At 45.5% G+C, this 72,089-nt stretch overlaps 2 long non-coding RNA genes across 2 annotated transcripts; both read left to right on the top strand.

The window, feature by feature from the left end:
- Nucleotides 1–37,176: 37,176 nt before the first annotated feature.
- On the top strand, nt 37,177–49,751 carry LOC126527022 (uncharacterized). The gene is made up of 3 exons (XR_007598715.3): nt 37,177–37,286; nt 48,419–48,477; nt 49,411–49,751. It is a non-coding gene; the product is annotated as an uncharacterized lncRNA (long non-coding RNA).
- A 5,460-nt stretch (nt 49,752–55,211) lies between these two features.
- On the top strand, nt 55,212–70,074 carry LOC126527023 (uncharacterized). The gene is made up of 3 exons (XR_008611630.1): nt 55,212–55,321; nt 67,165–67,246; nt 69,272–70,074. It is a non-coding gene; the product is annotated as an uncharacterized lncRNA (long non-coding RNA).
- The last annotated feature ends 2,015 nt before the right edge of the window (nt 70,075–72,089 follow it).

Below are 72,089 nucleotides of genomic sequence, written 5' to 3'. Positions count from 1 at the left end.
GCCCTGGCACCTGCGCTTCCTCCTGTAGTCTCCTACTCCTCTCCTCCATACATCAGGTTACCCTCTCCTGTTATAGAACGATGAAGGCAAACCATACAATGTGGGTGAAGTTTAGGCAAAATTTTCAATCAGCAAATAATAAAGGTCTTCACCACTATTCTCTTCCTTTCCCCCACTCCATCTCCCGCAGTTGCATTGGGAGTTTTACTCTAGGCAAATAACCTACACACTTTGAAACACTGCTCGCCGTTTGACTCGTGACACAGAAATCACTTCGTGCAAATGTAATGTCAGTGTCATAATGCGTTCTCTCGTGACACCAAGTAAGCATATACATAACGCCTGTAAAACAAAAATGTAGTTTACCCACGAGTATGCAATATGCTTTCCAAGCGCATCAGACATTACGCGGTCCCGTTTTTAATAAATGTGGGCCATATGCCATTCTGAGCCTTCCGAAGACCAGCGGACAAACAATACACACTTCGTATAACCGCTGAAAACAGGAACAGGACGAGTATTCAGGAATCACTTCAAAAGGTCACAAATAATCCCTAAACGTGAAATTTTCGCCACATGCTGCCCATCACATGCCCATAATTTTCACCAAATCTGAATTTGGTGTCACACGCACTTTTCTGAAAAATGGTCCTCTAACGCCATCGAGCACTTCTCTAATAAATTGTTTGTAAAAGCGGGGATTGACTCTTACACAGTTGATGTTGCGGGCAGAATAAGCCACACCATTCCACCCATTTTCATTAAGCTTGATATCGGGAGTAGTTAAAATAATCCCATGATAGCGGAATTAATTCGACGTCGTTCGAAAAGCAGGCATATAGAGCCTTAGAACGCTTGCATAAGCAAATTATTGCCAAAGCTTCATTTAGCTCACACACTTTAAGATTTACCTACACAGCACCCATAATTTGTTTTCTATTCAAGTCAAAGCAAACAAGGCGCCTCAGATAGAAAACAGATGACACCGGAGCAACAGACTATGCACGTCGTCACGCAATTGAATAATGCGTAGCTCATTAAAATAGGTAGAAAAGATCTCATGAAATATTCGCGAAGCTCATAATAAAGGCAGTAACGTTAGGGTTCGCCAAACATCCCAACTAACTCCCCCCACCCCCATTTCTAGCGAATGTGAACTCTGTATCACGTATAGTCCACCCACGACTGTCAGAACAACTGAGTTCGGACAGCAACCGTATAACAATTTCAAGCCCTTCCTTAGGGACTATACTTGAAGGGCGGACGAACATTCGAAACTTTGGAATAAGATTGGACTATTTTCCTACTTGATTCGGTCCTCGAATCAAACGGTCATGATTTCGTTGGGTGCACGAGTCGATTAGTCAACATTTTTTTTTCTTTAATGCGAGTACCTTTCGTGTACTTTAAGTCGTCGATTATACGTGATAAAATATTAGATCAAAGCAAAAGTGCGATGTTTTTCATGCCATCGACAGGAAATATTACGTTCTGGAGCCCGCTGCATTACTTAGTCGCTGTCTTTTCCGGCTAAGCACGATCGCTCGCAACAACAACAACAAAAAAGGTCATTCCTCCGGCTCTGAGCTCAGTTACTGTGGCAGAAGCGTTTTCCCACGCCGAAGACCAGCATCTTATTTGTTTACTTATTTTGGTTGCCTGCTTCTTTCTCAACCAACTGCGTCCACACACTACGGGGAAATGGAAGATGGCTAAGCGGATAGCGCGGCATTTTTAGGAAGCGTGCGGTTGTATAAAACTTGTAAGTTAAAGTCACATTAAAAACAACTAATTTATTATAACATATGGAAAGGTAATAATAATTTGTGATAGTACAGAAAGGCTAGTGTGAAATGGAAATGTTCGAACCTTTTCTTCTTCGTGATTTACGCAACCTCCTTTCTGTATGACATAGTAACGCATGTTGTGAATGCATATTGCAGTAATGCATGTCGTCTCCAGTAGGAAAATGTCACAGCCTCTGTGCCACTGCCACGGGCAAAAATATTCCACTTCAAACAGCGCAAAAAACATGAGAAGCTACACATAGGTCCACGAAACTTATAGAAATGTCAAGCATCGTCCAGTCAGAACATCAACTACGTAACACAATACGTTCACGCAATTGAATGATGGGTAGGACAGTCACACTGAAGCTGTCGAATGCATTTCACGCACTCATTGTGCTTCCACTATCATAGTAATGAGAACTGCACACACCAGCCCAAATAATTGCTTGTTTTCTAACGAAGAAGAAGCATCGGTTAGCCCGGTGCATCTCCAGCGTATGAAACGTAACGAAGTGCCAGGCAGTCAGGCGCATCACCAGCGCTTTAAGCACGGGGCCGGTTCTGACTACTCGCAGGGTTGTTGACTACCGCACCGAGTTCGACCTCTCACTCCTCGTGCACCCTGTCAATAAACACCTTGACATTTAGTGGAGGTTCGGGGTACGACTTCATCAACGTTGGAACTTCGAAGCCGAACCCTTCAACCATCTCGGCCCATGCCGGACGACCCTGCCCAGCCTTCTCGAACCATGCCTGACCATCCAGCTCAACAAGCTGCAGTCATGGCACCAACTGTCATCTGTCCTGCAGCGTGCAGTGTCAGCGGGATCCTGCTATTATTGCGGGGACCGGTGATCAGGACATCGAGAACTGGCTCGCCTCGAACGACAGAGTCAGCGCGCACAACCACTGGGACGATACGGTAAAGCTCAACAACGTAATTTTCTACTTGAGCAATGTTGACACTTGTGGTATCGTAACCGTGAATCCGACATCCCGACATGGTCGGTGTTCAAGACCAACTTCACGGAAGTCTTTGTCGTCCTGCTGTCCACAAACTCCAGGCCGAATAACGCCTGCGCAGACGTGCCAAGTAACCAGGTGAGAATTTCACCAGCTATATCGAAGACGTCGTTAATCTGTGCAACAGAGTCGACGCAATGATGCCAGAAGACGACAAGATCAAGCATATCCTCAAGGGAATTGAGGACGACGCCTTTCAAATGTTGGTCGCCCGAAACCCGACCACAGTGTCTGTCGTCATTGCGCTGTGTCAGAGTTACGACGAACTTCGAACGCAGCGAGTAGTCACACGACATCCGTCCTCAGAATTCGCCGCTGTCTCAGCTCTGACGCTAGATGTTGACGAGTCGCCTCCAATGCACCAGATAAAGGAATTCGTACGAAAAGAAGTTGCTCGCCAGCTCTCCCTGGTACCCTTTACGAATGCGCAACCATATATTATCCATTGGCACAGGTGTTACAGAGCGTCATCAAGGAGCAAGTCGCCGAGTGCCTGCCAGCTGTTATTCAACGACCTACCGTCGCGGCGCCCCTTGCGTACGCTGACGTCGCTGCAAGGTCGCCTTTCCCTTCACGTTCGCCTCTCGAAGCTGTTATGCGACCGCCGCCGACTCCCTTCTCACCGCCTGCTCTACAGCTACCACGTCAGCCAAATCATTGACGCACCGCGAAAAACCGCCCACTTTGTTACCATTGTGGTACTCCGGGACGCGTTGCCCGCTTTTGTCGACGCCGTATGCTGCATATTTATGATAACCGCCGACCCATGAGCCCTTACGCCCCTCAATAGCTACAATCCCCTGTGCCGCCGGATGAAACCCCTGTTCTCAACCATGCTCGTCGTTCCCCTTCCCCACGCCGCCGCTCCATCTCACCGATGAGACGCCGGCCAAGCCCTCTACCTCAGGGAAACTAAGTGTCGCAGTTCCCTAGGCGAGAAATGCGTCCCCCTCGATTTTCCAAAGGCCTCGAGATAACCCCTGCAACGTCACTGAGGTATACGCCGAAGGGATTCGAACATTCGCACTGGTCGATACGGGCGCAGCAATTTCGGTGTTACGTGCAGGACTTTGCCGGCGAATAGGAAAAGTAGCGACGTCACTTTCCGGAGTGTATTTGAGTACTGCGAGCGCACAGCCTATAGAACCATTGGGAGCATGCACTGCACGTGTTGTCATCGAGGAGTCGCTTCATGTCATTGAATTCGTTGCGCTGCCTTCCTGCTCCCACGATGTTATGCTAGGCTGCGATTTCCTTTCGTCAAAGAATGCCATTATTGACTGTGCCCGCACCGAGGTGGAGTTGTCTTTTCTTGCCGATGCAGCCGGAGCTAAGTCGGAGTGCCTGCTCCCAGGGTTTTTGACTACGGCACCGAGTTCGACCTCTCACTCCTCGCGCACCCTGTCAATAAACACCTTGACAGCTTAAGTATTATTTGAATGTCAATGAACCTCCGTTGTTGCGCAAAATGAATGGTTCATTCATCGCTAGCCACAGAGATCGCTTGCATGAAGAATGTCAATAGAAACTCGCCTACTGCTCTTTGCTGCAGACCATTCGCCATGAAGGTTTACGTAATCTTGGCTCTCATCATAATGGGACATCAATGCCGTAAGTAGCAAAAGTGTTCAAAATGCGTGTTACAGGGACTCTAGTCGTCTCATGATTTAAGTTTTCTGTATCCTCCTATTCTATTTGAGTGGGAGCACTCCACCCTGCTGCAGATGCGAGCCTTACTTCAAATCATTTATTTATGTCTGCAATTCGCAAAAATATTCGCGGTTTGCAACGGCGTGAGCCTCTAGAGGCGCTTGTTCTCACATTGTGCTAAGGCAGAGCCTGTGTAGAAGATTGTCTGTAAACTAACTCAATGTAGCGCGGGAATCATGGGTGTGTATTGAGAAACTTGTAATTATTTGAAGCGTAAAAATTGTTATTTACCTGTCGGTCTATTGACACAATGATGTGGGGCTCCCGCACCGCGGGACGGCGCGCACAAAGGTCGGCGCCATGAAAGAGGATGAAGCGCATAAGCTGCACGCTCTTCTTCTCGCCTGCCATTAAAGAGAAGCGTCTATTTTGAAATATTCCGTCTTCAATCTACGTTACAATATAATCTACTTCCGCCGCATACACTTGCGAAGTTCAGTCTATAAAGGAACATTCCGGCTGTGTGTGGTACGGAAAAGCACGAGTACGCTGGGAGGCTTTGGAGAACATGCGAAAACGGATGTGTATCCCGTATCAATCTCGCCTCGATTTTATGAGAACAACGTCATAGTCACAGTGAATTGTTTGAGCGCTGAATGAACACCTGCGTCAAAGTGACCTAACTCTCGCTCTCAAAAGCACTGAAAATGCTGTCATTTACATCTTACAGCATTTTTTTACTGTGCACTATTTCTGTTTGTGCATTGTCGTCACCGTATAATATTGATGACGAAATCGAGGGTATGACAAAATAACCCCCTTGCCCTGCTTTTTCATCGGGCGAAATTCGTTCACTTGTTTAACCACATGTACTTACTTTGAATGCCAGCGTGCGTGGCATGTTTCGTGATGTTTTGTCTGTCTCTGAACATTACAGAAATTTGAGCTACCGCACTAAGCAAGCCGGCAAAAATCACTAAAGACGCGACAAAACAGCTCACCGAAAATATTTCCCATTCGCTGATGGAACATTGTGGAGACTTGGTTGAAGCTTTCAAGGCACTCGAAAGCTCGGCTAACAGCTTGGGAGATGAAACCGATGAGCAGGCCATTCCGGCATAGTTCTGGCTATCGCGGCGACCGTTGGAAACGGCGCTGTATCAGGCGCTGTTGGGGCTGGTGTGGCGGCGGCAATGAACAAAGGCTGAATGCTTCCTCAGAGACGTCTCGTTGTTCTCAGCACAATAAAACGCATCACATGTCGTATCAGGAAATACGCTTGTTTTTTTTAACAGGAAAAAATTTTCAGAAAGCGAGAACAGCGAATTCTCTAACAGTGATGTAATTGTTCGTAATTAAGTAATTATCATATAGATCAACATCCCGGCCACGCAACATATGAAGAGCAGATGAAGAGAACTCGTCTTTTCCTCTACCGGTTTTCTAGGTTCCAGTATACTCGTGGCCAAGAGAGACTACCGGGATCATTGCTAACGAGGACGGCCCTCGTTGCCTCGTGAAACTACGTATTGCAGAAGAGAACCAAGGTAGAAATGTTGGCTTGTTCAAATCCTTATGCAACAGCTCAAATCAATGAAGAATAAATCACTAAGCGGAGTCCTCATCGCGTTTTTAAGACTTTTGCATTGCCTAATTATCCTAGTAGGAGAACAAATTGGAACACTAGAAGAGTTGACTGTTGGGCTAGTTGGTCGTCCATATTTGAAGTAGTAGCTTAGCGCAAAAAAACCACAGACACAAGGAAGACAGACAAGGAAGACAGACAATTCCGTTCAGTTTACTCTTGGTAATATTTGCAGTATACGGAAACACTGGGACCACTTTTTAGCGCTAACTCTCCCTTTTCACTGAATTCCTGAATTATTTGCTCTCACGGAAGTGAACGTTTCATCAGATGCGTTATCTCATTTCTTGTTACCTGGTTACCAAAGTTTTTACACTCGTGCACAAGAAATAAGAGGGATCTCAATTGTTAAAAATACTTGGACCACTTCTGAAATAAGTGTTCCTTTTACTCAAGCTGAAGTAGCGGCGCTGCACTTGAGCTCACCTTGCTTGTCGTTCTCACAATTTACCATCCTCCGTGTTGTAACAAAGGAATTCTTTTAGCTGAGCTTGACTCCACAATATCATCATTACACCGCGAAGAACATGTGTGCATAATCGGCGATATGAATATTGATATTCTACACCCCACCGCGGCCATGGTCACAGATTATCTGGATACTTTGTCAAAATGAGGATTAGAGACCAAAATTCACTGCCCAACACGTGAGGAATTCTTATCTGGGCAACTAGTCGCGTCTTGCATTGATCGCATAAACGTGCATTCAGAAAAACCTGTCTGCGCGGTTCCTGTGCTGTGGTTGAGGTTAAGCTTACAGATCACTATTTTGTTTGCTGCTCGATAACGGACGGATCTACCTACTTATCATCTATGCTCAGTCAACAAAAGATATCAGTACTTGATCATAAGCGTCTCGATGGGCGAATAGCAAAGCATGATAGGAATTCTTGATTTGAAGATGTCTTTTGCTGACTTATATGATAGCTGCGTTGATGTTTTTCGTTAATACAAAACTGAGCCTTCACGTATAGTATTAGTTAAGCAACGACATTTAGGTAATAAGTAGATGTCACCCGTATTACACGATCAAGACGTGCCCCAAACTGTTCTGCACTACGAGTGAAATTTAAACACGAACAAAATAGGGTGAATGTCATGGTTCATCTGACTATAAGCGCAACCATTTCCGGGATAAATTTAATTGTACACATTTTAACAGCAAGAAAACATGATCATTGCTTAATAATCTGAAAGGAATGAGTACTGCCATTTATAATGTTACCTATTTTACCTCACATTTTCGTAAAGATTGACAGAGCATAGAAAACTATTTTAACATGTTTTTTCTTGTGTCTGGTGTAGCTCGGATTCCGCCTTCCGACTGTCATATGCCTCCCAGTGTGACGCAATCTACTTTCCTTCCTGGTGTAACTGAAAGTGATCTAAAGATTTTTCCTTTTAATCTTAAACGTAGCACATCTCCCAGTAATGATGCGTCATGGTTTTAGACCTGCGCAGAAAATACGAATTGATTAAAAGTGCACAAGCTATTTTGAACAGTATAATCTCTAGCGTTGTAATACCGACATAAAAAAGGAGCTAAAGTTATACCTTTGTACAAGGGAGGCTCCAGAAATGTGATGACTAAATTGTAGACCAATCCTGTCATGCATTGGTGAAATTTTTGACAAGCATTTACTGCTTACTATGACAAATTTTTCAATGTTCACAGCGTACTATCACCTTGTCAGTACGGCTTCATACCAGGAAAAGGAACAACAGACCTTCTTGAAGAATTCTCCATTATGCTAAATTCAGCTTTTGATAACAACTAAGTCGTGTGATCACGTTTCCTTGAAGTAAGCAAGACCTTCAATAGCATCTGCAACATTCTTTTGCTTGATAAACTTGCAGCACTGGGGTGCCGCGGTTTATTTTTGCAGTTGCTTAGTAACTTTGTACATGATAGGCATCAGTATATAGGGTTTATTTCAGGATTTCATAGCGATTTCACGGTAACTAAATCTGGTGCCCCGCAAGGTTATATATTGAGTCCTCTGTTGTTTAACTTATATGTTAATGACCTTCCTAACATTGTGCATGTTTCATTATTCCAATATGCTGACGACACTGTTATTGTTTCACGCGCAACAAAATACATAGATGCACTTACAGCATTACAGAAGGCAGATATTAAAGCCATGGACTTGTTTTATTCTAACCTTATCAATGTGAATACGTCTAAAACGCAGCTTATATGCTTTCATAACCCTTTAAAGCTTATTGAGTTACCCTTTTTATTTGCATACTTCCGCTTGTATTCAATGCAACAGTAAACCAGTGAATGATGCGCAATCGGTTAAATATCTTGACCTGATCTTTGACTGTGATCTTTATTGGAATTTTCACCTTTCCTTTGTATGTCAAAAACTTTGTGCCGTATCTTGTGTGCTATATAACATTACATATTTCACGCCTTTATTCAACCGCAAATGGGTCACACATGCCCTAGCGTACAGTGTGGTTAGATATGGTTTCACTATTTGCGTCCTCTGTACGTTTCGTTGCAACAAAGGGTTATTTCACTTCTGCGTTCCATTATAAAGCATATCGTCTACGACCTGTCCATTGCCAACATCAGTGATATTTTTAGAACACTATATTCTTTGTAGGACACGTTTTAGAACACTTTAAAACACTATTTTTTAGAACGCTATTCTCGTTAGAACACTAATGCTTCCAAACTTTAACGCTTTATTGACCGCCCGGATCAGAAGCAAAAGTGTTTTTCCGAGCGGGAAAGAAGCACACGAATACACGCCACGCGCCTCGAGCGGCCGATCGCGCCGCAATGATTTGTGTGTTTCACCGGTAGAAATATGAATAATTCATACTCTATATAGTCAATCAGGGGCGTAGCCAGGGGGGGGGGGGCTTGTGGGGCTTGAGCCCCCCCCCCCCCCCGAGATTTTTTCGTGCTGTCGTGCGCCGCCGACCAAAACAACCCCCGGCGCCGGAAATTATGCTGGATTTTTGTCTGGAATGTCCGGTTCACTCTCGAAAAGGCATTTCAGCGCGAACATTGTGAAATCGGGCTAGATTTTGTGAGAACGCCCATTCACCGCGAGTAACATAGCGCAAGAAGCCCCATCCGAGCACAAAGTTTGAAGGGCGTTGTGATGGCGAGCGGGCTCGTCGCGGCATCTCGCGAAGGCCGCGGAATCTACAGAGCACATGGATTTCAATTCTGAAACTTTGTGGGTATAAAGTTCTCATAAACTTTTGATGCGAAAGGTGAATTGACACTTCCAAAGTCGTGCTTTAGATTTTCAACTCCGGAATTTTGTGGATTTAATGTTGTTATAAACATTTGACGTCAAAGGTGCATTGACTTTTCTAAAGTCGTACATCGGACCATACAAAGAGACAAGCCAAATCAACACACTATCAGACAAGTTGACAAAGCACGCAGCAAGGTCCGATGAGACGAAGTCTTGTGGTGGTTCATTTGTGCCGGTATGTCACAGAAAAAATATAAACTTTTTTTTTCACTTGCGCCAAAGCATCCATGTCAAGGCACTAAAGCCAGCATAGGTGACTACGGTCCTATTTATTTTTCCACTTCGACTTTTATTCGCGAGGACACATTGAGCCTGTTCATTTTTTTTTTCTCTCTACCCGCGGACTGTCGGAACCAGCCAGAGCGCATACGTTTTTCTCGTGTTGCACCGACCACGACGTGGCGCACTTAGATGCGCGTTAGTTTTTCTCTGGCCGAGTGGATTCTCGCCTGGCATAGCTTTAGACGCTTTCTGGCTAGCAGGCGAGAAAAAGAAACAATGCATTGTCGCTCGCCGCCATCACTGCGGGAACTCAACGGATTGCAACGCGTTCGCTTGAGTGCAACCTCTCAGGAAAATTATGTCTCGCCGGTGTAGCATACCGAGCAGTATGCCTATGGTTCTCTGTGGACCAAGCGTCTCGCGTTTTCTTCGATATTCCTTCAGTAGCCACATTATGTGCCCAAAGTAGGCATTCGATTATGGCCGACATGCTTTCCTTGCGTTGTTCTTTTTTTCATTTCCGTGCCCCCGCACCACAAAAGAAAGAAAGCCCTTGTTGCGGCGCAGCAAATTGTCGCATGTTGTGAAAGTTCAATTTTGTTACTTCTTTTGCGATAAGTAACGAACCACGGGACGCTTCAGTTGCCGTATACTCTTATTATATTATTATGATAGCAACTATATGGACACTCCAGGCGCATTCCTGTCATTGCCGTCACCCTCATGTTCTGTATTAAGTCCAAGGGCGATAACATCGTGACCACGCGCCGCATGCTGTATCCGCGAGTGAAAGTGTAAGGGGGCGGGGGTGGCATGGGTGAGCCGACGATGGTGGCTCAGTCTTGTGGCGCAAGGGAGAAAAGCGGGGAGGAAGCTCTCCGCCTCCTGTCGCGCGCGATACATCAGGGGGAGTGGAGGGTGGCACGGCTGTGATCTGTGAATCTGTTGCTGCGCAAGATGTTTATTTGCCTTGTTTGACGCATCATATACATGGACATTTTCTTAGATACGTTGATTTATTGGAGACTTATACGCATATTTAAATATCTTGTTGTGATGTTTTGTGTATACGCGCAGTGAACTTTGTTTCCAGTAACACTTTTTTCCCTTTACCAAGCTGCAACTTCGCATTTGTATATTCCATTGTATCTTCGCATATCTAATGCACGAGGGCGAGCCAAATGAAAGTGAGCCAACCCATGCCGCGCAATAATGGTTTGGTTCATTATGTGCGAGGCATGCTCGTGGCACAGAGTCATGTCTTATTTACAAAAGTGACACGCAGGTGCGAGGATAAAGGTTCTTTAATGCCCTCATACACAAGATTGAACTTGATTCCGCGGCATAATGGACACTCCAAAAGTACAACAGCGTAGTATCATGAGTTTTTTGACAGCTGAAGATGTTTCCCAAAAAGAAATTAGTCGAAGTATGACTGCCATATACGTCGAACACCGCATTTCAATAGCCTCTGTGAAACGTTGGAGAAAGCGGTTCCGTGAAGAACGTGAAAGTTGTGAATACAATCCAAGACCGCGCCAAAGCCACCGTGCAATCACCCCAACACAATTGCAAAGGCTAATTAGACAAGAACGGAGGATAAGCATAGATGAATTGGCAGGGCGTGTGAACATCAGCCACGGTTCGGGTCACACCGTAATTCATGAACAACTCGGTTATCGGCTCTTGTGTGCGCAATGGTTGCCCACGATTTTGAACCATCTCTAGAAGACGGAGAGGTTCGGCGCTACCTTGACTCATCTAATCTGGTATCACAACGAGGCTGACGACTTTTTGTCTGCAATTGTGACCGGCGACGAATGATTGTGCCACTACTACGAGCCTGAAACACGACGGCAAAGCTTACAGTGGAAACATCTGAATTCACCACCCCCAAGGAAAGCAAAAGCCGTCATTTCCGCCGGAGAGGGTTGCTGACTTTTTTTCCCGGCTATTAGCGGCCATTATTGATCGACTTTGCTAAACCTGGAGAGACTATCAATCGTTTCTGATATTATAAAATGTCGGATCGGCTGCGTGTCCCAATCAAGAACAAACGATGTGGAAAATTGAGGAATGGGGTCATCTTGCTCCACGACAATGCCCGTCCCCACGTCGCTGATGTGGTTAACACAAAACTGGCAAAGTTCAAGTGGGAAACGCTGCAACATCCATCACACAGCCCAGACCTGTCACCTTGTGACTTCCACTTTTTGGGGCATTTGAAGAAAAAAAAACTTCTCAAGAGAACCAGATTCATGCCGGACAATGATGTGAAAGGGTCAGTTAGACTTTTTGAAGCAGCAACCCAAAGAGTTTTATGAGATGGGAATCACGCGACTCGTTAGTCAGTGGGACAAATATCTAAATGCTTATGGATACTACCTTTAAATAATGTACGCCGTTAGTCATATATTTGCATTGGCTGACTTTCATTTGACTCGCCCTCGCTTATTTTGCAGAACCTCTGCTTCTTATATGTGCTCTCTGTTGCGGTTATAATTTCGGTGCAATTACTCACAATACACGACCGATGACAGCTGCTCCTGCGCAATACATTCTAACAAAGGACAGCGTCATTGAAATTTCCCCTGGTCGTTGCATATGTACAAAAATGTAAACAAGGTTCTTCAATGATAGAGAGAGAGAGAGAGAGATGCAGATGAGAGAAAGGCAGGGAGGTTAACAAAATTTAATTAAATTATTTGCGCTTAACTTGTTCATTTCATGGTCTTTACATTTTTCATATAAGCGGCCTGCACTGCTTTGCTGGTTTCAAACTGATATAGTTCTAAAGTTCGTGTGATATTTTCTTTGCGTATTAAATAGACAGAAAACATGGAAGCATTGATATTCAATATAAGTTATTTCGCGCACAATTTTTGATACATAGGTTTATATTCTTTTATGAAAAAATACATATTTTACTTGTCTTGATGGTGCGTAGCGTGCAAGAATTCGTTTGCAGCATCGTTTGCAATGGCAATGCAGTTATTATTAATGTATTTGATCCCTCGACAAATTCCATAAGGAGGAGGCCGAGACGCAAAGTGAGCCTTCCCCCCCTCCCCCGACCGAAATTCCTGGCTACACCATTGTAGTCAATATACACTATCTCCGAGATGAATATTCTGCTCTGCAATTCGTTGAAATCACATCTATGTTACCTGAAAACCCTTATTAGTCCCAGCTCCCAGGCCGGTTCACAATGAATCGGTAGAGAGAAGATGAACAATCGTACGCCTTTGATACCTCTACAGCCATCGGCAAGAGTCCAAGTATGTACGTACTTCTCTTTATTGCACACATTGTCGAGCGTGTGAGGTAAAATTGTTGCATCTTCTGTGGCGCCCATCGTGCACTGAATGCACACGGCGCAACTCATTCAGCCTGTGACTGACGCTGGCAAAGAAGCCGGTCAAGGATATTCACCAGACATTGCAAATTTTAGTATTTTACTTCCTTCGGAAACGAGTGAATGATATATTTCATGATAAATGCGACGGAATCTCTGCGATCCCATTACTTCACACTAAACATGCAGCAGACTCATGTTTGATAAATGGAGCAGGACTCATGGAGAGTTTGTTATTTTGACTAAGAAAAGTAACTTCAATCTTTCAATCTTTCGTCGTATTTCCAGTGTCTGTATGTTATGTCGTGCGATGGGAGTGGTGGGGGAGTCTGTAGAGCGGTATTTGCTAAAGCTAAATTGAACATATTTACGCTGGATCATTTCCAACGCCTCAATGTTATGTTTTGTGTAAGGGTCCCAGAAGGTGCGTGCATATTCGAGTTTAGGTCTGATGATTCAGGTGTAGGCTAAGAGCTTCGCGCTAGTAGGGGTAGCTTTTAATTTGTGCCTGAGGAGGCAAAGTTTCTTAAAAGCTGACGTGAATATGTTTGAGATATGTTTATTCCAACTAAGATTATTGGTTATAGTAACACCTAGGTAAGTGCATTCATTAACTTCTTCGAGCGGGTGAGATGGAAGGTTATATGAAAATGATAGTTACTCTTTTTTGTTGGAAACTTTCATGAAGACTATTTTATCATTGTTAAGCTTCATGTCCCATCGATTGCATCAAAAATGAATGTTCCGAAGGTTAGAATTAAGAATGACTTCATCTTCAGAAGATCTAATATCCTTAAACAATACACAGTCGTCGGAAAAAAGCCCCAATCTGCAATGGTTCACTAATCATATCAACAATGTAATTTATGTAGGTTAAGAAGAGTAATGGTCCCAGCACACTTCCCTGCGGTGCGCCAGAAGTGACTGGGAGGTGGCTGGAACAATGAGAATCAACACTGACGAACTGCGTTCGGTTAAAAAGGTAAGCAGACGCCCAGTTAATTACGAAAGAAGGAAGCCAAGTAGATTCAAGCTTACATATTAGTTTGTGATGTGGAACCAGGTCGAACGCTTTCTTAAAATCTAGAAAAATAACGTCATAGCTTTTACTTCCATATACGGCAATGGCCTCTCGAAAGTATCACGCGGAAGAGAACAAAGGCTCTGCAGATACTAGAGAGGCATGTGATGCATACCGAAGCGGTGAGCCAGGAGGATAAGCGACGGCCCGACGGCATACGCGGGGCCGGAGAATAGCGACGCGCCGAGCCGTCTATCTTGGCGTACAAGCCACGGAAGAACTGCGTGCCCTCCGCCCTGCTGAGACTGCCACGCACCTTCATTCCCTCCTTGTGTAGACTGCCCGGGACTCGAATGACCTTTTCCGCCGATGCCGTGATTTGCATGATTTCAGAGCTGCCATATAAGCCACCCTTCACTAAAGCAATAGCTCATCTCTTAAGTAATACATCAGACCCGGGGCCCTTTGAGGTACTAATAAATAAATAAATAAATAAATAAATAAATAAATAAATAAATAACTAAATAATATAGGTGGGCGCGTCATCGGTCTATAATGTTCCGATAAAAGAAAAGCGGCAGAATTTCGACGTCGCCCTAAGTTTATGCGCCCATTTCAATCCATACATGGTAAGCACACCCATGTTCTTGTTATGGCACTCTTGTTATGGGGCGTTATGGAGACGAAAGATCTGATCAAGAAACGCCAATGTATGAAAGCCTCTACCCCTACAGCTAGAATAGAACTGGCAGAACTTTCCAAGTTAATCAACAAGCGTAAGACAGCTGACATAAGGAAGCATAATATGGATAGAATTGAACATGCTCTCAGGAACGGAGGAAGCCTAAAAGCAGTAAGAAGAAACTAGGAATTGGCAAGAATCAGATGTATGCGTTAAGAGACAAAGCCGGCAATATTAATATGGATGAGATAATTCAAATGACTGAGGCGTTCTATAGAGATTTATACAGTACAAGTGGCACCCACGACGATAATGAAAGAGAGAATAGTCTAGAGGAATTCTAAATCCCACAAGTAACGCCGGAAGAAGTAAAGAAAGCCTTGGAAGATATGCAAAGGGGGAAGGCAGCTGGGGAGGATCAGGTAACAACATATTTGTTGAAGGATGGTGGGCAGATTGTTCTAGAAAAACTGGCCACCCTGTATACGCAATGCCTCATGACCTCGAGCGTACCGGAATCTTGGAAGAACGCTAACATAATCCTAATCCATAAGTAAGGGGACGCCAAAAACTTGAAAAATTATAGACTGATCAGCTTGCTGTCCATTGCCTACAAACTATTTACAAAGGTAATCGCAAATAGAATCAGGAACGCCTTAGACTTCTGGCAAGCAAAGAACCAGGCTGAATTCCGTAAAGGCTACTCAACAATATACCATATTCACACTATCAATCAGGTGATAGAGAAATGTGCGGAATATAACCAAACCTTATATATAGTTTTCATTGATTACGAGAAAGCGTTTGATTCTGTCGAAACCTCAACAGTCATGGAGGCATTACGGAATCAGGGTGTAGACGAGCCGTATGAAAAATACTGAAAGATATCTATAGCGGCTCCACAGCCACTGTAGTCCCCCATAAAGAAAGCAACAAAATCCCAATAAAGAAAGGCGTCAGGCAGTGAGATACGATCTCTCCAATGCTATTCACAGCTTGTTCACAGGAGGTATTCAGAGACCTGGAATGGGAAAAATTGGGGATAAGAGTTAATGGAGAATAAATTAGTAACTTGCGATTCGCTGGTGATATTGTCTTGCTTAGTAGCACAGGGGACCAATTGCAATACATGCTCACTGACCTGGAGAGACAAAGCAGAAGAGTGGGTCTAAAAATTAATCTGCAGAAAACTAAAGTAATGTTTAACAGTCTCGGAAGAGAACAGCAGTTTACGATAGGTAGCGAGGCACTGGAAATGGTAATGGAATACATCTACTCAGGGCAGGTAGTGACCGCGGATCCGGATCATGAGACTGAAATAATCCGAAGAATAAGAATGGGCTGGGGTGCGTTTGGCAGGCATTCTCAGATCATCCACAGCAGGTTGCCATTATCCCTGGAGAAAAATGTGTATAATAGCTGTGTCTTACCAGTACTCACCTACGGGGCAGAACCTACAGGTTCTACTTAAATTGAGGACGACGCAACGAGCTATAGAAAGAAGAATGATAGGTGTAACGTTAAGGGATAAGAAAAGAGCAGATTGGGTCAGGGAACAAACACGAGTTAATGACATCTTAGTTGAAATCAAGAAAAAGAGATGGGTATGGGCAAGACATGTAATGAGGAGGGAAGATAACCGATGGTCATTAAGGGTTACGGACTGAATTCCAAGGGAAGCGTAGCAGGGGACGGCAGAAAGTTAGGTGGGCGGATGAGATTAAGAAGTTTGCAGGGACGACATGGCAACAATTAGTACATGACCGGGGTAGTTGGAGAAGTATGGGAGAGGCCTCTGCCCTGCAGTGGGCGTAACCAGGATGATGATGATGATGATGATGATTATGGTGATGATGATGTTATGGGGCGTTATTTATTAATTTCATAGACATATGTAACAGATACCAGCCAGCTTTACAGCGCGGACATCGCACACTGAAAAATAGATCCACTGACACGTCACGATGGTACGCCGAAACTAGGCCAGAAAGCGGTCCTTGTGGGCTAGACAAAAAAAAATGAGCGCCATAAACGATGTACGCGTGGGGCATATTCCATACGGTTACCATGATGCTCATTACATGTGGTTATAGTTCAACGGAAACCTGAGATATTCATTAAAAGGGTCTGAACTTGAGCTTGTTGGTATGGCTTCATTACGGGAAAATAGCGCGTCAAAACCAAACCAGAAAGACGGGCGGGACAGGCGCTGACTATACCCACCAAGAAAGAAAGGTTGGTAGTCAGCGCCTGTTCTGTCGTCTTTCTTGTCTCGTTGTGTACTTCTCTTTATGTCGCTGTTTCCCCCTAATGAAGCTGTGGTATTCATATTTCGACCACCATAATGGCGTGGCTCATAATCCGCGCCATAAGATACATGCGGCGACGCATGTCGATTCCACGCGGGAAATACACCGGAAAAACTTAATCTTATTGCCACAGCGATTGTACGGCCACTCCAGCCGCGTTCCCGCCGCCATGCTGTCATGCTATCACGGTATCTGCGCGCATGCGCGACTCGCGCGTGGAGGGTCAGGTCTTCAGAGATGCGCAGCCTGTTTGGCTGCAAAAACGACGAAGCCAAGTACTACACACTGCAACGCTCCGCTCAGTCGGTCCTGCCGAAACCAGCTGGGCAGCGTCCTGCTGCCGGCACGGGCGTTGTGTGCGTGCCGTTCCCGCTGAGCAGCTGTGCGTGCACACCACACTCGCCCGGGCGGAAGGGACAGAGCACGCTGGGAAACGCCGGCGGTTAAAACCCCTAAATGACATAAAAGTAGCGCCATCTTCTCTCTCCTCCTCCTCTTGCACCAGCGTTCACTCTCTCTTGTGTCGACCGTGGCTCCACCTACGCGGTGCTGAACTAGCAGACGCTCGCCGAAGGCCCTCTCCGCGTTCTCCGCGCGTCTAACTTCAACACTAAGCTGCCACAACAGAAAGCGCGACGAGTACGTTTGGTCACGTTTCTAGCGCTTCGAAAGAGCGATAACGGCTCATAATAATCGGAATGTCACCAGCGCACATGTTTGCCTACGTACCATCACCGCTTTGTAACGTACGGCGATATACTCAAAAGGTGCTATTCGCATACATTCAGGCCAAACAAAGAAAACACCATGTAATGTATAACGGAGGCGACAAAGAGCATGTTCTTTTGAAGACAACTTGATTGAAGTCTGACATGAAAGTTGCAAATAAACGCAGCGCGAACACGCGGCACTTAGGAGAGCGAAAAACCAACGAAACCGTATACGACAAATGCCAGCACATGCTATCAGTGATGAGCGAAGAATCACTCACTTACCTCACAGCCGGGACAATTGCGTTGGGTTGAAATCAGCCCGCCTAGTTCTTTGAAGCCAGACCTTCCTCCGTGGCATGTGGCGCTCGGCAGATGCAATACGGAAGAGTCGCTTACCCTCCCTTACACTTGTGCTGCACCCGAAGGCACAGCGACGCGGCATTGCGAACAAGGAACTACGCTACAGAAGCACAAAGGAGGCGCGAAACGTGGTGCTTGCGTACGCCGTTCGCAATGTAGCACCGCGATGGCGGCGGAAGCAAAAAAGCCAGCAAAAAGAAAGCACGCGACGGCGTTCGGCAAATGGCATGGCCTAGGGTCGAGGGAAATCGCGGGGTAGGAGGACGGCGGCAACCTTCAAAGGATGGTGCTACTTCTGATATTTATTTAAGGGTTTTGCCGACGGTCCTCACCACGCCGATCACCGAGGCGCGACGCCTGCAACGCCGTTGGCGGCGCTCCTCATCGCGCCAGCACTGTTGCATGCCTGTTCCCTGCCAGACAACTCAGTTAGTCAATTTGGGTTACACGTGCCAAAGCCACGATCTGATTACGAGGCACGCCATGTTTAGTGACTACGGAATAATTTTGGCCACCTGGGGTTCTTTAACGTACTCCCAATTGATGCACGGTACACAAGCGTATCTTCTTTTTTTTTTTTTTTGCATTTCGTCTTCATCGAAATGCGGCAGCCATTACCGGGATATGATCCCGCGACCTCGTGTTTAGCAGGGCAACGACAAAGCCACTGAACAACCACGACGGGTCTGCTAGACAACTGCTGCCGCCTCGCGTGTGGCGTCAGCGTGTTGTTAGAACGTCAACTGAGGAGCTTGTGCGCTACACTAAAACTTGCTATCACTTTCAATGCTTCGGCTTCGAGCGAAATCGCCAATTTGTTGATTAGTGTATAGTCGTTCGAACAAACCAACACACACGAGAACATATACAGACAGCGCTGTATAGGCAAATCAGTCAACGGAAACTAGCAAGGCTGGAAGAAGTTTCACAAAAATGAAGGATTGTCATCCAACCCCGAGTATATAGCTTTAAAGAGATACTGAACAAAACTTTTGCCGCCGAGATTTTTAGCCCAAATGAAAGCTTGGGTGCTGAAATTAGTTGACACAGCCTGGTTTTCAAGCCGAAACTAGCGGAAAATAATAAATATCGTGAATTTTTTCGCGAAATCCCGCGTCTAGCGGCCGCGCCGTTAACTACAGGAAGTGACGTTTCCGTGACGTTCTCTGTACCGGATACAGCCGTGCCAGCCATCGACCGCGTCTCTCCACCCGCATGGACGGCAGCGAACGACGTCTCAACAGCGCAGTTGCTCTCAGCCACATAGTTGTTTTTCGCAAGCGGAGCTTGTGCCCAAGTCTTCAGAATCACCGTTTGTGTTGTGTGCTGTTTTGTAATGTGATCAATGAAGCACCTGGCACAATGCAGGAGAATGCATCGACGCTGCTGCACGCAAGGGTGTGGGAAATGTATCGTCAGGCAAAACAAGCCGTGTCATATAACCTTCCGGTAAAGCCGAAGCTTCGGTGGATATAATTTACGCTGCACACTCATCGCAGCCGTCATGGGTACCGTCAAAGCGTGACTTTCTGTGCTCCGAACACTTCGAGGACAGCGTGCATCAGACGAGCCCTGCTTTGCTGCAGAGGTGCGATATGTCAGCGAGAGGTCAGCGCCTAAAGCCTGGCGCTATCCTCTCCATATTCTCCTGAAAGCGGAAAGACGAAAGGAACGCAGCAAGCGGATGTGCATTAGAGAGAGAGAGAGAGAGAGGACAGGAAAGGCAGTGAGGTCAACCAGACGAGCACCCTGTTTGCTACCCTACACTGGGGGTGGGGGAAAGGGGTATAGAAAGAGGAAAACGGAGAGAGTAAGCACTGAGTGCGTGTGGGAGGATGCACAGGGACACTATAAACAGTCTTCTAAGCCGGTGCACTTCAAGTATTGTACTGGTGCACGAATCGCTTTTCGTGCCAGTGACTGGTGTGGCCACGGTCCGAGTATCTTTGACTCGGAGAACGGTCTTGAGTCCTGTCGGTTTAAGGTTGCCCGCAGAGAGAGGCGTTGTACGTCGTAGCAAGGGCAGGTACACAATAGGTGCTCAATGTTTTCCTCGTATCCACAGGAGCCGCACACCGGGCTCTCGGCCATTCCCATGAGACAAGAGTAGGCGTTCGTGAACGCCACTCCTAGCCACAAGCGGCACAAGGCTGTTTCGCCGCGGAAAAGGCTAGATAGAAGTTGTAGCTGTAGCGTGGGGACCAGTTAATACAATCGACAATTGAAGGCACTTGAACTCCAGAAATCTTCTGACTTCTTGGGTGCGAGTAGGCGATGTTCCCTGGCAGGGTCCGACCTCGCCAAAGGTATTGGGCAGGTCTGGGTGTCTTCGTGGGTAGACCGGGTAGCCTTGTCATCAAGGTTATTACCGACAATGCCACAGTGAGCAGGAATCTATTGAAAGATAATGTTGCGTCCTGCTTGCAGAGCATGGTGGTGTACTTTCCTGATGTCAGATATCTGCTCGTAGGTTCCGTTATGTAATGCCAACTTGATACTGTGAAGCGCTGCCTTAGAGTCACAATGCTTTCGAGAAGGGAATATGAAAATAGTTATACTTTTTAGTTCTTTATTACACAGCGGAAAAATTGTGCGTGGCTCTGCAAACATCAGAGACCAGTGGAGCTGGAAGTTAAGCCTTCAGAAAAATCCATGCTATCTTCCTCTGTGGGGAGTTTCGGTTGGGACGGCGCGCCATTTGAGGTGCCCGCCGCAACGGAAGCGATTTGTTGAGACGCCATATGCGTCGTTGTCGTGTGCCAGACGCTGCACCGACGGACGCGGCGGCAACCGCCGCGCCTTAGCTCTAATCACGGTGTAAGAATATTATTATATTCTTACACCGTGGCTCTGATGCATGCTAGCTCCGACGCCATGTACCTGGTAGCTTCTTGAAGTCCGCGGAAGCGAGCGCTTGGATTTTTATCGGAGAGCATCCCCCCTCATCTACCTATTCCCCTTTATAGGTCTTCAAGTCACCTCTCAATACATACATTTTGTCATCGTCATCATCATCGGAGCCCAATGATGTCACGCCACCTGTGTTCCCGTCATGCCTCTCCTTCTCCCCTGCTAGGCTCAACCTACCCTCGCCGCGTCGCTATGCTGTGCGGCGCTATTTTTATACTCTGATTTCACTCTCTCTCGGCGAAGCTGCGAACGTCAAGAGAAACCCAGCGAGATACTAACAGATCCCCTGTAAAACAAAAACGAGATTGGTGGGCGATGGGCAAAGGCATAGTGCTATCTTCGTACGGTTCCTCTCTCGAGCGGAATTCGCTGTGGCGTCGTAGTGGTAGTGTCCTTCAATACTTTTCATCTGGTCACAAAGCTTCCGCGTAACGCCATGTAACGCTATGGGAAAGCTCCTTAGCGCGTCCGCAGTGGACGCACGACGGCGCTGGTGCAAGTATAATGTGGACTATTGTGCAGAGGCCGAACGTACGCCACAGGCGTCCTATGCGTGTCCTCGCTATTGCACAATGGTCGACTGCCTGTATCGGCGTGAAAATATTGTCGACACAATGTGGAAATCGCCGCCCTGTTTCTGTACAGCGTTCAGAAACATCCGCGCGAACAATTTCGAATTAACTACAAGGCTTTGTTTCATTTCCAGCTTTATTGCGTTGGAAACAGCAGCTTAATTCATTGTTCGAATTGTACACTTGGACTACTCCATCGTTAGAAACCGACTACAGGGCCGATATCTTGTACACGTTCGAAAAGCCGACGTTTGATTTCGCCTCGCGCGATTGTCCAGGCTGCGCCGATATCGCGGCCGAGGGCAATCTAGTCCAATCGCGTGAGGCGAAATCGGACGTCCGCTTTTCGAACCTGTACAAGATAGCGGCCCAGAGCAAGTTCACGCTGCACTTTTATGTTATTGCGCCTCTCGCGCAGTCGCTTTCACTCGCACCTTGCGTGGTTGCACGCCCACGAAACACTGTGAGGCGGACGTCAGGCATGCGCCGTCTTCCCACCACAGTCGCTGCTGCAAGCAAGCCGGCACATATGACGTCACGCCGGTAGGCGTGCAGCCGCAGCGCGCTCCCATTCCTCAAAAAATACAGCCATCCCTTAAAAAATATGGGAAATAAACACTGCGTATCGGAACAGTAACATCTCCCGAGTCGAATGTCGATGTTTCTCTCATTTTTTTTTAAATATTTTTCTTCGGTATACCTTTAAAAGAAAGCTTTACGTGCTTAATTTGGAATGCCGACGTGAACTGTCGTCGCAGCAAAAGTCGGTCAAGGCTTTGTTGACTTTTCTACGTGACAGTGGCTTATTAGAAAGACTATAATGACCCCATTTTATCACTTTTGGTATTTTTTTCTCACGCTTTTATTTTTGTCACGCTCTTCTTTCTCTCTCTACTTCCCCTTTCTGTTCCCCTAGTGCAGGGTAGCAAACCGGAGGTTTTAAGTCTGGTTAACCTCCCTGCCTTTCTCTCATTTGCATCTCTCTCTCTCTTTACGTGCTTAAGAAAAGGTTTCGCAGTTGAGAAATTAATCGTAGTCCAAAGGTCGAATTCGGCCCACCTTCCTTTCCGCGACAACCACTCTGCCATCTGAGCTGACCAGGTCGTTAGCACGATGGTCGCGCGAATCCGAATTAATCGACAACTTGAAGAGCAGAAACACTGAATCGACTCACTGGAAGTCCTCAAGGTGGAGAAAGTTTAACGAAATAGAAAACTGTAATCCTAACCGAGCGTACTCCGAACCTAGAAGAAGGTTTCTATTGTAGCTTCGTGCTACGTTCGGGTGTATTTTTCATATCATGGTTCTATGGTGTGGGTGCATTTCACTTCATTTTTTCTGTCTAATTTTGTAGTTGCGTTAGTGTGAGCCTTAGAGTTTCATACATGCCTTTTTATAATGCAAATCCGATCCATTAGTTATCTTTATTCGTATCTCTCGGCGCACTCCCCTTCTTTTCTATCCTACAAACCAACCCTAGGCACAATCGATAACCGCATTGAGGTTCCTTATCATTCCGTGCCTCGCACTTCGCTCCCCACTGTGCACCAATCTCGATCGTATTGACTCTTCACGTCGGTTCGTATGCAGCGCGGTGAACAAGAGGGGGTTGCCTAGCCTCCTTTGTGGTGATGCTCGCGTGATTTCGCGTTCCTCAAAGCCACATTACATCTGATGTGCAACAGATATCGGACCGGTCACGCTCGTCGACGCGCCTGTCAGTGCACCGAACGTACCAAGGTAATGGCTGGGCTGGACGAGAGAGAGGAGGAGAAACGCGTCGACTACCCTACGGCCGCTGCTGGACGAACAACGGCGCTCGATATTGAAATGCCTTCGCTTCACAAGTGCACTGAATCTCTCCTTCCTGTTTCAACACGACAGCGTTAAGGGCCCCGCATCGCAAAGAGACCTGTGTTGGCGTCCGTCGCCGGCGTCCTCATGAGCTAAATTTGCTGTATATATTTAGGCATATGTATATGCCACGCCTTGTCTTATATGCTTGACAACACCTCGGAATTTCGAGAACCACAGCCCACAAACAAATTTCATGAAACAAAACACCGACAGCGCATGCCTTTTGTGTCAACTTTTCTCAGACTGAAATATTAAAAGTGCGAAGCAATACAATAAACGCGAAAACGATGTAATTTTTGACGCGGCTATGCAATACCCCCGCGATCGGTCCACGCAAGAGGCGGCGTTTCTACCACAAAACTCGTCTTCGTGCATAGCGTTCGCCGCCAGCGTTTCCCGGTAAACGTTACAGTTACATAAGCTCCAGTTGCCTGAAGCGTGAGAAACAGTCAATGACATGTTAATGCTATTGCTTTCCACCTTTAATGCGAAGATTAAGCGCCCTCGAAATTTCTAGCTGATTGAATTTGATCGGCAGCTGCAATATGCAGAGAACCCGAGAAATTTCCTTTCCTATCCTGCCATACTGCCGTTGCTGATTTGCACATTAAACTTTTCGCCTTCACTGTTCTGTCTCTCAACTAATGACCTCTGTTCTTTTGTACCGAACCTGAAACAACTGATCATTTGATTGCTCTACTGCCACCGGTTGCCCTACTTTCGCAGAATGTTCTTAATATTTCCACTAAGAATACTAGCTATAAATTTATCTACTTCCACAATCTTATCGTTCAATGCACTTGGGTAGCCAGAGTAACCGTTACGCACAAGTTCATTCACACACCCGCAAGTAGCGCTGCACCACGATATATGTGGGCAACCAAGTACAGAGTAATTTGAAAGTGTAGAGAGACAACCAGGAGGAATCAGAAAGAAAGCGAGAGAAACAGAGACAGCGAACTGAATGCAAAGAATGGAGACGAAAAAATACAATGGAGACTTACAAGAACGAGAAAAAAAATAAATTAGAAAGGAAAATTTGTAAGATAACACGAAGGGAATTGCCTCGCTTGTTGAGGCTCGAGCTGGTTGCCTAAGTTAAAGAAGCATACCGCAGCAAATATTCACAATTAGATTAGGCATGTATATGCTGCAGAAAAGATCCTCAGACCACTGAGACATCCTAATGGAAGTTGAAGGGATTCACACGGCGAGGACCAGTACGCAACGTACACCTTCCAGGAGCGCTTTGATTTAAAGTAGAGGGAAGCATCAACCGGCCAACAGTCGAGATACGCAAGAGATGCTTAGAGGTACGAAAAGCAGGGAAGAGATTGATCCGACCGGGTCATGTACCGGCATAGGCAACGGTACAAGTTAGAGTGGGCAAAAAAGATTAAGACGATGTATACGAAAATGCGAGGATCAAAACCATGCACAGCATAACTCATTAAATCAAGCAGCCTAGGCGACTATTTGTCACCGCCCCATTTCAAAGGGGATGACAATAAATCATTTTCGTCATCACGAGTCGCTTTTTTCATTTTAAGGCGAAAGCCGTAAATGGCTCGTGGGTCTAAATATTCACCGTCAGACGTTATCAAAAGATTGGTCGTCCGCCGACCAAAATGCAATGGCACGAAAATTCTTTGTGGCACCAGAATTTATGGTGTCAGATACGACTATTGGTGAGAGTCGAACCCACGACCCTTTGTGGTAATTAAAGCCAAGTTAGGGCACAATTAATTAAGAATCTGCATCGAATGTTTTTAAAATTTATGCTGCAGAAAAAAAGCCTGCATAGTGTACGGTTGACGTGTAACACCCCGGCCAAAAAGGATGCTCTAAGGACCCTGCTAAACCAAAACGGAATATGGATTCCTAATTTGCTATGGTTGTCTCGTGTGCTTGCCGGTCTGGCAGGCGCCCCGCAGTGATGACAGGCCCCTTTGTGTGTGCAACCAAGGGGAGAACCCTTTCCACGAACTGTCCAACTCTAGGGGAGAACGCTTTCCGCTAACCAACGTCACCTAGGAGAAAGGATCAGCCGCCTACGATCCCGGACCCGCGGGTTACCACCAGCGGAGACAAGCTCGCGAAAAGCCACCTGGGAAAGTGAGAGCAACCGCAAAGCAACGACGGGGGACGTGCAACGTCATCTGGGAAAGTGGGAGCAGCCGCAAATCCACAACCAGAGTCAGTGCCTGTCACGCGACGTTGACGTGAGCAAGATCCCGCCTACGATTTTAGTGAGCCTGTTTGGGGCCCCGCAATGTACTTTTTTGAATTCATTCATTCTCTTCTTCTTATGCTTCACCAACCACTGAATAAAACAAGTTTCGCACTAGAAATCGTCTCGTCCTTGCCTGCTCGCCATGGTCTACCGGACGCCTGCCGCCCGCCGACAACGCCACGCTACCTAATAGTAACGCCAGTCGAGTTTCAGGAAACAAGCGTCGCAACAATAGTCAGCAGCGATGACAACGGCACGCTAAGATAAAGCGACCTATAGACCTGAAAATATTTTTGAATTACTCATGAAGCAAGCAACATCCTTGCAACCTCGCTATGGATAAGAATGTTCTGTAGGCATAGAGATTAAAACTGCTATTGTTTCATTCCGAGAACTTGCAGTATGTAGTGCGAATGGCGAAAAAGTAAAGTGCTTTTTTACCTGCCCGGTACCAAAGCACTTAGGTTACGCAACGTAACCTGCGCTATCGAGGCCTCCTCAAGCATACATACAAGAACGAACCTTGTGTGGTAAAAAGAAATTAAACTAAATTCTGGAATTTCACTTGCCAAAACCCCCAAATGATTATGAGGCGTGCCATAGTGGGGGATTCCGGATTATTGTTGACCGCCAAGTTTTCTTTAACGTGCACCTAATGCCCCGTACACGAGTTTTAGGCAATGCGCCCCCATCGGATACAGTACCTCGCATACTGTGTCCTCCCTACTCAGTCTTGCGAAATTCTTACACCATTGAAGAAGCTAGAATAGCCGGAGCTTTCCTCTTTTTTTTTTTTGGCATGTATCATCTGCTGTTTTCTCTGCATACTTGCTATTCTATGTGCAGTAAGTGTCGAAACAGCCTGTCTTAGTCGTTGCAGAATCGCAGCGAAAACGAAACAGCGGCATGAGAAGAATCTCCTTTCCAGAATACAATACGAGTCAGTGCAGTAACTTGCTGCAGCCTCAATGAGCGTAGTCCTTTCTTAAGCATGAAACATTTATGCGCCGCCATCACGGGCGGTTCATCCATGACAGAGTGTGTAGGCGCGAATGAACGACGACGTAGAAAGAAACAGATACACAGAGACAGCGGTACTTTCAAGTATAAATTTTATTTTCGCACGCACCGATAAATACATACGGTATATAATTATCGATGCGACACTTTCTGCGGATCCCAGCATAGTGCAGAATGTAGAAGTGATAAGTACGGTAAAGTGCAGTCATCATAGGTTATTTAGGGCTAGGATTCACCTCAATTTGAAGAGAGAAAGAACAAAAATGGTCTGAAAGAAACCTGTCAACCTTGGCAGTAAGGGTAAAAGCGGGCTAATAAATATGCAAACAAATATGCAGCCTTAGAACAGAGAGATGATGATGACGTAGAGCTAATGAATGAAACCGTAACTAGCTCGGTTTCAGAGGCAGCAATTGAAGTGGGAGGCAAGGCACCAAGGCAAACAGTAGGCAAGCTCTCCCAAGTGACAAAGGACTTATTAAAGAAACGACAAAAAAATGAAAGTGTCCAACTCAAGACATAAGAAAGAATTCGCGGAATTGTCATCACTGATCAACAAGGCGAAAATAAGTGATATTCGAAACTGCACCATGAGAAAGACTGAAGAAGCCGTAAAAAATGGACCAGCCTGAAATCAGTGAGAAAGAAGAGAGAGAGAGAATAAAAAGGAAAGGCAGGGAGGTTAACCAGATATGAGTCTCCGGTTTGCTACCCTACACTGGGGATGGGGGATAGGGGTTAGAAAGATGACAGAGAGGAAAACGCAAAAAAAAAGGAAAAAAAAAAACACGCACACATGGAGGCACACACACACAAAAGGCGTTCCAGTTAAAGTCGTTCACACAGGCCGGTAGATCGCAAAAAGCGCAATAGCGCTTGCACGGCCTTGTTCTGTGACGGTAGGTCTTTTCGATGTTCTAGAATTCGTTTTTCGGATAACGCTTGGTCGTCCAGTTGGTCAAGTTCGTGGCGAAGGCGTGCCCTCTGTGTACTGTACTGCGGGCAGGCACACAATATATGGCCAATTGATTCCTCATGGCCGCAGTGGTCACAGGTTGGGCTGTCGGTCATCCCTATGCGGAATGCATAGGCTTTAGTAAAGGCAACGCCCAACCAAAGTCGATATAGAAGCGTGGCGTCTCTACGGCGAAGCTGTGATGGCGCTCGAAGACTTAGTGTTGGATCAAGTGAGTACAGTCGCGTGTTTCTTAAATGTGGCTCATTCCATTGCGACGCGGTGCACTGCCGAGCAAGTAGGCGGAGCTTCCGTGCTGCGTCAGTTCTAGAATGAGGAATTGGGACGTGGCGCTCCTCAGTATGGGCTGAGCGGGCAGCGTGATCCGCCCGTTCATTGCCGATAATCCCGCAGTGACTTGGAAGCCACTGAAAGGTTATCTCATGGCCTGCTTCACTTATATGTTGCAACGTCTCTGTAATATGGAATATTAGTTGTTCGTGTGGTCCGCGTCGTAAAGGTGACAGTAGAGACTGCAGTGCCGCCTTCGAATCGCAGAATATTGTCCATTTATGTGGTGGTTCATCACCAATGTGATGAAGGGCAGTAAAGAGCGCTGCGAGCTCTGCTGCCGTCGATGTTGTCGCGTTGGTCGTCTTAAATTTGATTGTTGTAGCTTTCGCTGGTATGACGATTGCCGCCGCGGAGCTACTTGGAAGGACAGATCCATCAGTGTAAATATGCGTAGAATCACGGTAATTCTCGTACAAATGTAGTAGCGTGAGCTGTCTAAGGGCTGGCGATGATAGATCAGCTTTTTTCGAGATACCAGGTATCGTGAGGTTGATTTTTGGCTGAGCGAGGCACCATGGAGGAATCGAAGGTCTCGCAGCCGGGGTGAAACAAGCTGGCAAGGATTCATCATGTGCGGTTATCGTCCGGCTGAAAGATGTGTGTGGTCTGTCCGCTGTTAGGGAGGCCAAGTGGTGACGCGGAGTCCTGGTCAGATGCCTTATATGGGTCCTGAGTACTTCAATTTCAATGTGGGTCCTGACAAGATGATCTCCAGCGATGGCTATCGTAGCCACTGTTGAAGCACTCTGAGGCAGGCCTAGACAAATCCGGAGCACTTGACCCTGAAGACTTTGTATTGTGCGTAGATTTGTTTTACCTGTGTTGTTTATTGCTGGCAAGCTGTATCGCAGAAATCCTAGGAAAAGCACCCTGTACAGTTGCAACATCGCACTTGGCGACATTCCCCAGGTCTTGCCAGCGAAAAACTTGAAGAGGTGACAGATGCCTGTCAACCGTTTTTTCACGTATGACACGTGTGGGCTCCATGACAAGTCCCTGTCGATTATGACACCTAGGAACTTGTACGATCGGACCCGTCGTATTATTTGGCCATTTATCGTTACATTGTAGTTGGCCATGGGTTTGCGCGTAAATGGCACTAGTGCGCATTTCTCTGAGGAAATTTCCAGGCCTCGATTACGAAGGTAGAGAACAGTTTGTGTGGCGGCTCTCTGAATTCTCGCTCGTAACTGTAGGCGTGTTACTGCAGACGTCCATATGCAGATGTCATCCGCGTACATTGATAGCCTGACTGCAGTTGGCACGTGCTCAAGGAGAGCAATTAGTGTTAGATTAAATAACACAGGGCTAAGTACACCGCCCTGGGGGACGCCGCGGGAGCTATAATGTAGACAAGTATGGCCTTCTTCGGTGTTTACAAAAAAGGATCGCATGGATAAATAACTCCGTATCCATTTAAACATCCGACCACCCACTCCTACCTCTGCGAGAGCAGAGAGGATGGCTTCATGCGTAACGTTGTCATACGCCCCTTTAACGTCGAGGAATAAGGAAGCGCAGAGACGCTTACGGCATTTCTCATGTTGAATGTAGGTGACCAGGTCGACGACGTTATCGATCGATGATCGACCACGTCGGAAGCCCGCCATGGCATCTGGGTAGGTGTTGTGGTACTCCAAGTACCACTCCAGGCGTCCTAGGACCATCCTCTCCATCACTTTGCCCACACAGCTCGCCAAAGCGATCGGGCGATATGATGAGAGCTCCAACGGCGACTTGCCAGGCTTCAGCAGTGGAACAAGGCGACTTGTCTTCCAGGTTGTTGGTAGCGTGCCATTTCTCCAAGATTCATTGTACACCTCAAGAAGAACTCCTCTCGCTCGCTCCCCCAGGTGACACAGAGCTCGGTAGGAAATTCCGTCAGGCCCTGGCGCTGATGTGCGGCTACACAAAGCTAATGCTGCCTTAAGTTCGTGGATCGAGAATGGTAGATCCAACCGGTGATCACGTGGTGGCGGACAGCTGCTCGAAGGCGATGGAATGTTGGTAGCTGTGAGTTGGCCGGATAATCTGGCGCAGAAATCCTCTGCCACGTCAATCTCCGATCTCTTTTGAGAGAGGGCAAGCGCCTTGAATGGGAATCGCTGTACGGGGAGTGTCCGGAGACCGCGCACCGTTCTCCATAGTTGCGATAAAGGCTTGCGCGGATCTAGCGACTCACAGAAGGCAGTCCAACGTTGCGATTCGAGCTTGTCTAACCGGCGCTGTATCTTCTTTTGTGTGCGCCTGGCGGTCCGTAAATCGTCCATTGTTTTCGTACGTCGGTATCTTCGTTCAGCACGTCGTCGGATTGCTCGAAGTCGTTCTAGTTCCACATCAAATTCGTTCAGTTTCGAAAAGCATGTGAGAGTGCGCATAGTGTCTTGCACCGCGCTCTTGATTGCCTCTTCCAAGTCGAAAGATGGATTGGCGTCGCAGTGGTCTTCCATAATAGACTGAAATTTAGGCCAGTCCACTCTTTGGCTCGTATCCCGTATTTTGGAAGGGGACAATCCTCTGATCTTGATGTACGTGGGGATATGGTCGCTTCCGCGCGTCTCTATGTCCGCAAACCACCCTGCACGTCTAACAAGGCTTCGTGAGACGAAAGCCAAGTCAAGACAGCTGCTGTAGGTGGAGCCACGTAAGAAGGTAGGACTGCCATCATTCAGCAGCCAAAGGTCATTACTGGAGGCGAAAGATACCAGAGCTCTGCCTCTTGCGTTGATCATCGGACTTCCCCAGAGTGTATGATGGGCGTTGAAATCTCCAGTGATGACCCAGGGATTGGAGGTTGAGGAAAGGATGTCTTGCAGTCTTTTGTAATCAAATCGACTTGACGGAGATAGGTAGGCGCCGACAAGAGTAAAGGCCAAATTCTTTTTCCTTACGTTTAGGCATATATATTGATTATTGTCATTAGGTGGTACAGGCTGATGAGTGTAGGTGAGGTCACGGCGAATACACACCAAAACCTTACTGTTTTCATAAACAGTTGACGACATAAATAATTCATATCCAGAAAGCCTGATTGTGTTCGATAAGTTCGGCTCGCAAATGACGATAATGGGAAACATATTGGCGTACACGAAGCGACGGAAATCCGAAAGGCGCGCTCTGAGTCCGCGCGCATTCCACTGAAAAATAGCTGCTTGTCGGACCTCTTCCCTAAAAGACCGTGGCTGTGGAGCCATGATCTACTCAAGGGTTGCAAGCACCGGACTCAGAGCGTCCAGTACTTGAAGCGCACTTCTGGCAGACGGTGTGTGCATGTTGCTTAGCAACACGCGAATGGCATTCATTAAAGGCCTAATGAGTGCTATCACTTGCTCATCTGTTTTCCGTGACTCCTCGGATACAGCACCTTGCTGTACTGGGGGCGGCTTCTTCTGCGGCTCTTCTGGTGGTCGTGTACGTGGAAGTGGCGGCCATTCCTTTGTGGAGAGAGATCTGGCAGTTTTCTCCCTTCCAACATCGGTGTTCGGAGGGCTGGAAACTTCCGCTGGTGATGCTGCTTGACGTGTTGACTTTTCCGGAAAACTTGATGTTTTCCGTCGTGAAGACCTTCGACGGTGACGTCGTCTTCGCCGTACTTTCACAGCAGCCTCTTTGTGGGTAGAGTTGTCTCTCACCATTTGTTTAAGAATGGTGATCTCTTTCTTGATCTGGGGACAGTCTTTGGAAGAGGCGCAGTGATCACCCCGACAGTTAGGACACTTCAACTTGATTGCGCTGCAGTTGTCTTCTGAGTGGGGTTCGGCACATCGAGGGCACACGGCAGAATTTCTGCAGACACCCTTCACATGGCCAATCTTCTGACAATTGAAGCATTGCATTGGTCTTGGAATAAATGGTCGAACCTGGTGGCGAAAGTGGCCGACCTTCACGTAGGGTGGAAGGCAGTCGCCTTTGAACGTTAGTCTCACACAACGTGTGTTGCCGAGGCGACAAACATGCACAATGACGTTGCGTTCACTTGCTGGCTTTATAAGAACTGGGAGGTCTGCATTAGGAATTTCATTGTCAATGTCATAGATGACTCCTGTTATTGTGGCACCATTCGTTGGCATGATGGATCGGACATTGATGTTTCCCAGCTGCGTTACATGTTGTAGTATGGTCAGCGTGCTCGGGTTCATCACATCGATTGCCAGGATGTTTCGCCTAGTGTTTATCCTGACATCCTTGATCTCGTTTGGCACAGTGTTTTCGAGATACACGGAGAGTGCTTGCCTGTTGAGGACGCGCAGGTTGTCAGTAGCGTTCTGTGGCACAAACAGGATGGAGTGAGGCCATCGTTGAGGCGCTGTTTTCACAGTGTTCGAGCTGGACGCCGAAGATGAGTTGATCATTCTTCGTTTGGCCTTGCGGTACTGGACAAGTCGAAAGCCGTCTTCCGAGGACTCGTCACCTGATGCGGAGTACAGCTCTGTGTCCTCGCTACCACTCGATGTATTTCCTCGCTTCCTCGAACCGATGTCCGCGGGTGAACGGGAACCGGGAGGATCCTCGGGGTGTTGCACATCCATCACCGCGATGTAGGGGGCGGTAGACCCCACAGGTGCAGTGAGAAGTCCGGAAAAGCACGGAGACGGGCGAGATGTGTTCCGCAAGAGAAGCACTTCGTCCCAGTGAGAAAGAAACTTGGCATAGGACAAACCAAGATGTACGCACCAAAAGATAAGCCGGGTAATATCATCAACAATCTCGAAGATATAGTAAAAGCAGCGGAAGAATTCTATACTGACCTGTACAGTACCCAGTGGAGTCAGGATACCTCAATTAGAAACAGAAATGAACAGGATACAGAAACTTTTATAACTAGCGAAGAGGTCAGAAGGGCCCTGCAAGACATGAAACGAGAAAGAGAGGCAGGAGAAGATCGAATAACAGTCGATTTAATCAAAGATGGAGGAGACATGATTCTTGCAAAACTGGCGGCTTTTTATACGAAGTGTCTAGCGACTGCAACGGTCCAAGAGCACTGGGAGAATGCAAACATTATACTAATCCACACAAAGGGTCATTATACTAATCCACACAAGGGTGATGATGATGACGAATAAGATTTGCCGAGGGCAGAATTCAAACACAGGAACTCTAGCCCTGAAACCCGATAGTGAAACCGTTCGACGCCAGGCACGCAAACGCCTACAAGTGGCATAGAGCACGCGTTTTTGAGGGCAAGCCGGTGCGTTCCGATCAGCTGTTGCGCTAGAACACACACACACACACACACATTATATATATATATATATATATATATATATATATATATATATATATATATATATATATATATATATATATATATATATATATACATATATATATATATATATATATATATATATATGTGTATGTATGTCTATATATAATGTGTAGTGTGATGTAGATAGGCGCATATACTCTGCGCGTGTATGTGTCCATATAATACGCTGTCTGTAATTTACAGCAAACAAAATCATTGCTTCGTATAACATGCTGCTCCTTAACTAATATTTATACTTCAAAAAGCATACCTCATATACACCACACACATGGTCCATGGGCAAGCCACACCAAGACTGCTCGAACCCGTAATTCACGCAAAGTGCTTCGGGCACAAATTTTGCGTGTATTACAAAAAAATGCGGAATTAAAAAAAAATAGTATCTTCAAGCGATGGTAAACAATATTACCTTGGTTCTGTCCAGCTACGTGGCATTTGCATATTCTTTAATCTTGTTGCATGACAAATAGTGAAGCACTGTAAATATTTCTTTTTCTGCATTTTTACTGCTTCCCTAAACAGATCCATGTACTACAGATAATTTGTGCTGTTATTTCAATAATGTTGTACTACGGCACGTGCGTGAATTTCTGCTAACGAATGTAAAAGTGTTGCGATGTAAATTAACGCCCATGACTCGAATGAAAGGCGAAACCAATTAGAAAGCTTCACACGAAAACCGATTGGTGACTGTAGCATGCGTAAGATTTCTATTCTGCGAAGTACACTTAAAGTGGAAATCAAAAGTGCGAAGGACTGCCCCCGTAATGTCATAATGAAACATTATCTTGCTTTAGTTCGCGGCAATGTTCTTGCAACGTTCTGTCGTTGGCAACATTCTGCCCATTGTAACAAGTGTGTTGCACAACCACCTTGCTATCTCTTGATCGATAAGACGGTCAACCGCCAACGAAAAGACCTGACAAGAGAATTCAAGGAAGCGTCTGAGATTGCACGGGCAGGTGATATATGCGTCAGCAGGCCGTCTGAGGCATTATCAACTACAGAGCTTGAATTCATGGCATGACGGCACTTGGCGTTTTTGTTAAGCTTATATGTCCTTCTGTCCTTTAGCAGAATCAGTTCCGTATATATGCTCCTCTTCAACAATAAACTTTGTGTTGAAAGTTAGCGCTTGTCCTGTCTAGTCTTTGTCGATCGTCCTTTCCGTGTTTGCTTTCTGTGTAACTATGTATTACCAACCACCCAAGCCTATACTCTTCTGTTTAAAAGAAACCACTGGGGAAGATTTATGTAGACGCCAATATCATATATGAGAAATGCGTGATCGCGAAGTCATGCGACGAATTTTCATGCTCTTCGGCAGATTCCTCCCATAGGATGAAATCCAGATGTCATAAGAATACATTTTTTCGCTACTTTTTACCCTCGACTCAAAGAAATAGTCATACTGCGAATGGTGTTCCAAGTTCTTGAGGATTATCGTCGTCAAGTTACTGTCACTAGGCAAACTTCCACATGATTGGAATTCGCAAGGATCATTCCAGTACCAAAAAATGAGGAACTAATTTAACGTTTCTTCTCACGGGTTCATTTCATTGCTGGGTACATGCACGCTGTAGAACACATTACATTCTAGCATTTATCACCTTTTTTTTAACAAACCCGCCTGCTACACACTCGACAACGCGAGTTATGAAAACTGGTTTCAACTACAAAACAACTGATATAAGCCGTTCTCGGCACTGCAGCGGTTTTAGACAAGCAAGGACAAATCGACGTTGTCTCTTTAGACTTCCACAGAGCGTTTCTCACCCAGTGCTTTTAGCCTACTCCCTATACTGAAAAAATCGACACTCTACACAGACGGATTTAAGGTCACCTTCTTCTATCGAAAAACGGAGAGTTACTGCTGATAACGCTCCTGTGCACAATCAGTGAATTCTGGAATCCCGCAGAGATCACTGCTAGGGTCACGTTCTTCTTAATTTCCATTGACATCTTTGCATAATATATTCCAGTAGACGTAAGAATAATTGCCGACTGCATCCTGTATCATGAACTTCGTAGTCACCGTCACCACGACCACTTAAATTGGGCATTATTTAAAATGCACCCTTGGTGCGCAAGATCAGAAATGAAAGTAAATTTTACGAAAAAAGCCCTAGCTATGATCATAAATAGTAAACGGCTTTCCCTATCAATGGAACGAACGTGTGTCCTGCACTTAAAAGAAACCCTGACAGCAGTTGGGCTTCTTAAGGAGCTCCCTGAGAAGCTCCACACCGGAAATAAAGGTACTTGCCTGCAAAACATTTATTCGTTTCATCCTCGAATGTTATTCAGCACTCTAGGATCTCCACAGTCAAGTGGACATTGACGAACTCAAAGGCATCCAAAGAAAGGCAATTCGGTTCGTATGTAATTCTCACAGCTGCCGCATTTCTACGGGCACTGCTTTAAACCTGGCAAATCTCGAGACCTCGAGGTAGCGGGCGCGATTCCGGTGGTGACGGCCGCGCTTCCGTGGAGGTGCACAATGCCCGACGCTCGCGTCCACCGTGCCACCTTAGACAACCCCAGCTGGTCGAAATTGATCCATGGTCCCCAAACCACGGCGCCTCTCACAGCCGGATCGCCGTTCTGACCCATAAAATCCCACTTTTCTTTTTTTTTTTTTTTTACATCTCGAGTTATTACAAGACGCGACGGCGTAATGACATACTGAAACACATCTTTTTTTTTAATTTTTCATGGAAAACTATAGGGCGTTGACGAAGACAGACACATCGTGTCAAGCGCACAGCGCCCCACATGCGCCGCCATTCAAAGGAACTGAAGGAATAATTTAGTTAAAGAAATGGGACCATAAAATCTCGTTATTTCCACACACAGTCACCGAATAAAATCTGTTATCGGCAAAAACAGTTCAATTTACCGACGTGTATTCATACCCATCTGCACTGGGTAGACAATCTGAACAGCTTTCTATTTTTCTTTCTTTTTTTTTTGCAATTACTATGCATCTCGCCTCAGGCAGCGGCTGGACTTTCCCGTCGATAGCGACTTCTCTTGGAGACCACCGTTGTTTAAACAAGTGCCATGTTCTCAATTTATGTTATTATCTCTATTGCTCAAGGGCTTTCCTGCGATTATTATTATGTTTCTTATTTCTTTCGCAAGCCTTGTGTTTTTAAGTTGTTTCAGATGTATGGAATCCACGGTTCTTTTGCGCGCTTGCTACATTGTATCTTGCCTCGCTTCAGATAAAATTTATTGATTTCGCTGGACTCTTTGGTTCTCCACTGCATTATCCAATCGTGCCAATGGTCGCATCGGGGATGGCGGTACTTCTCAAATGAAACAAATAAACAAATAAATTCCAATAATTACCTTGTGTACTGAACAACGAGGTAAGCCATAACCACTCAGCGACCATGGCGGGTAAATAAATTAAGATTTTAAACAGTGCACAAAATTCAGAGAGTCACGCATGCATTTCGGCGAAGCACTTAGAAAGGCAAAAGCGCCTGCACTCATCGCATTAGGTATTTGATACAGCAGGTTTGATTAAATAACACTGGGTATGGGAGTCATTGTATATATAACATTTCTTTTTAATACTACCGTTATTAAAGAAAAGCACCTACTCTGGCACTAATATCTGCGTACGTAAATACTGCTTCGTATATCGATGAACCTCCACCATTAAAGATTAAAGAAATGAGTGGGGCTAGTTGGTGGACGTTCGTGAATGTATTTCGCTTAGTATTACACTGATGGAAGAAACAAAGAACGAACATAAAAGAACGTGCGTAGACTTCTTGTTCGTTTATGTTCGTTTTTTATTTCTTGTGTTAGTAAGATTCAGCGCAATACAGACATACAATCAACAGATAAAAGCTTATTGAAAGATAAAAGAGCATGGGCTATTGTTTGATTTTATCCGTTTTCGCGAGCGTAGAAGGGCTCCCCTTGCTTCTAAGTATAAAAAGCCAGAGCCCGTTCAGCACATCACACAGTTGCCGTGAAGGCAGAAACGCAAACCGTATCAAGCCTGCTGTCTTCGTCGCCCGTTAGCGTGGTACATACCGAAAGGTGAGATGAAGTTCCAGCAAACTTTTTTTTTTTTGTTTTGTAACATCGTGACAAAGCAGCACAAAGTTCTGTTGCAAATATTTAGATTGAAAAATTGCTTCGTGAATCGGGAGAGGGGGAATGTTCGGCATTTAAATTGATGATTTTGTATCAGGTGCTTGGTCTTACCTCACAATATCAATGATATTATTCGCTGAATTTTTAATCACGCATTTAGTATAGACGTGTTGCAATGATTGCCCTAAGATCGTGAACTGTACAGGCTATGCAGACCAATGAATTTTTAAATGAGAAATATTGGTGCTGTACAGACATAAATGCAAATTTACTATACCTAATCACAAAACAACATACAAAAGTGGGGCCCAGGTGGCTCATGCATAAAATAAAGTCACACTGATTGTATGAACGCTACAAATTTCGGCACAAACACTACGACAAGGGCGCTGCACTTGAGAAAGTTACATTTCACCGGGAACATTTGCTTTTGTTCAGTACTACAAGGCATTGCCGACGAGCACTTTGTGTTGCAGTCTGTTACTAAAACGCATCTTCACTTGAAAAACGAAGTATTATCTAAAGATATCGAGAGATATCATAATACCTGGAATCTTGCATTCTACAGAATTCTTTGTAAAGCTGTCAATTATGTTTGACCTGCTTCCGTGCATTTATCATACCGGCACTTCTACATTTTACAAAAATCCCATTTATCGGCGTTATAGTTTGATTTTCATAAAAATAGGTGGAACCAGCGACCATGCCGGTGTTTGAAAGTTTGAAAGCTTGAAAGTTTATTTAACGTAATTAACGTATACAATGGCAAAGTACACACTTCTGGGACCCAACAAATTTGTTAAAATGTCCCTCCCGATTGTTATTAGGAGAAAACACACCTATGGCAGTTGCTTTTTTATACTGTAAAATCACATAAAACTGAAATAGCTGAATAAGTAACACAACAAAATACAGTAGTATGCAAAATTTCACAAATGAGATACATTTTTCTAACAATTTTTATTTGTACGTCATCGAAAACATCGGCACAGGAAAAGAAAAGAAAGAAAAGAAAAGTGAGGACATGTGCAACCATGCGCAGTGTTACGCATTTTTATTAAGTGAGTGCTTTAATTGTTTAACAAATGTATGTAATGTTCTTAAAGTAGTCAGGTCACTATCAAGCTTATTCCAAACTGAGGTGCCTGTAAACAGTAGTGCAGAGCAACCGTAATTAGTATTTACCTAATATATGCAATAAAAGACGACTGCGAGATGCGTTCCCAACATTGCGAAGTGAGGGATGGACCGAGACTGTTCTCAAGACTAGTTTTTCATTAACTATTTGATGCATGAGCGAGGCGATGTTGTATGTTGTCAAATCGCAAATGTTGAGGATGTTCAGGGTTTTAAATACATTTTCACTCTTATTATGCATATTGTTTGGTGCTATAATGCGAAGAGCTCTTTTTGAAGTGTAAACACCGCTGACAGATGAGTTTTGTGTGTGCAACTTCAGATCGCTAAGCAGTTAATGTGAGAGTGAACAAATGCGTAGTATAGATTGATAAGTATGTGGGGACAGAAATAGTTTCGACATTTCGACAGCACATGCAAGCCATATGAAGCCTTATGAACTATAGAACGCACATGAAGGCGGACTGTCAAATAGCTATCGACAATAACACCAAGAAATTTTGTCTCACTAGACTGCTTTATTGGATGGTTATTGTAAACGACATCTGAATGAATAAAAAAAATGATGGGGTTTCACGTGCCAAAACAACTTTCTGATTATGAGGCACGTCGTAGTGGGGGACTCCGGAAATTTCGCCCACCTAGGGTTCTTTAACGTGCGCCTAAATCTAAGTACACGGGTGTTTTCGCATTTCGCTCCCATCGAAATGCGGCCGCTGTGGCCGGGATTCGATCCCGCAACATCGTGCTCAGCAGCCCAACACCGTAGCCACTGAGCAACCACGGCGGGTATCTGAATGAATAGTCGTTTTCCTTTTTTCAGAGTGAAATTAAATAAAAACTGCCTTCGCTAGGGTTAAAGTGAAGGGCATTCAGTGTACACTAACGGTGCGAAATTTGCAATTCATAGTAAAGCTTATTAATTAGGTTGCATTCTTCACGATCAGCTATTATAAGGTTAGTATCGTCTGCATAGAGTACAGAGGTAGCACACACAAGCTGCCAAGGCAAGTCATTTATATAGAGTAAAAAAAATAAAGGTCCAAGTATGGATCCCAGGGGAACGCCAAGGTTAATAACGGTGCTGTTGGACCCGAAAATCCCCTAGTTGAACAATTTGTTGCCGATTTTCTATGTAACTGCGAATCAACGTCAAAGGTATTCCATTTTTTCTGTAACGAAGCAATTTATCGCTGAATATAAAATGTTTGAGAGAATGTAAAGCTTTCGCAAAAATCTATTAACAATCCCGCGACTAGATAGCCACTGTCTATTGATTTTCTAATTACGTCTGTAAATGTTGAGACTGCACTTTGTGTGGAAAGGCCGTTTCTAAAACCAAATTGGTGCCGGGAAAAAATGTTGTGCTTGTGCAGCAAGTCATTAAGGCGCCTCGCGAATATTTTTCGGGTATTTTGCTGAAGAACGGTAGCACTGAAATTGGACGGTAGTTTTCTATTCTACGCTTCTCCTTTGACTTATACAGTGGCAGCACCTTGGCAATTTTCATCCGTTCTGTAAAAACACCCGTGACAGATATAGTATTGACGATATTTAAAAGTCCCGCAATCACGAAATGGTTCACGTCTTACCTTCATCGCAGAGAACAGTATGTTCAAATTGGTAACTGCCAGTCAGTACCCTCACTTGCAGAGGGTACAGACTCCATTGTAAGCATTGTAAGACAACCTTTGTGAGTCGAAGCTTTTAACTCGGTCGCATTCTATGTTTCTTTTTGTTGTTTTTATTCTCCACTCCTGTAATAGGCCTAAGAGGGCTAACAGTGTAAATATATGAATGAATGAATGAATGAATGAATGAATGAATGAATGAATGAATGAATGAATGAATGAATGAATGAATGAATGAATGAATGAATGTGCGCGAGAACTGGTGACACCATGTCAGTGTTGATATGCGCCGAAATATTGTCAATTCTAGAGGCAGTCTTTCGCCAATTAGAAATAATTGCAATGAAACTACTGCAATAACTGCAACTGAAATACGTGCAATGATTCAAGCTCATCTGTAGGGTAAAGGTGAAAAGAAGCATATGCACGTGGAATGTACGTTGCATCAAAATCCTTACCAGTTTAGTTAATGTGGGAAAAAAATAGGCATTCAAAGCATTACAGATACTTTTGGGTCTAGTGTACACAAGCTCATTGTATGTTATTTTTCTGGGGGATGTTGTTTTACGTCTGGTTGAGGAGGCACCAGCTTTTTTTTTTTTTCGCATCCTTCCCGTTCTGTTCAATGTGATTGCTAAAATGAGCCTTCTTTGCTGCATGAAGTGTTCTATTAGGAGTTTGCGAATGCGTAGACTATCTTTCCTTGAAGGAAGTGTTGTAAGGTTCCCTTTTTAATTTCTTATACATGTTACAGTTAGTTTTAATAAAGCGCAAGAGCGCGCCCGTTACGCAAGGATCTCGCGGGAGTGCATGTCTATTTCTCACACAGTAAGTGGTGGAGGCGGTGGCGATCACCTCAGTAAACACGTCTACAGTCACGTCGTAACTATTGTTAGAACATTTCGACGAGTATACACGTGACCAATCAATTACGCGTACATTGTTTGCAGATACGTCAGCGTTAAATAATGTCCGGGTAAAGCCCTTCTTGCTTGAGTTCAGGCAGTTTGACATTACAAAAAGCACAAGGTAGTGATCAGTAATATTAACACCTAAAACTTGCGCATATTTGCAAACGTGTTAGACAACAGGTGTTAGACAACCACGTGTGAAACAACACGTGGTCTATAAGTGTACTACTGTGTTCTGTTACACGCATTCGTTTGTCTACATGCAATGAGTAACCATAACTAGTAAAATAAGACACATATTCATAACGAAAAGAAGAGTGAATGGCACTTACATCAACATTAACATCACCCATTATTCCCACACGAGAATTATAATTCAAGAACGCATTAAATATACAGTCAAGCTCATCGCAAAAGCCGTGATAAGATGTAGACGGCGACCTATATATACCGCCCCCAATAAGGTTCTGTGACGGCTGCAAATGAATTTTATCCACGACAATCCATACTGATTCATAATGAAGTGTTTTAAATTCAGTATCATATCGTCGCCTGTGCGTCATGCTATCGTCCATCTACAGGGCAGCTCCACCATGGGCGATGCCAGATTGACTGTAGGTTGCACAGCATTTCGCTTCTCGCTTGTAACCAGGTTTATTGTGAAGTCCGACTTCACTTTCCGTCAACCATATCTCTGATACGCCAATAAAGGAGAACTTCTTGCTAAATAGGCAAAAAAAATTACGGATTCGGTCCTGGTTTTCCCGTAAACTGCCCTAATTGAAATGTGAACCAAGCAGCACGTTTTCAGAAACTGTGTTTTGATTGAAATCGTCTACTGACATGTACGCCATGATGTCCGTGATTTACTAGCTAGGCGATACGACTAAGGCCAGCCTCACAAGTAACACATACAACAGGGCTATCAGTTGCTTTTCGTGCTTTGATTTCACCTTGATCTGTCCGAACATCCACTTCTTTTCCCTTTTTCGTTTCAGTGCCTCAGCCAAATATTTCTTGTTTTCCCCTGTGAGATGCTCATTTACGTAGATTGCTTGTTTTCTGACGGAAGAAAAGACCAGCGCATCCGTGGAAAGCCGCGCTTTTTTCGCTCGCTGATAAAACTCATTTCGGAATTTCCTTGATGCAAAACGAACAATTGTGTTTTTTCTTAGTGGTATTGTGCGCAAGAGACACACGATGGCAAACATCGATGTCTTTGGAATCAATCGGCTAACTAATTTGCTCTCCTATCTTCTGGACTAGTAATTCACAGTTCTCATTTCGTGTCATAGGCATACCCTTGATCTCGATGTTGTTGCAACTTGAATATTGCTCCAGGGACATCACACGGCTTAACAGCTCTTCATTTTGTAGCTTCAGATTCTCATGACTTTTGCGCAAGGTTGCGTTTTCCTTCCTATTTCATCACATTTGCTGAGGAGAGATTCAAAGTTTGAATTCATAAGCTCCATGCTTTCTTCCATGCCAATGACCTGTTTTGGTAATTGCGCAAGACGGTCCAGACGTATAGTTACATCATCCAGTCTGGAGGCAAGTGCATTCACACTCTGACTATTGGAGCTACCTGTCTGTGCTGTAGGACCCTGAATTTCGTTCTGGTTTGTCGTCGTGTTCGCAGCAGCTGAGCTACACCTTAACCTTGCTGAGCAGCATGTCGGGCACTTCCACATCCTTTGAGCAGCTTCATTCTTTCCTTTAAAGAATGTTTCATTTGTACCAGAACATTTTCCTGCGCGATAAATGTAATCACATTCACAATCACAATCACAGCTGATTGTCTTCTTGTATAGAAGGCAAACGTCACGCGTCATGGGAATATTTTTCTGCAATTGGAAAACACTCACACTGTCTCGCAGCAGCGGTAGCAGGAAGGACTAGCTTAAATTTCCTAGTTTAAAAATTTATGCAGATGCAATGAACATGTTGGAATCTATGTAAATTGAAGCCCAAGGTAAGTGGTTTATAAAATAATTTGCAACTCACCCTATGCGTACAACTGTGTTTTCTTTCACCCTCGGTAACAAGTAATCTCATTTCTATGTTAATCTGTGTCCACCACAAAGGTCAGAGCTCTATTCTCACGAAGCTGTTATGCTTATGCCCTAAGCATAAGCTGCAATGCAAAAACAAAATTAAGCTGTTACATAGCAGCAACCGTCTACGCAGCAATGTCACGAGGACGAAAGCTATATATGATGCTTGTCGAGGGAATTCAATGGCGATGACAGGTGTCTGCACAGAGTAGTACCTCACCTACCTTTCTACATATAAGCATTCTGTACCTGTTATGTGCCAGTGCCACATACCTTAATAAACGGATATCTATTTGGGGGATATATACAAAATGCACTCCCTCCCTAGAACAGAAATAGGCCTCCCTGGTGTAGTATTCGGCTACTCCCTCCCAAATGACTCTTCGATCAACCAATAGCCCTCAGTCCCCAGCAGCTGCGGAGCACCTGACCAACGCGGCGGTCAAACCTGTAACGCAGCAGAGGGTGCTAAGAATCTCTGGACCAGGATAGGCCGCCAGTGGAACATGACCCTGGCAACCTTTAACATCCGAACTCTGTCGAGCGAGGCTAGCTTAGCAGGACCCTTTGAGGGACTATCAGCATTATTTGGGATATCATCGCCCTTAATGAGGCTAGTAGAACTGGTGAGGCTTATACATTGCTGAATAATTGACATGTCCTGTGCTATAGAGGTCTCCTAGATAAGAAGCAATACGGGGTAAGATTCCTAATCCATAAGGACATAGCGGGCAACATTGAAAAATTCTACAGCATTAATGAGAGTGTAGCTGCAGTCGTAATCAAACATAATAAGAAGTATAGATTAAAGGTAGTACAAGCCTATGCTCCAACATACAGTCACGAGGATGAGGAAGTAGACCAGCTTGATGAAGACGTTGAATTAGCGATGAGAAAAGTGCAAACTGAGTATACTGTAGTCATGGGTGACTTTAATGCAAAAGTGGGGAAAAAGCAGGCAGATGAACAAGCAATTGGCAACTATGGCATTGGTTCTAAGAACACTAAAAAAGAGATGGTAGAATTTGACGAAAGGAATAAGCACCGAATAATGAATGTCTTCTTCAGGAAGCGTAGCCACAGAAAGTGGACCTGCAAAAGCCCTAATGGCGAAACAAGAAATGATATTGATTTCATACTTTCTGCCGATCCCAGCATAGTGCCGGATGTAGAAGTGAGAGGTAGGGTAAAGTGCAGTGATAATAGGTTAGTGAGTTCTGGGATTCATCCCAATTTGAGATGAGAAATAGTAAAATTGGTCAAGAGAAGACCGGTCCACCCAAACGCAGTAACGCTAAAAGCAGAACAATTCCGGCTGGTACTTGCAAACAAATATGCAGCCTTCGAACGCAGAGATTAAGATGAGATAGAGGTAATTAACGAAACCGTAACTGGGCTGGCTTCAGAAGCAGCAACTGAAGTGGAGGGTAAGACGCCAAGGCAACCAGTAGGTAAGCTCTCCCAAGTAACAAAGTACCTAATAAAGAAACGACAAAGAATGAAAGTGTCCAACTCAAGAGATATTCAAAACTATATCGTGAGAAAGACTCAGGATGAAGTAAAAAATGGATGCAGCATGGAATCAGTGAGAAGAAAACTTGGCATAGGACAAACAAATATGTAATTATTTATATTATATTATGGGGTTTTACATGCCAAAACCACAACCTGATTATGAAGCACGCCGCAGTGGGGAACTAAAAAATAATTTCAACCACGATAACAACGATCTCGCCGCGGCTCGAGGCCGCAACGAGGTGCTATGATCAAGATGTCCAAGTCCAGGCCGTCCAGCAGATCTCAGCGGCCCTCGAAAGGCAACGACCGAGCGAAACCGGAGGGAGGCTGCCACCTCAAAAGAGAGGTAGGCGCGGTCGACCAAAGGGAGTAGTGCGGCCGCGGCCGAAGTAGAGGCGCCACACGCCGCGAAGACGTCATGGCCACGTCACGGTAACACCTCCCTAACAGGGGAAGTTCTGCAGGCATTCATAACAAAGTTTCTTCACTCACTCACTCACCACCTGGTGTTCTTTAACGTGCACCTAAATCTAAGTACACGTATGTTTATCGCATTTAGATGCCATCAAAATGCGGTCGCCATGGCCGTGATCCGATCCCGCGACTTCGTGCTTCACAGCCCAACACCATAGGCACTAAGAAGCAAGATGTATGCACTGAAAGATAGGCAGGGTAAAATCATCAGCAATATCGAAGACATAGTAACAGCACTGGAAAAATTCTATACTGACCTGCAGACCAGCTGCTATACCTCGATCCATTTGAAGTTGTAATGAACGGGCTACAGAGGCTCCTTCTATAACTTGCGAAGAAGTTAGAAGGGCCTTGTAAGACATGAAACGGAGAAAAGCGGCAGTATAACATGTAATAGCGGTCGATTTACTCAACGATTGAGGAGACATAATGCTTGAAATATTGGCTGCTCTATATAAGAAGCGTCTATCAACTTCAAGGGTCTCAAGAACTGGAAAAATGCCAACATTATACCAATCCACAAAAACAGAGACGTTAAAGAACTGAAAAATTGTAGGCCATTAACTTACTTCCAGTATTATATAAGATATTCAGCAAGAGAATCTCCAAAATAATAAGGACAACACTGTACTTTAGTCAACCAAGGGAACAGGCTGGCTTCAGGAAGGGATACACTACAATGGTTCACATCCATGTCATTAATCAGGTTATCGAGAAATCCGCAGAGTACAATAAGCCTCTCTAAGTGGCTTTCATAGATTACCAAAAGGCATTTCATTCAGTCGAGATACCAGCAGTCATAGAGGCATTACGTAATCAAGGAGTTCAGGCGAGTTACGTAAATATCTTCGAAAATATCTACAGAGACTCCACAGCTGCCTTAAATCGGCACAAGAAAAGTAGGAAGATACCTATAAAGAAAGGGGTCAGACAAAGAGACACAATCTCTCCATTGCTATTGACTGCGTGCTTGGAAGAAGAATTCAAGCTGTTAAGCTGGGAAGGCTTAGGAGTGAGGATCAGCAGCGAATATCTCAGCAACCTTCGATTTGCAGATGACATTCTCCTGTTTAGCAACACCGAGGTCGAGTTCCACCAAATGACTGAGGACTTTAACAGAGAGAGTGTAAGAGTGGGGTTGGAGAATGATATGCAGAAGACAAAGATAATGACCAATATCCCGGCAAGGGAACAAGAATTCAGGATCGCCAGTCAGCCTCTAGAGTCTGTGACGGACTATGTTTACCTAGGTCAACTAATTACAGGGAATTCTGACCATGAGAAGGAAATTCACAGAAGAATAAAAATGGCTTGGATCGCATACGGCACACATCGTGACCTCCTGACTGAGAGCTTACCGTTATCATTGAAAAGGATGGTGTACAATCAGTGCATTTTACCAGTGCTGACATATCGGGCAGAAACTTGGAGATTGACAAAGAAGCTTGAGAACAAGTTAAGGACCGCGCAAAGAACGATGGAACGAAGAATGCTAGCATAACCTTAAAGAGACAGGAAAAGCGCGGTTTGGATCAAAGAGCAACGGGTATAGACGATATTCTATTTACATTAAGGGAAAGAAATGGAGCTGGGCAGGTCATCTAATGCATAGGTTAGATAACCGGTGGACCACTAGGGTGACAGAACGGGCTCTAAGAGAAGCGAAGCGCAGTCGAGGACGACAGAAGGCTAGGCGCGGCGATGAAATGAGGAAATTCGCAAACGCGAGTTGGAATCGGTTGGCGCAGGACATGGGTAATCGGAGATCACAGGGAGAAGAGGTCTTCGCTCTACAGTAGACATAAAAGATGATGCTGATGATGACGACGACGACGATTATTATTATTATTATTATTATTATTATTACTATTATTATTATTATTATTATTATTATTATTATTATTATTATTATTATTATTATTATTATTATTATTATTATTATTATTATTATTATTGGGGGATTGGCCAAGAAGGAGCACACAACCATTGGCACGTACCACATGGCTAAAAAAGAAAATAAAGTAACTCAAAGAACTATCTCAATATAAGGTGCTCTTCAATTCAGAGTTCGGTGTGGTTTCGAAATATCTACGAGCCGACATTATCTGGTCAGATTTCATGATGGAATTATTTTCGTATCATTACGGCAGAATAGAGGCGCACTCACGGCGAGTATGTTGTCGCTAAGCCAATTACATTATATATGCAATTCAAGTTATATAAGCTCGTTTGCTGGCAGCGCCATTCGGTACACCTAATTTATTTTCGCATACATATATATATATATATATATATATATATATATATATATATATATATATATATATATATATATATATATATATATATATATATTGAATGTATTTTCTTGTTGTTACAGTGTATCGACTCAATCTCGTTTTTGTACTGACTCTCAGTGTTGCTGTTATATTGAGTTTCATTTGTGTCATCTGCCTTATTCTTGTGAATTTTTATTATGTTATTGTTTACTTGTTTTTTTGTATGACTTATTTCTGTCTAATCCACTCCTGCAATAGCCCCATAAAGGGGCCGCAGTTTGTATAAATAAATCAATATATATATATATATATATATATATATATATATATATATATCCAAAACGATATCCACCGAGGTACCAACCGACCCAGAATCAAACAGTAACAGCAGTCGAAGCACCATCATCAGTCACGCCAAATCCGGGAGTGTAGGCAATAAGGTATTCACTTCGAAATACCTACAACGAGTGTTCCAAAACAAAACATATTCTGGCCCCTTGCAGAAAAATATGGTTATGTCGTCACAAGAAAAGGAACTTTGTCCTGATAATAGGGCGTCCAGCTACCGGGAAATTAGATTTCGCTAGGAGAAAAAATTCTCACGAGTGCCAACGGCACGTCAGAAATTTGCGTAAAAGGTATTGATGGGCTACTTGGTAAGCCATGATATTGAAGCAGCGCACTTACATCTGCCACGTACACGTACACATAGAAAGGACATACACAGGCAGTGGACTGCAACTACTGGACTGCAACTACTGGACTACAACTACTGGACTGCAACGTAGGACTTCAACTAGTAGTTGCAGTCCAGCGCCTGTGTGTGTTGTTTCTATGTGTGTGTGTACGTGGCAGATGCAAGTGCGCTGCTTCAATACGAATATCAGTGCGTCAGAAAACACGATTAAACCAAATTCGTCATCTGCTTTTAGATCGTGGTTAGCACGTGTCTTGTGGACCACAGAAGCTACAACCAAAACCTTCACTAGAGTAATTTCTGCAATTCCCCACAGCGATTTACGGCCTAGGGAATGTCGATCAGAACTTGCGTGGTGTTCTTTACCGCAGACCGTTCGACATGAAGTCCTACGCTATCTTGGCACTCGTCATCCTGGGGCACCTGTGCCGTAAGTACCAAACTGTCAAAATCACACACATGTGTGCTCTCTTCTTCGTTCGCCCGTATACTTTCAATGTTCCCTCTAGCTTCAGTTGAGACGGTATTTTCTCCTCCTGGAGACAGATGACATCTGACTTGAAATATTTGCTTTGTGTTCACAAGCACTAATGATATTCCGATTTCTCAGCCGGTGAGATTCGAGAAGTGATGCGTCTCATTTTGTACAAACGTCATTGTACCTTTCGCTGCTTCTTTCTTTATAGTGTTTATCTTACTATTACTATTACATAAAAAGCAATAGACGTACATTGCAGATGATTAAATATATTTCCTTTATATTCATCTTAACAAAGAAAAGACAAGGCCTAGTATACAACAACCTTATTAGAAAGGCGACAATGGCTGTCTAATTAAGTTCTCATTAATCGAAGGCAACAAATACTTAGATACATCGATACATAAGTACGTACGTTCGTCCCTTCAACTCCCGAAGTTAACCTTTCATGCGCCATATCGGCTGATTTTACTGCACGCTGTGTACGACTCCGCAGGGCGACCGTAACGAATAAGTGAAAATGATGCGTATCCGCTATTTGACTTCCCCTCGATTCCGCGCGAAGGACGCGTTAAGCACAATGGGTGGTTGCGACGCCAAGGGAATGTTTTACCATCACAGGCGGTTACGTCCAAAGGACTTCATCCGGCTCTCATGTGCCGTAAAAAGGCCATTGTTTTAGAGCAATATTGCTGTGGTGTTGTGCATTCCTTCTATTTGTGCACTGTGGTTACCGCTCCATACAGCTTGAAACATGTATCTATCGCGATACAGTTCCTGTGAACTCGTTCCTCTTTCGTTATTTTTTTCGCCGTCCTCAATGTATGTATTTGAATGCCAGCTTGCGTGACATGCTTCATGTATTTCACTCGCTCGACGTTACAGAAATTCACGCAGCCACGCTGAGCAAGCCGGCAAGGAACGTAGAGGAGGCAACGAAAGAACTCACGGAAAGGATTTCCCGTTCTCTCGTGGAGCACCGTGAGGACATCATCCATGCACTCGAGGCACTCGAAAAGTCTGCCGACAGCTTCGGCGACGAAACCGACGAGCAGGCCATTCCTGTCGCAATTCTGGCTGTCGCGGAGATCATCGCAGGCGGCGCCATATCCGGCGCTGTCGGGACTCTTGTGGGGAAGTTGATCAACGAAGGCTGAATGCTTCCGCGGAGACATCTGTTATTGTTTCCGTATACAATAAATTCAAAATTCTCTTGCATCAGGAAATACGCCTGTTTCCTTAAACTGCAAATTTCTAACAGCGGGAAAGACGCATCCTTCAATAGGAACTCAACTGTTTCCTAAGTTAAGTAATTATCATATACATCAACATACTGGCTATGCAACATATGAAGAGCAGACGAAGAGAGCTCGTCCTTTCTTCTGCCGGCTCTCCAGATTCCGGTCTACTACTGGACAGCAGAGACGACCGGGGCCATTGGTAACGAGAACAGTCATCGCTGCCTCGTGGAACTACATATTCCAACAAAGAACCATAATTGAAATGTTGGCTTGTTCAAATTATTCTAGAATAGCAAAAATCATTTAAGAAGGAATTAGTAAGCGGTATCCTGGGGCCCTATAACGTAAAACTATTCCCATGTGTGTTTTTTTTCCAATCTCCTGATGTCAAATTTACGCAACCACTGAAGCAAGCATCGGGCGATAAACCGCAGCGTTGTTTGAAAAGCCCAATCAAACGCGCTCCTCGTTCATAGGAGGTCACTTTTTTTTTCTTGTAAAACCAATAGGTTTGCCTATATTGAGCAGATTTTCTTATAGAATTGGCTGAAAAAAGGCGAGGAGCACGCTCAAGTGGAGAGGGGTTCGATAGGGTGCAGCCAGCCCAGTGAAAGTAGACAAGCGGATGGGGAGTGTGGTGCCGGCGTCTGCTATTGGCCCGCTCCCCCTTAGCTTGCGGTGGCTCCTCAGCAAAAAAAAGTTGGCCCAGCGATGTTGCATACGGGCCGAAAAGACTCGATAGCGTTATACTGCCACGGGAAAATGCTTATTCTAAGCAAATAAGTCCATGCTCCCCGGCCGCTCCGAGTAGCTACTGCCAGAGCAATCGGTGGGCAGCCATCTTCTATTCATTTCGGAACGGGGCAGTCTCCGCCTATTCAGAACAAAAATAATTTTTGTTCGGCGTCATCATCATCATTATCATCATCATCATTAGCATGGTTACGCCCACTGCGGGGCAAAGGCCTCTCTCATACTTCTCCAACTACCTCGGTCATGTACTAATTGTGGACATGTCTTCCCTGCAAACTTTTTAATCTCATCCGCTGGCCAGCAGGGGGTTACGCCTCATTAAATGCCCTGCCCATGCCCATTTCTTTTTCTTGATTTCAACTAAGATGTCATTAACTCTCGTTTGTTCCCTCACCCAATCCGCTCTCTTCATTTCCCCTTAACGTTACACCTTTCATTCTTCTTTCCATAGCTCGTTGCGTCGTCCTCAATTTAAGTATAACCCTTTCCGTAAACCTCCAGGTTTCTTCCCCGTAGGTGAGTACTGGTAAGACACAGCTATTATACACTTTTCTATTGAAGGATAATGGCAACCTGCTGTACATGATCTCAGAATGCCTGCCAAACGCACCCCAGCCCATTCTTATTCTTCTGATTATTTCCGTGTCATGATCTGGATCCGCTGTCACTACCTGCCCTAAGTAGATGTATTCCCTTACCACTTCCAGTGCCTCGCTGCCTATTGTAAATTGCTGTTCTCTTCCGAGACTGTTAAACATTACTTTAGTTTTCTGCAGATTAATTGACCGCCGCCGTGGTCAGTTGCTTCGCAGCTGCTGGGGACTGAGAGCCCGGGTTTGATTGTTGTGTTCATATGGGAGGTTGTGGCCAAGTACTGCACCAGAGTGGCCAATCCTTCTCTGGTGAGGGAGTGCGTTACCGGTTCTGGTCACAGGGATCAGACCGCACTCCAGGTCTTCTTTATGCAATTTTATCAACACGCGGATTTTTTTTTTCGATCCGGTGGAAAATTGCGCGGCACCGTGACTTGAACCACGGTCCTCTTGCACGCGAGGCGGATGCCCTACCTCTGCGCCACCGCTGCTGGCTTGTTCAGCATATTAATGCGTTTTTAACGCTCACGCACACGTCACTTTGACGCGGTGAGTTCGCTGTTTTGTGACGTAGCGTGACAGACAGGCGAGGTGGGCGCAGCCTGAAAACATTTGATCAATAGCAGAGTATTATGGCGAATAGTAAGACCTTGATGAGGAGTAGTTGATTCATACTTAGAACTGAGGTGAAACAGCGCGAAAAAGACGAGGACACAAGGAAACAAATACCACAGACAAGCGCTGACTGCCAACTGGAAGTTTGTTTGAAATTCACCGGACATTTATACCATTTTCAGCATAGGCATGCGCACACCAGTCGCAAAAACATCTGCAAATCAGCAACATTTTAATCTTTCTTCCAAACAAGTGATTTCTTTTCCCGACAAGGCAAGAGAGGGAGTGCTTACACATTTATCTCCTTCTTTTCTTATATGAAAGGTCTCTACTATTTATCTTTCCTTCTTACCCTTTCCTTTCCCTATGAATTTTGTCTGTTCAAATATGGGGGTGCATTGACACTTGTTACAGTGTCCAGCTAAATGACTCCTATAGCCATTCTTTAGGTTAGTGCTGTGCTGACGAGCTCTTTCATCGAAGCACTGTCCTGCTTGACCTATATAAGGTTTTCCACAGCTGAGCGGTATTTGATAGATGACATCTATAGATGACATCTAAAGCGGACCAACTTAGTACGTTACACATGAATGTGAAAAAATCCAGTAATATGGAAATACTGCTTTTGCAGAATCCTTGTACGCAACGTAACAAATTCACGTAAGATATAAACTGACATATCGAATTTGTCCGCTTTTAATGATCTAATGGATGACATTTACAGAACCGCGATATCCGTTCTTGATGTGGAGGTATTAATTTATAGACTTTGTACGTCTATACTTTTTTTAACTTGAGAAAACTTCAAAATTCTTGTAACAAAATTCAGGCTCTAAATTTAAATTTCGCTTATCAAAGTTATAGAATTTAACTTTCTCTCTCAAATGCATGAAACTTCATTAAATTCGGTCTAGGGGTTATCTCAGAAAGGCGTTTTTGCATCTTACATGTATTTGAATAGGCCATGTCGGAGTTGGGGCCAAGCTAAAGCTCCCTCTTAAACACTTTCTGTGGCCTTGCCCAAAATAACAAGGTGAAAGGTCATTCTGCTCAATAAACAGCAAAATAAAAAGAAGACCTGCATACATGCCTGCAACAGATTGGATTCCTAGAACAGTTAGTTATAGCCCGCAAAAATATTCAAGTCTTGTTGCATTCCAAAGAGAGCCTAGTTTGATGGACATGTGACACACCACTACAATGTTGCAAGAGACAATTAGGCGGAGCGACTGCCGACCTAAATAGTCAGACTTGCTATTTTCTACAGCCCACGACTACCACCACCTTGAGAAGCTTGTGGTTACTCAATGCTGCGATTCTCACGTTCTGGTTCCTCTTGGAAGTGTAGTGCTTCATTGTTACCGAGGCTAGGGGAAGGTGCTCCCGATAGCCATTTAAGCACTACTTCAATTTGTCGAACAAACCTGGTGACGTCCCGGCCTCTTCAGTCGTTAGGCATTCAGACTACAATAGCTAACTGTAAAGGACAATAGCAAACATTGAAATTCCTTGAAAAGGCGGCCAAATCTGTAATGTAATTTAATATAAAGCTGCGTATTAGTCAACCCAAGAAAGACTGTTCGCGTGTTACAATTGCAAAGATAGGTGTATATGAATCACATATATATCAAACGGATAAAAACATAAGAGTTTGACGGCCAAAAACTTGTGTCGAAGAAGTCGTAGGAAGCACCAAGCCATAAAGACTGGAGCAGCAGCTTTGTCCTTCTGTGAAGGCTCCTTATAAGTGCTTCCAGAAATGAGTGAGAGAGAGTGAGAGAGGAGAGAGGTCCCCCTCTCTCACTCTTTCTCATTGAAGCACTTTTTTGAAACAGAGGGAGAGAGGAATTTACTGTAGGAGAAAATTACGGGTCGGACTTCCAAGAGAGCTGCACAAATCTAAAAGCCTGAGATGCTCCAGTGATCCAAGGCATAACTGCAGGACACCGATAGCAGGAAGGAGGTAAACCACGTACCTGTTCTCGTCCTTTTGAACACTGCATAGTTGCCCACTAAGTTTAATTGTTCAAAGCTCAAAAATGTAACTGGTTACATGCAATTGATTGCTGAAAAAATAACTTAATTATAGTGAATGTTACTGAGTAAACAAAGTAATCGCTGAATTTTTAAAAAATTGTAAAACATTACTGATTATAACTAATTAATTACATGTAATCTGCTAAGTCTCATTTTTTTTTTCATAGTGCTCAGGCTATTCAGAAATTTTCATCGCACTATTCATGTCCCAAAAATCAGTCAGCGACTGTAAATGTGTTCATAAACATGTATAGTTGGGCACAAGTGGTTGTATTGTTTTGCATAGCAGTCTGAGCGCAGTTCGAAGTTTCATTGAAGACCCGTAGTCACGCCATATTCTCACCGTGTAGCTCAAAATCTGAAAAAGGTCGCGAGTAAATTCAAAGTCCCGCTTGTTTCCTCAGCCCCTTCAAAACTTGCTACATTGTGCGCTCGCGTTAACAACTAATAAACAGAATGCGCGACCTACGGAACCCAACATACCGATCCGCTTGTCAGTTGCAAGGAAGGGGTGGTTTATCAAATTCTGCTCTCATGCAAAAAGGTTTACATTGGACAAACGGGGAGATGTTTAAATGAAAGGCTAAAAGAACATGAATGCTCACAGAAAAAAAGAATTGGTTCCAATATGGCCATCCACTGCAAAGAGTGCGGTTGCAAGCCTCGCCTAAGAGATACCATTGTTCTGGACAGAAGTCGAGACAGCGTTGCCCGTGAGGTGAAGGAAGCCTTCCACATGAAACGGAAGGGCCTGGAATGCGTCAGCGAGCTATCGAAAATTCTGTGTAAAAGTGAACTGTCCTTTTTAGAAGCCCTTAGTTTGAAACTGAGAACGTTGATGCGCTGCCTGCGCTTGGTGAAAAATCTTAATCTTTTAGTTTTTAATTGGGGTAGTTCCTTACGGCAGTGTTTTGTGTATCACCTAACCATGATCATTTATGGTCCTTTGGCCCTATACACCACGTGTCATTGTCGCGAATGTCACCTTTTGCAATTGTTTTATCGCCTTTTGCCTGGTTACCATGTGATTTTCGACGTGTGAGTTGCGCTGCCAGATTTGCGTATATATTGTGTATTTCTGACAAAAAAGCATCAGTTGTTAGTAAGCGCTCGTCCGTGTCTCTTCTTGTGCCGTCTGTTTGGCACTTTAGTACTTCAGTAACATGCACCAACTAGCCCAAGAAAAAGTTCTGCTGGAGCTATAAGCTTGCTGTGTATAAGGTCTGCAACCAAAAAGAACATTCATAAAAAAAGTGCAAGCCTTACGCGAGTAGATATGGTATACGACAAACGAGCAGGCAATCAAAAACAAGGCAGTGGCCTTCACTGTGGGAGTATGCTGCTGCTGCAGTAAACGAGTTTCGAGCCAAAAAAATTGCGCAAACTTTCTGTTACCCCCCCCCCCCTCCCCTTCAACATGTAAAAGGTGCTGAGTGTGTATGGACAACTTGGGGATGCAACTTCTAGCTTCTTTTCTTATAGGTACGTTATTGCAAATCAATCTGGACCAAGTTTGATATATTTTGACTGTGCTGCTGCATTAAAATCAAACTGATTGTGAGTACCAAGTCATTCCTTACTGTCTGCTTCTTGCATGACACAAAATGGAAGTTTCAAGCACTTAGATAATCTATTTATAAAGCAATGTTCCATGCGTCCATTCGCACTTCTTTCCATTTTCTAGCTATATGACAGCATGCTTCAATGTTGACAATGCTCACTTCAGTGCAAGAATCTCATTCGTCTACACTTCTTAGCCCTCGTATTTTATGATGTACTTATTATCCCGCACGTTAAGACTTCATAGATATTTATTTTGCATAAGGTCCTTTATATTATTCATAAGATCAAGTAATCCGCAGTATGTCATGAGGCTGAGCTGATCAAAAATATTCAGGACAAAAGATAGGAGACTTATAAGAACAATGACAGCGCGAAATGGCCAAAGGGGCAACTTTCGGTACCACATCCGTCTTTAATATGACCGAAGCAATATAAGCGTTTCGATAGGCGCGTTGGTTTCCGGTCGGCCATAGAAACTGTAGCGCCTGATCACAGCGTAGATAACGGTGCGCTCACAAGAAAATTAAACATGCTATTGTTTCGGAAGAAGAAGAAGAGCCGACCAGTGCGGAAGAAGAAGAAAGAAAGAAAGAAAGACTGGGCGTTCTCCTCTGAGCCCCGCCTGGTCCTGGTCCAAGGCCTGTTCTTGCCTGACTGTTCTTGCCTCGCAGGGTTTTGGCCAAGAATTGAGTAGCTGTTATTTTTTTTTCTTCTATCGCTTGTCAACAGTTCAGCTAGTCTCATTATTGTTTAGCTAATCAGACCACGCAGATGTCCTTTTCTTCGCCAGGGCCAGGGGCATTCCCCTGGTCCGCTTCTCTTCCTCCGCAGGAGTTACCTGTGGATCTGTTTCTACGAAACGGCATCACATCAGTTCCTGTGGCTCTCGTTCCAACCAATAACGGAGTCATACGGATGAAGAATCCGAAAGCGATTCAGGCGGAATTGCGATCGGTGACGGCCCATTTCCAGAACATCACTGAGGTCCGCCAGTTTGGAAGAGGTGGAGTCCTCTGCTTTTCGGCAGACCAGTCCTGTGTACAAGACCTGTTAAACTGTACGCTGTTTGCCGCCAATCCGGTGAGCGCATTTATTCCTCCCCACTTGGCATGTGTGAAAGGGCTTGTCCGCGGCGTCGACGTGAACATGACACCGACAGAGGTATTAGAGATGCTTTCACCCGCGGGTGTAATTTCAGTTTATCGGTGTGGACGTGTGGTCGAGAAAAACAGGATCCCTACAGAGTCGATCATAGCCACATTTGCAGGGACAAATCGACCCTCAGAGATAAAGGCATGGCCTCTAATCTACAGAGTGGAACCTCTGTCTCCTCGTCCCCTCCAATGTGTGAAATGCTGGCGCTACGGACACACGGTAAAAGGATGTAGATCTGCTTCCAGGTGCCGAATTTGTGGACAAGAGCACAATGCTAGCGAGTGTAAGAGCAAGGAAGAAAGGTGCTGCCTCTGCAATGACGCGCACTCTGCTGATTATTCTAATTGCTCAGCCAAGGCACGGGAAATTGAAATTCTGGAAATCGTTGAACGAAGACGTTGTTCGCGTAGAGAAGCCGTAGCGGAAATTCATTCTAGGACACAGGGTTACGCCGGCGTCACAGCCCGCCAGGTGACAGCAACGGATACGTCTCTTTCACATTCTATTGCTAATGCCATTGAAAGGGCAATGGAAAAATCTATGGAGCGCCTAGCTGGAAACCTTTGTGAGTCCCTGACACAAATTCTAACTAGCCAGATGGCGCACATATTTGGAACAACAACAGCAGTTGGTATAACTTCTCGAACTACTGAGTGTCAACGTACTTCAAACGAGGAAGTAACCACCAATTTCACGTCGCCAGATGCCCAAATTGTAATCCCACCTGTCGCTGTTAACGAGACCCAATGCACAGGCTCCAACGATAACACAGAGGGCGCAGAGGAAATGGACCTGGATCCTCGATCGTTAAAACGATGTAGGTCCCCTTTGTCTAAAAAAGCTACGACTCTAACTCAGGCAAAGACAAAAAACTATCAGAAAGACAGCCTTACAAAGGAAGATTTATTAAAGGAAAACATTTTAGGTAAGGCAGTTACTGAATCCATACTTACGCAACCATAGGTCTCCTCAAAATTCTTCATTGGAATTGCCGATCAATTTACTCCGCAGCAACAGATTTATTGTATCTATCATCGAAATTTTCCCCGGATATTATTGCTTTGCAAGAAACATGGCTTTCAGCTCATCAATGTTTTCAATTGGCTAACTATCACTCTTTCCGACTGGACCGTCCATCGAAGGGCGGAGGTTTAGCTTTCTTCATCAATAACAGAATTAGCCTTAAAGCAAAGATTTCATATAAACATATGTCCCCCGAAAGCGAAATTTTCGCATTAGATATAACTATACCAGGGTGTCTACCTTTCTCTTTAGTAAACGTATACTTTCCGGCGGGTGTACAGAACACTCGATGTTTGAATTCAGCAGTGACTTCATGGTGTAAGGACAAAATTCTGGTTGGAGATTTCAACTCCCATCACACGTGCTGGGGTTTTCGAACTGACCAATGTGGCAAACGCTTGTGGGATTGGATAATAGATAATAATCTGACTTGCCTGAACTCTAGAATTCCTACATATATTTGTAAACAGTCCCGCTCCGCATTGGATTTAAGTTTTGTAAGTTCGTCCTTCACTAACTCATCCTGGACAGCCTTGGACTGTGCAACCAACAGTGACCACTTTCCAATAATGGTTGAAATTGCTTGCCCGATTACGCCATCGTGCTCCCAGGTACGCGTATTTGTAGATTATAATAAATTTAAATCCGATCTTAAGGTACATTTGGCTTCTCATTCAGAAGAGCAGGAAGACACCAAGGCTATGAAACTTTGTGCGGTAATTAAAAGAACATACAAAAAGGCTGAATTCAGTGTTACATCTGCAAAGCAAACATCTTATAACCCTTGGTGGAATGCAGACTGCACGCGAGACCACCGACGCCGACAGGCAGCTTGGAAGCAGCTCCTCTACAACCAGTGCCCCAAAAATTGGTCTGATTACAAGTTTTATGCTGCTGTCTTTAAACGTACAGTTGCTAAAGCTAAAGAGGATTATGATAGGAAACACTATGATTTCCTTTCTAAATCTAAAAACAAAAAACCGCTGTTTAGGTATATGAGATCTCGGAAAATTCTGCCATCGCCAGCTAATATTGATTATGTCAATCTGTCTCCCGATGAAATGAGAAAATCTCTCGAACTCCTTGCTAAAGGCTTGGAGAGTAGATTCACGTCATCGATGTCGTATAATTTGCAAAAATTAGCCCCATCCTTAGTGTATACTGAAGTTTCATTGCCAGAATTATCTCAAGTGATTCGAACCTTACCATTGTCAGCCCCTGGTCCTGATGGAATTACCGTTCACATGATAAAAATTTTATTTGATGTATCTCCTGGAGACCTTCTAAACGTTATAAACTATTCCTTACAGAAAGCCTGGATACCTTACGATTGGAAAGTAGCTAAAGTAATCCCGATACCTAAAAAACAAGGGCAGGGTTATAACATAGAAAACATCAGACCTATTTCTCTTACTTCTAATATGGTCAAACTCATAGAGAGGGTATTACACTGCCGCATTACTATCTGGATGACGGATAATTTAATACTAAGTCCAAATCAAATAGGCTTTAGAGCTAATTGCTCAATATGGTGTGCCCATGCTGATTTAGAAAGCCGCATCCAACTTGCCCGGAAAAGGAGAGAATATTCTGCTTTGATGAAATTAGATATAGCTAAAGCTTATGACAGCGTCGAACATTCAATTCTGCTAGATATTCTGCAGCGTCGTAATTTTCCCTATTATATAACCGCATGGGTGGCAGAATTTTTGCGATCAAGAGAATTTTATTGCTTTAAGGACGGATGTTCTTCGTCTAAATTCAGACAAACTCGCCGAGTTCCCCAAGGATCTGTCCTATCCCCAATATTGTTTAATATATTAATGAGCTCTATCCCCACTTGTCAGGACGTGCACGTTTACGTGTATGCAGATGACATTGCATTCTTTGCTGCCGACACTGACATTAACACATTATACCAAAAATTACAAAGCTACATGAGCATGCTAGAAGTATGGCTTCAGACAATTTGTATGTCATTAAATGTAAGCAAAAGTGCCATTTTAGTGTTCTCGGTCATGGATCCGGTTTCAATTTCTATTACTTATAAACACGAACCCATTCCACAGGTTGAGTCTCTAAAATATTTGGGAATCACATATAATGGAAACCTCAACTGGAGTCCCCACATAGAGAGTGTAGCGGGTAAGGCACAACGTGCTTTAGGTATTCTGCGCAGAATGAGCAACCGAAAATATGGACTGCGTAGGGATTCACTGTTGATGATTTATAAAATGTATATGCGTCCCATATTGGAATTTGGGTGTGTCTTGTTCTCAGGCGGCCCTGCTTATAAAATAAAGCCTCTGGTTCTTTTGGAGCGTGAAGCTCTACGCCTATGTCTGGGACTCCCCAGGTTTGTGGCTATTAATGTGATCTACCAAGAAGCGCGCCTTCCAACATTGCCCTGCAGATTTCGCATCTTAACAGTTCAAGCCTTTCTGAAATTTTACAGCTTGCAGCTTAGACGATCTGAATACGCATTCATTGATGATCCAAATTCCTTCTTCCTTGCTCATTGGCCTCGATTTCACACTCCACAGATCATATTTGTTCAAAAAGAATTAGATAGCCTGAATGTGAACATTCGAGAGGTAATTCCGTCAACCGAATCACATCAGAATATTAAGATAGATTTTGATGACATATTCCCCCCCAACTCTAAGTATCAATCTGCCACTTTTTTAAATAACCTGTTGCAAGATTACCTAGCGCACGTGCAAACAAATAACATAATAGCTACAGACGCTTCAGTGAGCAACGAAAAGGCGGGCGTAGGCATCTTCTCGCTTCCGCTTGGCTGGTCATTCTCCTTGAGACTGCCAGATTTCACACCTGTTTTTGAAGCCGAGCTTTTAGCAATTCTTTTAGCGCTTCGGAAACTCCCGTCGAACTCAATAAGCGCAGTTATTATAACAGATTCCCTTTCGGTCTGTACTTCGCTTACGGCTTCACCCAATTCGCCACCAATAAAGACGTTTCTAACATTAGTTCCTCCACAGTTGACTTCTCTAAAACTATTATGGGTACCTGGACATTGTGGCTTACATTCAAATGAAATGGCAGACGCATTAGCGCGAGCATCCCTGAGTGGACCTATAATGCCTGTTCTTCCTTTGGTGGCTCACATAACAGCAATCAGATATAGAAAATATTCAATTCATAGAGATGTCAGTGAATCAATAACGACATGGACAGAATATCAGCACCTCAGATTCCCGTGGAAGATCCAGTGGTGTCCATCAAGACAATCAGAAGTAGCGATCACGAGATTACGCTGCCGTGTCCCTCCATTAAACCTATATTTACACAGGACTGGTCTGACGCTATCGCCTCTGTGCCCATACTGCCAAGAAACAGAATCACTAGATCATTATTTTTTGGTATGTCGACGATACAAATTGTTAAGAAAAAGACACCTAGAACTTCCGTTCGCAAAATTAGGGTTAATATTATCACCAGAAATCATACTATCTTTCGGTGCGTCAGTTACAGGGGCCAGCCACAGGGACGTATTTGATGCCGTTTGCAGTTACATTCAGTCAACAAAACGAATAACTTTTTAACTTTTGTCTTGTATTTTGTTTGTTCTTGTACGTATTTTTTTTTTATCTCTCTTTCGTTATATTTTTTTCTCATCGAATAAGTAGCACTTCAAAAGATTAGGTGAACGTTTCAGCACGCAATTCTTGGCCAATCCCCCAGCGTGGGTATGAGCCATAACATGAGGCCATCATCATCATCATCATCATCATCAGTGCGGACGGCTGAATAACGGCTCCCGCTTTGTTAAATGTTTTTGGCAGGTTCTTTGGGCTGCCACGTTACACAATTGCAGTATTCGACGCGGTTGGTCGCAAGGAACCGGAGGACACCGAACTTTCACCGGTGGGTGCTTTTGTGACTTTTCGCCGAGCTGTTTCTGGTGGACCACGCTGGCGCGCCGCTAAACCTAACGCGCTCAGCCTAACGGCAGAGCGGTGGCCGCTCGGCGAGACGCTCGCTCGAGACGCTCGGCGAGTGGCGGCGAGACGCGGTGCTATGGCCTCCAATCCAAGCGTGGTGATTGTTGAAGGCATGGATATTAGTCCAGAGGATGCGGAGTGCTCAGGCTGGGTAACAGCGCTGGGCAAAAAGAAGAAGAAGACCGGGCCGGGCGAGCCGCGGATGCCGGGGCCCGAAGCGAAGAAAAAAGGCGAGAAACGCGGCAGCCGCACTGCCGCACCACGGAGCGCGTTGAAGCGTATCGTGGACGCCTCGAGGCTCCCCAGATTACCGAGGGAGCAATTCAAGATCATCGTCCGACCTCGAGGGGGGCTGGACTTAAAGAAGTTGGATTTGATACACCTCGCCCGGGCGCTGGCCATGGCGGCGGCCCTGGCGCCGACGCAAGTGCGGGATGACACGGTGTGCCCCAATGGCATCCAGAACATCCTAGTTATTTCCACGCCGCATGAAGCGAATGCACGCGCCTACGCCAAGATCCAGAGGGTCCACACGAAGGAGGGGCCCTTCGACGTGGCAGCATACGTGGCGGCATCGGATGACACCTGCAAGGGAGTGGTGCGGGGGGTGGACCCCGAGATCAGCGACGCCGATCTAAAGGCGCTCATTGTCAACCACCGAAACCCCGAGGCATTAGAAGTACGAAGAATCAAGAAGACCCCCACGATCGTTGTGCTCTTTGAAGGACAAAGGGTGCCGAATCACGTGGTCTGCGGGACGGTCATGTTGCCTTGCGCCCTGTATCGCAGGCAAGTAGACGTTTGCTACACGTGTGGAGAGCTCGGCCATAGAGCAGACGTCTGCCCTAACGGCGAGGACAAAAGGAAATGCCGCGGTTGTGGCATGGTTTCCCCACCAGAAGATCATCTGTGCGACCCAAAGTGCGCCATCTGTGGAGGCGCGCACCCGACGGCCGACCGCAGGTGCAGCCAGCGCTTCCAGGTGCCGTACATAGTGCGTCGGAGGCGGCAGCGCCGGCGGCGCGCCCGGGAGGCGCAAGTGGCTGCAGGATCAAGTGATGCCAGCGTGGCAGGCGTGGTCCCTTCCCGGGGCCTTTCGGCAACGAGAGGGCGCTCCCGATCCAGGGAGCACGCCGACAGCAGAGCGCGGTCCCGATCCAGCGGGCGCCCCGTCAGCAGAGCGCGCTCCCGTTCTAGGGGACGCTCGCGCTCCAGTGTTCGCATCCAGGAGGGGCCTACCTGGGTGGACAAGGTCACGGAGACGACGACTGGAAAGAAGGTAACGCATGGTACACTGCCAGAGCAGATGGAGGATCCGCGTCTTGCGGCTTTAAAGCAGGAAAACGCGCAGCTCAAGGCGGAAATGCGTAAGTTGAGGGCAGACCTCGAATCGATTCGTAAAGCACAGCACGGTCATGGCAGCACGTCGCCCGCACCAGCGCAAAAACCAGTGTTGTGTCAGGCAAAGCGTAAGGCGCCCCCTCCCGAGTCGACCGAGGCTGCGGTGGAGTTGATGGAGGAGGCGTCCGTATCGGCTTCCATGCCCGCCGCGACCATCGCGAAAGGATCGCTTGCAGAACTCCTCGATCGATTAGCGGAGGCGATTAAGACACAGTCCGGAGCTATCGAGCAGCAATCCGAGACCATCAAGAAACAGTCTGAGGCCATTGCTACCCTAAACCGCAGAATGGGGATAATGGAGGCTAAGCTTGTTGACGTAAGCAGACTGAAGGTGGCCGGTAAAGTTAAGAAAGCACATCAGGATTCCGAGGCGTCGGGCACGTGCACCGCGCTCAAGGGGATGCTAACTAAATAGAGACACAATGGCGGACAACACAGGCAAATTATTTGTGTGGCAATGGAACTGCGCCAGCTTCAAGAGGCGCAAGGCCTCGCTACAACAGTTTGTGAAAGCACAAGCGGACAAACCGCATGTCCTGCTCCTACAGGAGACCCTTTGTGAGGAGGCGACCTTCTCGGGTTACCGCGTTGTCTCGACGAGAGGAGACGGTAGGAGAGGGGTAATCACTATGGTTAAGAAGGCAATTTCCTTCCAGGAGCACGATATCCCAATAGGCAGAGCTGATGCTAGCACTAGAATGGAGGCGCAGCTGGTTGAGATAATCCCTAGTGGCAGGATCAAACAGAGCATATTCGTCCTCAATGTGTACAGCCCTCCGACAGATCAGAGGCAGAGTTTTCGCGGCCTCCTAGGCAGGGCAGTCGCCATAGCGGGTGACAGCCCTCTGATAGTGGCAGGGGACTTCAATGCCCCGCACATCGCCTGGGGTTATAATAGACAAACGGCGATGGGAGTTAACTTAGTGAGCACGGCAGAAGACTGCGCGTTGACCCTAGTGGCGGACCCCCGCTTTCCCACGAGGATAGGCACCTCGGTCTCGAGGGACACGATGCCAGATCTGGCTTTTGTTAGAAACACTGACGCAGCCTGGACTAACTTGCAAGAAAATTTAGGGAGCGACCATCACATTGTGGCGTTATCAATCAGAATCAGAGCGGCCCCGCTTAGGATATTTAAGTACGTTGATTGGGATCTCTTCCGAAAGATACGGGACGAAGATGAGTCGGAGTACGGTGCACTGGAGGATCTACTCGCGCAGGTCAAGATAGACGTTGAAAGGGCCACCAAGGAAATATCCACGGACCTTAGGACCCCCAGGAAGGACGCGCGCCTGGCGCATCTCCTGGAGGCCAAGAGGTCTGTGCTGGAGAGGTGGAAAACGCAAAGGCTAAACCACAGGCTGAGAAAGAAGATCGCGGAGCTTAATCGCAGCATAGAGGCACACTGTCTCGAGCTCAACAGGCAACAATGGAACGAAGCCTGCTCGGCAGCAGACGGGCGAATGCGCACGGGGGGAAAATGGAACCTTCTTAAGCACCTGCTCGATGATAAACAGACCAAAGGTAATCAGAGACTCTCCGTAGATAGACTTGTGCATAAGCAAAAGCAGGAAGGTCATTCCGATACGTCCCTTCTCCGAGACCTGGCAAGGAAGTATCTTCCGCTAGGAAAGGATGAACTACGGGAATACCCTCAATACGTGGGGGAGGACGCCCCAAAGCTCGATGATCCGTTTTCTGAGGCAGATATCAGGGAGGTGCTCTACAATCTCAATGGTAGGTCGGCCCCTGGGCCGGATGGCACAACCAATCGTGTTTTGAGCAACCTGGACGACCGGTCCATTAGCACCATTACAAAGAAAATCAACAAGGTATGGGAGGAAGGTAGTGTTCCGGACTCGTGGAAGCAGGCGACGGTGGTACTGATTCCTAAGCCTGGAAAGCCCCCAAGCCTGGACAACCTCCGGCCCATTTCGCTGACGTCATGTTTAGGTAAGGTTGCCGAGCACGTTATACATAACAGGATCTCAAAACACATAGAATGGGAGGGGTTGTTCTCGTACAATATGGTAGGGTTTAGACCATCTCTTTCCACGCAGGACGTCATGCTACTGCTAAAAAGACAGGTTATTGACAACAGGACTAGAGACGTCAGGGGCATTCTTACACTAGACTTGTCCAAAGCCTTCGACACCGTGTCGCACGACTTCATCTTAAATGAGATTTCGGCATTGAACTTGGGAGGTAGATTTTTCGCGTTTGTGGAGTCCTTCCTGAGGGGCAGGACGGCGGTCGTCAAGGTGGGGCAGACCAAATCAGAACCATTCCCGCTAGGAAACAGAGGCACGCCACAAGGGGCGGTGATCTCCCCCCTCCTATTTAACATTTCAATGCACGGACTCTCGAAGCGGCTGGCCGCCGTGCCAAACGTGGGACACGCGCTGTACGCCGATGACATTACGATCTGGTGTCCGGGAGGCTCGGAGGCGGCCGTGGAACAGGCGCTCCAGGAGGCCTTGGACGTGACCCAGTCCTTCCTGGAGGGCACGGGTCTCCAACTCTCCCAGACGAAGTCAGAGCTCATGTTATACCGACCGGCAAGGCAGGGGGTTCGGGGGCTCGTGCCGCTCGAGCAAATCCCCATAGATGTATACACGCGGGACGGCCAGAAGATCCCCAGGGTAAATTCGATTAGAGTTCTAGGATTGTTGCTCGATGCCAGGGGCTGTAATGCCAAAACCATTGCGCATCTGACCGCCAAAGCCGAGAATATTCTCAGATTAATCATGAGAGTCTCCAATAAGAAGGGGGGCCTAGGCGAGGACAACCTACTTAGGGTGCATCACGCTTTTCTTATGAGCCACATCAACTATGTGGTCTCGGCCCTGCAGTGGACAAAGACTGAAAGGGACAAGCTTGACGCGTTGATGCGGAAAAGCGTCAAGAAGGTACTGGGTATTCCGATCACGGCGAGCACGGACAGGCTAATGCAGCTCGGCGTTCATAACACGACCCTCGAACTCATAGAGGCGCAACGAGCGGCGCAGATCACGAGGCTTTCGGGCTCCAGCGCCGGTAGGCGCCTCTTGGAGGCTGCGGGCTTGCAGCCACGTTACAGTCACAGCGAGGTGGTTAAGCTGGACGAGAACTCCAGAGGGACCTACGTCGTCAGCCCCTTCCATGGAAACGTTCACCCGCAACATAATACGGGCAGGCGAGCAGCTCGTGCCAGGGCGATATTGAAGAAAACGGTCGGCATGGAAGCCTTCGTGGACGCAGCTCAATATGGGCGCTCCGGTAAATTCACGGTCACGGCGGTCAGCGAAAAGGGCGAGCTCCTATCTGCGGCCTCGGTAGGCGCTGTGACGGCCGACGTGGCAAAGCAGGTGGCGGTGGCGCTGGCGATGCAGGATTCAAAAAGGCCGTATATCTACACTGACTCACGCGCGGCCGTCAGGGCTTTCGCTTCGGGAATGGTTGCGAGACAGGTGGAGGCGATTCTGAAAAACAAGTCCAGAACTAATTGTGACCCCGTGCATTATATTATATGGTTCCCAGCTCACATGGGCGACAACGTGCTGCCGGACCGCCCGAACCCCAATGAAATTGCTCACCGCCGTGCGCGAGAATTAACGCGCCGCGACGGCGATGGGGCTACATTGGATCCGGAGGAGCTCGGCCACAGCGACCCCTTATTAACCTTTCACGAGATCGTCTCCCATTATAAAGAGGAACGCAGGCGGTTCCCGCCTCCACATCCAAATCTATGCAGATCACAATCGATCACGCTTAGGATGCTTCAGACGAGGTCATATCCCTCGCGAGGTTTCTTAAGCAGAATTTATCCAGAAATTGACCCACAGTGCCCGGATTGTGGGGAGGTTAGCACTCTACCTCATATGCTCTGGCAGTGTCCTGCGTTACGGGATACGTCCCTCACCAGCGAACGGGACTGGGACGAGGCCATATCTAGTACACAACTCAAGCTCCAGTTCATGGCCGTCCAGAGGGCCCGTGAAAGAGCGGAGAGGCTTGGCCTCCCGATTCCGACATGGGAGCAGCCAGCGGCGAGCCGGGGGCCCCAACGGGTCTCCACCGGCTAGTCCCTCAGGACCTCATTAAAAGTTCATTGTCTGTCTGTCTGTCTGTCTGTCTGTCTGTCTGTCTGTCTGTCTGTCTGTCTGTCTGTCTGTCTGTCTGTCTGTCTGTCTGTCTGTCTGTCTGTCTGTCTGTCTGTCTGTCTGTCTGTCTGTCTGTCTGTCTGTCTGTCTGTCTGTCTGTCTGTCTGTCTGCTATTGTTTCATTCCTGATACCGTGGCCGCATGTCCGAAGCCTGTGTTCAACCCTCGAGTCAGCATTGACGAAGCCTGTCTGCAGCCTTCCTCGCAATATACAGGGTCCGACAAATCGAAAGGTGGGATTGTCTATCCGTTCAAATTTGTATGTGAACATCCCTTGACGTCGCACGTGTAATGCCCTAATGTGAAATTTTTGCATGAAGCATCATTTCCACTCCCCCCCCCCTATTTCACAGAATTATACAAAATCACAATGCATAAAGCACTAGATTAGGGTCCACAATATAAAAGGCTCAATAAAACGAAAGACAAGGTGATGAAGGGAAACAGGACACATGCGTATTTCTTCGCCTTGTCCTTCGTTTTAGTGCGCCTGCTTAAAGATCAACCGGCGCCAACTCGCCCACTTTGCTACCTCGTAATATGTTGCAGCATTTAGTTGGTCACATGTTGCCGCGCGGGTCTATTCTGTGCGACACCACGTGTCATATCCACGAACTGTGGATGCAGCGATCAAGAAGCGCTTTGTAAAGCATATCTTTTTGTGTTAACTGTAAATGTTTGCGGTAACTAATTCAACCATGTGCATTAATTTAATGAAGAGAACTCAAGAAAGCGTGACGTGAAAAGCCCGAGTTCAGGCTACGGTGAGAGAATAATGAAAGCTACAAAAAATTCTGGGGGTTTGTGGGTTTCAAATGTTCACATTTATTTTCACGCACCTTTATTTAAAGAAGAAAAACGCGCGGTTCCAAGGCCACTAGACTGTAACGAAGAAAATGTGTGTTTGGTGTGCACTATATTGCTAAAAATACTCTATAAGTTTCTCTAACAAATAACGAGGTTGGCTTAGAGACATGTGGTGTTACTGACATATCAAATATATCACTGCTCCTGACTATACCACAATTAATTTCGCTCGGTCTGTGCACCCTGTCTTCCAATATGCACAAAAAAAAAGGAAACTTCCTCTATTCGTTGGTGCATTCTTCACACGGCACCGTTCCGCGGTTTTCGTACCACGATGACTGCTTGACTAGAGACCTCCGCTTACGTCACACGTAATCACATCCTGTTTGTGAAAAAGTTCCCGCAGGCTGTAGGAAGAGGGGAGCGCGTATTCAAGTGACCGGCCCTGCTGCCAGTACAACACTCTTAAGCAAAATTACTCCCTTTTGCCACACAACAATAATCGTCATCTGTCTTGTCCGCATTTCCTTTCTTTACCTCAGCGAGCACGGTATTTCCAAGTCAGGAGTGGCTTGCCCGTTATCAGCATGACAGAGCATTTTCGACAGGAAAGCAGTGCGCGCAGCGTTTTCAAGAAAGGAAACACAAGCAAGACAGATGTCGATTATTTTTGTGTGGCAGATATACACCCCTAAGGGTCTAACGTTGTCTAGGAGTGAACCGCGTTCGCCTTTACACTGCGCTTCGGCACAAGCCTTGCAGTATTCTCGGTCCACGACTTTCGTCGACGCAGTTTTGTGCGGCGTCGTCCCCAGCGCTGTGGCCCCAGCGCATACTGCAGCACAATATAATCTTGAAAAAAATGGGTACCAGTGAAGCACAAAGGACGCGCACACAAGAAAAAGGCGTTAGACACGGACGGACTCTAGTGACCGTGCCTACCATCATGCACCAACTAGCCCAAGAGCTTGCGCTAATGCAGCATAATCTACGTGTGCCCAAAGTAATGCCCCCGAGAGTACTCGGAGAAAATACGGCGCCGAGAAGTTCTAGTCTTGGTATATCCCTAAACCCACTTCCATGCCGATGATGTATCTGTATGTTCACCACAAAAGTTTGAGATAGTTGAGAAATTACAAATAATAGTATATATTTTTGATGAAAAAAAAACATAAAGTTCAGTCTGAGGAACCAAGTGTTTTGCCTGCTTTTTTGTGAGGAAGAAAGAAAAAAGTGAGGTGGCAATGATTACGAGAAATGCGGAGACGGAATCCGGTTACGGCAAACGATGCTATTGCCTAGAGTCAATGTCACTCTCACACAAGAAATGCAGCAGGTCAGTGAACATGGTTGCTCTAGTGGCCTGAAATCTCTACAGGCTTAAAGGACTGCGAATTAGCAGGCTTGCATGATGTAACAAAGGGCTCACCTTGAGCTCACCTCACCTACAGCGCTACCACCATGGACGCCTACCCAATCTTGGTCCTCCTGATCCTGGGTCATCTGTGCCGTAAGCAATCCTGCTGTACAGATCGTATATCGGATGACTTCATCGTTCAACAAGCGGGAAGCCTCACATAAGAATGCGGCACATTCTAAAATATTGTAAAATAGCGTAAGCCACGCCAGAGGAGCCATCTACTAAATTCCCTAACCAATAGGTTTCTATTTAGTGGTTCGACGGCGGCCATGTGTCATGGCTCAAGCTCTGCCTCCCACACAGTTTTGCAGTAGCATGCGTTCACTCTTTCCTACTAAAAATGAGCCATTCGAATTTTTAAAATAACCTAAGCTTGTTCTAAAATATATATTAAGTCCTGACGCATTCCTTTCTCTTTGTATCTCAGAAATTCAAGCTGCAACGTTGCACAAGCCCGAGAAAAACCCTGACGCACGGAGAAAATATCTCGTGGAAAAGATTTCCCAGCATCTCATGGATGAACACGAAGACCATGGCGAAGCTCTAGAAGCACTGGGGACGTCGTTTAGCGCAGTGGTCGATGAAACGGACGAGCAGTCCGTCACTCTCGTAGCTATTCTCATTGCTGCGGGAATCGCAGGCGGAATCATAGGTGGTGCCGCAGGTGACGCTGCTTCATCTGCTCTGTCGAAGGCAATCGGTAACTAGCTTCGCTGTACCTCTGTTATTCGGATCACGACAAATATCCTGAACTGGTTGTTACGACATCTAAAACTGTTAAGGTCGGTTTTACATGCGACATATATGTCGAAATAATAAACCCTGTTTCCAGAACACGAAGTCGTGTTTTTATTCATGTGCGGTGCAACTTCACACACTTTCTTATGCCAATACCTTGCCTCAGTGCATATTTTATTCCTGCTGTTGTGTTCGTGTTCGCTTGAGCTGTGCTCGCAATGTGGCACTTAAGTTTGACCTCACTTCATTTACCCAGGAAGACTTATATTTTGTGAACTTCCGGAGAATTTTGTATCGTGCGTGAACGTCAGAAATGACGTCACTGTGCTTCTCGGAATTATTAATTTTATTAATCATCATCGTTTTGAACAGAATTATTATGTCGGAGAAGAATAGTAGCGGGTGCAACCTGCAGGCACATGCATCTCTTTGAGTACAGTTAGGAATACTTTATTAGTAGTTACATGTTACCACATACTATAATCTTATGATCCTTCTGACTCGTGTTTTCTTTCTGTGCTTAATTTCCTTGATGTGGCCACTATATCATCATGTCTATGCTTCTGCACATGCGAAGACATTATGTGCATGCGCAAGATGTTGAAGAGCGCTGCCAAAGGTGAGGAAGAAAGGGACATTAGCCGCCGCGAGTGCCGCACACCTCTATCATCATTAATGATGATGATTTAATGGCATCCCCTTCGAAACCGGGCAGTGAAAAAATAGTCACCTAGCGTGCTTGGCTTAATCAGGTATGCTACACATGTTTTGTTTTTTTCTTTCCTCCAGCAGTTTCGTGTACATCTTCTTAATCTTTTCTTTTTCCCAAGTGTACCTTGAAAAGCTAGCCATGGCTGTAAGAGATCCGGTCTTATCAATCTCTTTCCTCCTTCTTTTCGACCAATACTATAAACGTCTCTTGCTTACCTCGACTGCTGACCAGTTGATGCTTCCGTCCACTCTAAATCCAAGCGCTTCTGGAAGGTCTGTGTTAGCTACGGTTCTCTCAGGGTGAATCTATTCGCATTCCATTAGGATGCGCTCAGTGGACTCCGGATTTTTGCTCCAGCGTACACATGCCTTATATATTTCCAAATCTTTGCTCCAGCATGTTTTGGCCTAAGCAACCGGCTCGAGCCTCAAATAGCAAGGCACTGACTGCCCTTTGTGTTTTCGAACAGATTTTCCCTTCTAATTTCTTTCTCCTCACTCTTGTAAATCTTCGTGGTTCTTTTTTTTTCATTCTTTGCATCCACTTAACTGTCTGTTTCTCTCACTTTCTTTCTGATGAATCCTGGTTGTTTATTTACAGTTTCAATTACCTTGCACTTGGTTGCCAACTTTCTTGACCGCTCCTTTCATTGTGTCCACGCGTTTCAAGTACAGATACTTGTGCACTTTAGCTGCCCATTTATTTTCTTCCATATCCCTGAGTCTTTCTTCAAAACTTATTTTGCTCTGTGCTTCTTTGACTTCAAGTGGGAATCCATGGCACCTTGCACTGCCTCATTTGTGCTCTTACCGCGGGCTCCTAAAGCTAACCGGCCTTTTCCCCTCTCCTCTGTCCCTCTCTTCCAACGTATCCCATTTTGAGCACAGAATGGCATTTGCGAACGTGAGCGCTGGCACCCTTACTCCTTTCCAGTTTCCTCGCACCACCTCGTACTATTGTGGCCCCACAATGCTCTGTGTTTCATTATTGCAGCATTCGGCTTCCCCTTTATTTTTAGATTCTCTTGGTGGGGGCTTCAGCATTTTCTTCTTTTATGTATAGGCCGAGGTATTCTACCGATCTATCTGCACACAGCGCCCCCGGGTAGCGTCCCTCCTAAGCATCGACTAATGTTCCCGTATATGACTCCCAGTACAGGGACACTAGTAGCGACTATAGAATTAACCCAGTGCAATGCTGCAACTGGCGTGTACAGCTTTACAGCCTTATAACATATTTCAGGTGTTGATTAAATTTATTATTATGTAACAGGTTTTTCCAAAAGCATAAGTATGTAGACCAACACGCGAAATGCCCAACTGGCTATCCACCTTGTATCGAGACGGCATAGAGCCCACGATAAAAACCACAGGTAGAACGAATTTGCCTAGCGCATTGT

Source organism: Dermacentor andersoni, chromosome 9, assembly GCF_023375885.2.
Source record: "Dermacentor andersoni chromosome 9, qqDerAnde1_hic_scaffold, whole genome shotgun sequence".
Classification (NCBI taxonomy): Eukaryota; Metazoa; Arthropoda; class Arachnida; order Ixodida; family Ixodidae; genus Dermacentor; species Dermacentor andersoni.
This window is presented reverse-complemented; position numbering and strand designations above follow the sequence as displayed.